At 44.2% G+C, this 71,923-nt stretch overlaps 2 protein-coding genes and 1 long non-coding RNA gene across 12 annotated transcripts; 2 read left to right on the forward strand and 1 right to left on the reverse strand.

Moving 5' to 3' along the window:
• Positions 1-31,761: 31,761 nt before the first annotated feature.
• LOC124668555 (probable LRR receptor-like serine/threonine-protein kinase At1g51810) lies at positions 31,762-38,003 on the reverse strand. Its single transcript, XM_047205672.1, has 12 exons — positions 37,904-38,003; positions 37,092-37,659; positions 36,328-36,821; positions 35,552-35,696; positions 35,105-35,176; positions 34,952-35,017; positions 34,802-34,882; positions 33,986-34,143; positions 33,635-33,870; positions 33,348-33,477; positions 32,556-32,615; positions 31,762-32,463 (listed from the first exon to the last, which is right to left on the reverse strand). Exons 1-12 carry the CDS (start codon positions 38,001-38,003, stop codon positions 31,769-31,771), a joined length of 2,805 nt encoding a protein of 934 aa, XP_047061628.1. The 3' UTR covers positions 31,762-31,768.
• Positions 32,565-38,232, forward strand: LOC124668556. The gene is made up of 3 exons (XR_006991739.1): positions 32,565-32,640; positions 37,187-37,292; positions 37,837-38,232. It is a non-coding gene; the product is annotated as an uncharacterized LOC124668556 (long non-coding RNA).
• Positions 38,233-39,506: 1,274 nt separating this feature from the next.
• Positions 39,507-46,592, forward strand: LOC124665920. Of its 10 annotated transcripts, none has more exons than XR_006990747.1 (13): positions 39,507-39,727; positions 39,811-39,931; positions 40,193-40,367; positions 40,626-40,697; positions 40,789-41,119; positions 41,573-41,722; positions 42,319-42,357; positions 43,259-43,349; positions 43,414-43,476; positions 43,551-44,875; positions 45,272-45,325; positions 46,284-46,379; positions 46,552-46,592. XR_006990747.1 is itself a non-coding variant. In XM_047203272.1 (5 exons), the coding sequence occupies exons 1-4, from the start codon at positions 41,021-41,023 to the stop codon at positions 43,337-43,339; spliced, it is 369 nt and encodes a 122-aa protein (XP_047059228.1). In that variant the 5' UTR covers positions 40,401-41,020; the 3' UTR covers position 43,340; positions 43,414-43,545. The 10 variants fall into 10 exon arrangements, 1 of the variants encoding a protein (XP_047059228.1); XR_006990742.1 differs by having other exon boundaries at positions 43,259-43,340; positions 43,414-44,606; positions 44,722-44,875; XR_006990748.1 differs by having other exon boundaries at positions 43,259-43,340; positions 43,414-43,639; positions 44,722-44,875.
• The last annotated feature ends 25,331 nt before the right edge of the window (positions 46,593-71,923 follow it).

The following is a 71,923-nucleotide window of genomic DNA, read 5'->3' on the forward strand; positions in this document are numbered from 1 at the left end:
AGGATGGCTTAGATTGGGGCCGAATGGACGCTAGAGGATTCGGGGGAGGGTTTGCGACTAGATGGGATGAACTTCCGGATGCTTTCCTCAAGAACTCAACCAAAGGCCGGTATGCAAGAAGAGAGACAAGAGGAAGAACTCCTTGTTAGATCGCTAGCTTCATTGATCTCAACACGGTTACAAGTGCCTGGATACAAGTTCTACCGTCTAATCTCCTCTGTGGACACGCGCCTGTAAGAGGCAGTACCCCCTCTCCTTATATAGGGGAGAGGGTGGCTTACAGAACAAGAAACCCTAATGGCATCTTTGATCGGACAAACTACTTTACAAAGCTACTTTAATCATAGATGACGCCGGAGTCTTCTTTAATCGGGACGCCGACGTCCTCCGGCTTCTTTCAGCGTCATCTCTCTCTTTGGCGCCAGTGGCTCGATTAAAGCCGCTTTGCTTAGCTCATCCTTGTCTTCTTGCTCGAAGAGAATCTTTGACCGGTCCTCGCCGACAGGCCCTTCTCTCCGGTATCTTCTTTACCGGGTTCCGGCATACCCCCTTGGGGATACCGGCTTAGCTTCACTTAGCCCAAACTCCTACCTTTGTGTTCCGGTAAGAATATTAAACCGGTATCTCGATGGCCCAAACCATCCGGTTTGGCATGCCTTTGGCATACCGGGGGTTATCCCCCCAACAGGAACCCAACAGATGTTGGCATACCTATAGCTACATCAAATTCATCCATATGATCATTACTGTTAAACAGTTCATATCATTTATCCATCTAGTAAAGCCAGGAATTACAGATAAATGAAACAGATAAGTAACTCAAAGTACTAACACCTTGCCAGTGACCCAATGGCTCACTGCAAGCATCAGATGATGCTTGAGCAAGCATCAACACACATCAGCACAAACATGTGTGTCACACAGACACCAGAGGGAGCACCAGATAAGCACAAGCAGCTAGCAAGCATGCAATCAACGTAGCAAGTGGTGATCAATTGATCACCGCAGCTTGCTAAAGTATACCAAAGCATGCAAGAATCAATCACCGGCATCATACGTAAACTTGATAAATTAAATGGTCACAGAACAGGAACAATGGCATAGCAGACAATCAAATATATGACATATAATTGTATGCAGTAACACATCATCAAGGGAGGGTGTTTTTGATACGTCTCCGACGTATCGATAATTTCTTATGTTCCATGCCACATTATTGATGATATCTACATGTTTTATGCATACTTTATGTCATATTTATGCATTTTCTGGCACTAACCTATTAACGAGATGCCGAAGAGCCGCTTGCTATTTTCTCGCTGTTTTTGGTTTCGTAAATCCTAGTAAGGAAATATTCTCGAATTGGACGAAATCAACGCCCGGGGCCTATTTTGCCACGAAGCTTCCGAAGACCGAAGAGAAGACGAAGTGGGGCCACGAGGCGACCAGCACACCAGGGCGGCGCGGCCCGGCCCCGGCCGCGCGGCCCTGTGGTGTGGGCCCCTCGTGACGCCCCTTACCTCGCCCTTCCGCCTACATATAGTCTTCGTCGCGAAACCCCCGCACCGAGAGCCACGATACGGAAAACCTTCCGAGACGCCGCCGCCGCCAATCCCATCTCGGGGGATTCAGGAGATCGCCTCCGGCACCCTGCCGGAGAGGGGAATCATCTCCCGGAGGACTCTTCACCGCCATGGTCGCCTCCGGAGTGATGAGTGAGTAGTTCACCCCTGGACTATGGGTCCATAGCGAGTAGCTAGATGGTTGTCTTCTCCTCATTGTGCTTCATTGTCGGATCTTGTGAGCTGCCTAACATGATCAAGATCATCTATCCGTAATACTATATGTTGTGTTTGTCGGGATCCGATGGATAGAGAATACTATGTTATGTTGATTATCAATCTATTACCTATGTGTTGTTTATGATCTTGCATGCTCTCCGTTATTAGTAGAGGCTCGGCCAAGTTTTTACTCTTAACTCCAAGAGGGAGTATTTATGCTCGATAGTGGGTTCATGCCTCCATTAAATCCGGGACGAGTGACGAAAAGTTCTAAGGTTGTGGATGTGCTGTTGCCACTAGGGATAAAACATTGATGCTATGTCCAAGGATGTAGTTATTGATTACATTACGCACCATACTTAATGCAATTGTCCGTTGTTTGCAACTTAATACCGGAAGGGGTTCGGATGATAACCTCGAAGGTGGACTTTTTAGGCATAGATGCATGCCGGATAGCGGTCTATGTACTTTGTCGTAATGCCCAATTAAATCTCACAATATTCATCATATCATGTATGTGCATGGTCATGCCCTCTCTATTTGTCAATTGCCCGACCGTAATTTGTTCACCCAACATGCTATTTATCTTATGGGAGAGACACCTCTAGTGAACTCGTGGACCCCGGTCCATTCTTTTACATCGAATACAATCTACCGCAATACTTGTTCTACCGTTTTCTCGCAAACAATCATCATCCACACTATACATCTAATCCTTTGTTACAGCAAGCCGGTGAGATTGACAACCTCACTCGTTTCGTTGGGGCAAAGTACTTTGGTTGTGTTGTGCAGGTTCCACGTTGGCGTCGGAATCCCTGGTGTTGCGCCGCACTACATCTCGCCGCCATCAGCCTTCAACGTGCTTCTTGGCTCCTACTGGTTCGACAAACCTTGGTTTCTTACTGAGGGAAAACTTGCCGCTCTACGCATCACACCTTCCTCTTGGGGTTCCCAATGGACGCGTGCTGTACGCGTATCAAGCTCTTTTTCTGGCGCCGTTGTCGGGGACCTGAAGAAAAGTTACACCACAAAGATTTCTATCTCCCACGTCAACTACACGCCAGCAGCTCTTTTTCTGGCGCCGTTGCCGGGGAGATCAAGACACGCTGCAAGGGGAGTCTCCACAATCCAATCTCTTTACTTTGTTTTTGTCTTGCTTTATTTTATTTACTACTTTGCTTGCTGCATTATATCAAAACACAAAAAAATTAGTTGCTAGTTTTACTTTATTTACTGTCTTGCACTCTATATCAAAAACACAAAAAAATTAGTTACTTGCATTTACTTTATCTAGTTTGCTTTATTTACTACCGCTAAAATGGGTACTCCTGAAAATACTAAGTTGTGTGACTTCACAACCACAAATAATAATGATTTCTTATGCACACCTATTGCTCCACCTCGCTACTACAAGCAGAATTCTTTGAAATTAAACCTCGCTTTACTAAATCTTGTTATGAGAGAGCAATTTTCCGGTGTTAGTTCCGATGATGCTCGCTGCCCATCTCAATAATTTTGTTGAATTGTGTGAAATGCAAAAGTATAAAGATGTAGATGGTGACATTATAAAATTAAAATTGTTTCCTTTCTCTTTAAGAGCAAGAGCTAAAGATTGGTTGCTATCTCTCGCCTAAGAATAGTATTGATTCATGGACTAAATGCAAGGATGCTTTTATTGGTAGATATTATCCCCCCGCTAAAATTATATCTTTGAGGAGTAGTATAATGAATTTTAAACAATTGGATAATGAGCATGTTGCACAAGCTTGGGAAAGAATGAAATCTTTGGTTAAAAATTGCCCAACCCATGGATCGACTACTTGGATGATCATCCAAACCTTTTATGCAGATCGAACTTTTCTTCACGGAACCTATTGGATTCAGCTGCTGGAGGTACCTTTATGTCCATCACTCTTGGTGAAGCAACAAAACTTCTTGATAATATGATGATTAATTACTCGAATGGCACACTGAAAGAGCTCCACAAGGTAAGAAGGTAAATTCCGTCGAAGAAACCTCTTCCTTGAGTGATAAGATTGATGCTATTATGTCTATGCTTGTAAATGATAGGACTAATGTTGATCCTAATAATGTTCCGTTAGCTTCATTGGTTGCCCAAGAAGAACATGTTGATGTGAACTTCATTAAAAATAATAATTTCAATAACAATGCTTATCGGAACAATTCTAGTAGCAACTATAGGCCATATCCTTATAATAATGGTAATAGTTATGGTAATTCTTATGGGAATTCTTACAACAATAATAGGAACACACCCCCTGGACTTGAAGCTATGCTTAAAGAATTTATTAGTACACAAACTGCTTTTAACAAATCTGTTGACGAAAAGCTCAATAAAATTGATATTCTCGCTTCTAAGGTTGATAGTCTTGCTTCTGATGTTGATCTTTTGAAATCGAAAGTTATGCCTAATAAGGATATTGAAAATAAAATTGTTACTACAGCAAATGCCATCCAAGTTAGAATTAATGAGAAGATTAATGGCTGAATTGCATGCTAGGTGGGAAAGAGAAGAAAATGAAAAACTAGCTAAAGAGAATAATGTAGCTAAAGTTTGGACTATTACCACCACTAGCAATGCTAATGCTCCACATGTTGCTGCACCTCTTACTAATAATGGTGAAAGAATTGGTGTTAGCAATTGTTTCCACTTCTAATGCAAAGCCTGCAAAACTGCTCGAAACCGCTAAAACCGCTGAAACCGCCTCGTGATAAAACTCGTCGAAATTTTTTCCAACATTGGGGATGATGATCCCATTGCTTTAGATTATAATGGTTTGGATTTTGATGATTGCCACATCTCTGAAGTTATAAAGTTCTTGCAAAAACTTGCTAAGAGTCCTAATGCTAGTGCTAAAAACTTGGCTTTCACAAAACATATTACAAATGCTCTCATAAAAGCTAGAGAAGAGAAACTAAAACTTGAAAGTTCTATTCCTAGAAAGCTAGAGGATGGTTGGGAGCCCATCATTAAGATGAAGGTCAATGACTTTGATTGTAATGCTTTATGTGATCTTGGTGCAAGTATTTCCGTTATGTCTAAGAAAATTTATGATATGCTTGACTTGCCACCATTGAAAAACTGTTATTTGGATGTTAATCTTGCTGATCATTCTACAAAGAAACCTTTGGGGAGAGTTGATAATGTTCGCATTACCGTTAACAATAACCTTGTCCCCGTTGATTTTGTTGTCTTGGATATTGAATGCAATGCATCTTGTCCCATTATATTGGGAAGACCTTTTCTTCGAACTCGTTGGAGCTATCATTGATATGAAGGAAGGTAATATTAAATATCAATTTCCTCTCAAGAAAGGTATGGAACACTTCCCTAGAAAGAGAACGAAGTTACCTTTTGATTCTATTATTAGAACAAATTATGATGTTGATACTTCGTCTCTTGATAACACTTGATATACACTTTCTGCGCCTAGCTGAAAGGCGTTAAAGAAAAGCGCTTATGGGAGACAACCCATGTTTTTACTACATTACTTTTATTTTATATTTGAGTCTTGGAAGTTGTTTACTACTGTAGCAACCTCTCCTTATCTTAGTTTTGTGCATTGTTGTGCCAAGTAAAGTCGTTGATAGTAAGGTTCATACTAGATTTGGATTACTGCGCAGAAACGCATTTCTTTGCTGTCACGAATTTCGACCTGCCTCTCTGTAGGTATCTCAGAAAAATATGCCAATTTACGTGAGTGATCCTCAGATATGTACGCAACTTTCATTAAATTTGGGCATTTTCATTTGAGCAAGTCTGGTGCCACTTTAAAATTCGTCTTTACGAACTGTTCTGTTTTGACAGATTCTGCCTTTTATTTCGCATTGCCTCTTTTGCTATGTTGGATGAATTTCTTTGATCCATTAATGTCCAGTAGCTTTGTGCAATGTCCAGAAGTGTTAAGAATGATTATGTCACCTCTGAACATGTGAATTTTTATTATGCACTAACCCTCTAATGAGTTGTTTCGAGTTTGGTGTGGAGGAAGTTTTCAAGGATCAAGAGAGGGAGATGATACACTATGATTAAGGAGAGTGAAAGCTCTAAGCTTGGGGATGCCCCGGTGGTTCACCCCTGCATATTTTAAGAAGACTCAAGTGTCTAAGCTTGGGGATGCCCAAGGCATCCCCTTCTTCATCGACAACATTATCAGGTTCCTCCCCTGAAACTATATTTTTATTCCGTCACATCTTATGTGCTTTGCTTGGAGCGTTGGTTTGTTTTTGTTTTTGTTTTTGTTTGAATAAAATGGATCCTAGCATTCATTGTGTGGGAGAGAGACACGCTCCGCTGTTGCATATGGACAAATATGTCCTTAGGCTTTACTCATAGTATTCATGGCGAAGGTTGAATCTTCTTCGTTAAATTGTTATATGGTTGGAATCGGGAAATGCTACATGTAGTAATTCTAAAATGTCTTGAATAATTTGATACTTGGCAATTGTTGTGCTCACGTTTAAGCTCTTGCATCATATACTTTGCACCCATTAATGAAGAAATACATAGAGCTTGCTAAAATTTGGTTTGCATATTTGGTCTCTCTAAAGTCTAGATAATTTCTAGTATTGAGTTTGAACAACAAGGAAGACGGTGTAGAGTCTTATAATGTTTACAATATGTCTTTTATGTGAGTTTTGCTGCACCGGTTCATCCTTATGTTTGTTTCAAATAACCTTGCTAGCCTAAACCTTGTATCGAGAGGGAATACTTCTCATGCATCCAAAATCCTTGAGCCAACCACTATGCCATTTGTGTCCACCATACCTACCTACTACATGGTATTTCTCCGCCATTCCAAAGTAAATTGCTTGAGTGCTACCTTTAAATTTCCATCATTCGCCTTTGCAATATATAGCTCATGGGACAAATAGCTTAAAAACTATTGTGGTATTGAATATGTACTTATGCACTTTATCTCTTATTAAGTTGCTTGTTGTGCGATAACCATGTTTCGGGGACGCCATCAACTACTCTTTGTTGAATATCATGTGAGTTGCTATGCATGTCCGTCTTGTCTGAAGTAAGGGAGATTTACCACTCATTTAATGGTTAGAGCATGCATATTGTTAGAGAAGAACATTGGGCCGCTAACTAAAGCCATGAATCATGGTGGAAGTTTCAGTTTTGGACACATATCCTCAATCTCATATGAGAACATTAATTGTTGCTACATGCTTATGCATTAAAGAGGAGTCCATTATCTGTTGTCTATGTTGTCCCGGTATGGATGTCTAAGTTGAGAATAATCAAAAGCGAGAAATCCAAATGCGAGCTTTCTCCTTAGACCTTTGTACAGAGCGGCATAGAGGTACCCCTTTGTGACACTTGGTTAAAACATGTGTATTGCGATGATAATCCCGGTGATCCAAGCTAATTAGGACAAGGTGCGGGCACTATTAGTATACTATGCATGAGGCTTGCAACTTGTAAGATATAATTTACATGATACATATGCTTTATTACTACCGTTGACAAAATTGTTTCATGTTTTCAAAACAAAAGCTCTAGCACAAATATAGCAATCGATGCTTTCCTCTTTGAAGGACCATTCTTTTACTTTTATGTTGAGTCAGTTCACCTATTTCTCTCCACCTCAAGAAGCAAACACTTGTGTGAACTGTGCATTGATTCCTACATACTTGCATATTGCACTTGTTATATTACTTTACATTGACACTATCCATGAGATATACATGTTATAAGTTGAAAGCAACCGCTGAAACTTAATCTTCCTTTGTGTTGCTTCAATACCTTTACTTTGATTTATTGCTTTATGAGTTAACTCTTATGCAAGAGTTATTGATGCTTGTCTTGAAGTACTATTCATGAAAAGTCTTTGCTTTATGATTCAGTTGTTTACTCATGTCATTACCATTGTTTTGATCGCTGCATTCATTACATATGCTTACAATAGTATGATCAAGGTTATGATGGCATGTCACTCCGTAAATTATCTTTGTTATCGTTTACCTGCCGGGACGAGCAAGAACTAAGCTTGGGGATGCCGATACGTCTCCGACGTATCGATAATTTCTTATGTTTCATGCCACATTATTGATGATATCTACATGTTTTATGCATACTTTATGTCATATTTATGCATTTTCCGGCACTAACCTATTAACGAGATGCCGAAGAGCCGCTTGTCGTTTTCGCTGTTTTTGGTTTCGAAATCCTAGTAAGGAAATATTCTCGGAATTGGACGAAATCAACGCCCGGGGGCCTATTTTGCCACGAAGCTTCCGTAAGACCGAAGAGAAGACGAAGTGGGGCCACGAGGTGGCCGGACACCGGGCGGCGCGGCCCGGGCCCCGGCCGCGCCGGCCCGTGGTGTGGGCCCCTCGTGACACCCCTTTACCTCGCCCTTCCGCCTACATATAGTCTTCGTCGCGAAACCCCCGCGACCGAGAGCCACGATACGGAAAACCTTCCGTAGACGCCGCCACCAATCCCATCTCGGGGGATTCAGGAGATCGCCTCCGGCACCCTCGCCGGAGAGGGGAATCATCTCCCGGAGGACTCTTCACCGCCATGGTCGCCTCCGGAGTGATGAGTGAGTAGTTCACCCCCGGACTATGGGTCCATAGCAGTAGCTAGATGGTTGTCTTCTCCTCATTGTGCTTCATTGTCGGATCTTGTGAGCTGCCTAACATGATCAAGATCATCTATCCGTAATACTATATGTTGTGTTTGTCGGGATCCGATGGATAGAGAATACTATGTTATGTTGATTATCAATCTATTACCTATGTGTTGTTTATGATCTTGCATGCTCTCCGTTATTAGTAGAGGCTCCGGCCAAGTTTTTACTCTTAACTCCAAGAGGGAGTATTTATGCTCGATAGTGGGTTCATGCCTCCATTAAATCTGGGACGAGTGATGTGAAAGTTCTAAGGTTGTGGATGTGATGTTGCCACTAGGGATAAAACATTGATGCTATGTCCAAGGATGTAGTTATTGATTACATTACGCACCATACTTAATGCAATTGTCTGTTGCTTGCAACTTAATACTGGAAGGGTTCGGATGATAACCTGAAGGTGGACTTTTTAGGCATAGATGCATGCTGGATAGCGGTCTATGTACTTTGTCGTAATGCCCAATTAAATCTCACAATATTCATCATATCATGTATGTGCATGGTCATGCCCTCTCTATTTGTCAATTGCCCGACCGTAATTTGTTCACCCAACATACTATTTATCTTATGGGAGAGACACCTCTAGTGAACCGTGGACCCCGGTCCATTCTTTTACATCGAATACAATCTACTCGCAATACTTGTTCTACCGTTTTCCGCAAACAATCATCATCCACACTATACATCTAATCCTTTGTTACAAGCAAGCCGGTGAGATTGACAACCTAACTCGTTTCGTTGGGGCAAAGTACTTTGGTTGTGTTGTGCAGGTTCCACGTTGGTGCCGGAATCCCCGGTGTTGCGCCGCACTACATCTCGCCACCATCAACCTTCAACGTGCTTCTTGGCTCCTACTGGTTCGATAAACCTTGGTTTCTTACTGAGGGAAAACTTGCCGCTGTACGCATCACACCTTCCTCTTGGGGTTCCCAACGGACGCGTGCTGTACGCGTATCAGTTGTCTAGACCACAAGCATGCTCAAGGGAGCATGTCTATGAATTATAGCACACTGAAGAGCACCCAGGCACATGGATGGAGTTAGACAAGAAATGCTAGCACATCAAGTGATTAGGCTAGGAATTCTTGCACAGAGGCATGGCGGTATTACACACAGCTGTAGCACACGCATAGCGCAGCAGCATAGCACAGCAGGAGCAGGCAAACATGGCGCTGCAGAAGAGCACAACAGCTCTTGTGCAGGCAAGCAAAGCACAGCAGTAGGACTAGAGGAGGAAGAAGGTCAGGCACAGGAGAGGGGGCAAGGAGCACTTACTGGTGACGCGGGCGAAGAAACGCGGCCACGGCGGCACACACCGGAGGCATGGCAGCGCCAGGCCAGGCCTGGCCATGGCAGCACCACCACGCCCAGCAGCACCACGGCCAGGCACGGCAACACCGCAGCATCAGGGGCGCCGGCAGGCGGCGCATCGCCATGAACCCTTGCGGCCAGGGTTGCAGGCGAGTTGGGGCCGCGTGGTGGAGAGGACGAATCCCAGATCGGCGCGGACCACCGTGTCCGCCGTCGAAAGGCGGATCAGATCCACCTGATCTCGCCGGCGGCGACGGCCTGAGTTGGCCGGAGAAATTCCGAGAAGGGGGCGGCGACGAGGAAATCGCCAGAGAGGAGTAGGGGATTAGGGTTGCGGTGCGAGGAGAGGGAAGAAAGGGGCGAGTGGGCCGACCGAGCCCAAGTGCGGCTCGGGTTAGGGTTAACCCACTGGGCCATCCTGACAGGTGGGCCCAGGGGTAAAAATGAAATTTCACATTTTCAATTAAATACAGAAACTTTGAAATTACATAAAAAATGTTTAAAAGCTATAAAAAAATAATTAAAAATATGAAAATTGATCAGCATAAAATTCTCTACCTAAATAAAATACAAAAGGGAATTTTTGAAGACAACTAAGAATAAGTCTTAATTTGAAGATTTAAATAAATGATTTAAATCACACATATTATTTTCAATAATGAAAATAAGTCCATTAATGCCTTTGGACTTTAAAAACACCTTGACAACATTTCAAGGTTGTATTTATCCTAAATAAAGTATCTCCAAATCAATCTTAGTATTAACCTCTCACATGAAATAATAACGACATCGGAAGGGGGGAACAAACCCTAAAACTGGATCATGCATAATTGCTTCTTTAACCATTGCCCTTATCGGACAATGATGCTATTTTTTCAGAAATAGAGGACAAGGGTCAGTCCACACCATCCAACTGCAAAACTATGCAGTGTTCACGCAAGTTCATCGCTTGCTCATGTCATTTGAGTATTTTTACCAAATTACTTGCAAAGTACTATGTTTATCACTATTGCATAAAAAGCAAAACCACTATTTTCATAACTATGAATATGACTATGTGGTGGGAAATGGAACCATGGATTGTGTTGATATGGTGGAGGTTCCATTGCAAGGGTTTATATCCATCTAGGATTAAACAACAAATGTCGTCCAGTGATTCTTGTGCCGTAATACCCGTGTTAACCATAAGATCCGGAGTGAGACGGAGTAGTCAAAAGTGTTTCCACCTCTCGTACATCAACGGATGCACTCTACCGTAGACACTTGTATCTGTCGGGGGCGAGCGGTTGGTCGGGGAAGCCTTAAGTCCCCACGGCATAGTCCGTAGACACTTGTCGCCCGAAGAACAAGCGGTTGGTCGGGGAAGCCTTAAGTCCCCACGGTATTGCGGTCTATGATGGGTTGCAGCTACCGACGAAGGAGTTTGGTTCGATCCCGGATCGTCGTCGTGGTCGGGGTCCACCCCGAAATCTATGGGAATAATGGGACCGGCGAGGACCCAGGGTCGGGGTATGCAACAAAGGGTGGGTGTGCGAGGTAGCGGAGGAACATGATTGGCTAGACCTTATACCGGGCCTCACACCGAAGGAAGTGTGGACGGCATTTCCCGCCCTTTTGGGTTTTGTGTGTTTGATGTCAACACTAGGTATATATTTATGTGTGTTGATGTAGACAGATACAAGTGTTCGGAATATATTTTTGCTCAGCGAGATGGTCTGCCAGTTCTGATGATCTGAAGGGTTTTTATCTCTAGCGGAAGTTCCGGCCCCAGCAGGCGGAACTTCCGCCCTGGTATGTTCTGCAGAAGCCCTGTCAGCACAGTTTTCTCTGCTGTTTTTGTTCCCTGGCCGGAAGTTCCGGCGCGAGTGGCCGGAAGTTCCGGTCAGCAGAACTTCCGCCCAACTTCCGGGCAAGTTCCGGAAATGTGGAATTGTGGCTCAGTATTGTCCTGTAAGGTTTTCGGGCAATTCCGGAACTTGGCCGGAACTTGGCCGGAACTTCCGGTCACCGGAAGTTCCGCCCTAGTTCCGCCCCTATCTTTTTCTGACAGGTTGCCTGACGAAGAATCTTCCTGGCGGAAGTTCCGGCCCTCCTGGCCGGTACTTCCGGTGCCAGCCGAAACTTCCGGCCCTCTTGGCCGGAACTTCCGGTCTTACGAGAAATGGTCCAAACGGTCAGATCTGAGAGCTCCAATCATATAAATAGCTCTGTTCTCCAAAGGGACAAGTTGCTCAATCATTGCACAAGAAATCTGCCAAGCTTCACCTCCATTAGAGCCACCTCAAGAAATACAAGATTTGCAAGATCTCCTTCCTCCCCCAACCAAAGCTCTTGATCTTTGGAGATTCGAAGGAGAAGCCACCGATCTACATCCTCACCGAAGCGATTTTCATTTCCCCTCATTTGTTTGAGGGATCTCATGCTAGTGTTCCTATTTGGTTCCCTAGTTGATTTGTGTTGATGTGTTGTTGTTGATTGTTGTATTGTTACAGATTTGGGAGCCTCCAATTCGGTTGTGGATGTGTGCCCCAAGAACCTTGTAAAGGCCCGGTTTCCGCCTCGAGGAAATCCCTTAGTGGAAGTGGGCTAGGCCTTCGTGGCGTTGCTCACGGGAGATCCGAGTGAAGCCTTCGTGGCTGTTGGTTTGGCTTGCGTAGCAACCACACTCCTCCAAACGTAGACGTACCTTCTTGCAAAGGAAGGGAACTACGGGAATCATCTCCGTGTCATCGCGTGCTCCACTCTCGGTTACCTCTATCCCATTCTATCTCCTATATATTGCGTAGCTATATCTTGCTTAGTTGATAACCTTGTCATATAGGTAAATTCACTTAGTTGCATATCTAGAGAATTTACCTTTGTGTCAAGCCTAAATTGAAAAAGAACTAGAAATTGGTTAGCACCTATTCACCCCCCCTCTAGGTGCGGCATACGATCCTTTCAATTGGTATCAGAGCCTCGGCTCTTATTTCGGGCTTAACCGCCTAAGAGTATACCGAACGAGGAGTCCTCGGAAGGGGACGCCAAGACGGTCTCCATGGAAGACTTCAATTCGTTGAAGTCCTCCATGGAAGCCCAAATGGAAAGCATGAAAAAGATGATTGCCGAGCTTTTGGCTCCGGCCCTTCCCAAGGCTCCTAGTGTAGAGGTAAAGGACACGGGTGCGTTAGAAGAGGGTGAAGCTTCGGAATTACCCTCCTCTACCAAACCCGTGGGAGGTGATAACTTAAACACTATAAAAAATCCCATAGCATCTCCTAGGGGAACTAGTAGGGGTGAGAGCTACAATCGAGTACCTCCACCTTTTCTATCTCCCGATATACCGGTTCCCCATCCCCATTTGAACATTCGGGGCGACCCACCTAAGTTTTCCATTGATAATTTCGATACTTGGCAGTTTGAGTTTCGCTCTCATGTTTGCAGTGCCTCCAATGAACTTTGGAGAATCATCTTGGAAGGCTTCAAGCCATACAACCCCGACAAGTTGACTAGAAGAGAAGCGGTTGATAGTCAACTCAACAACACCGCCTTGTACATGATTCAAACTAGTGTGGGCACAAAGGACTTGCATCGTGTTCGGAACTACACCACCGCCAAGGAAGCTTGGGATGGTTTGGCCGCGAGTTGCATTGGAAGTGAGAGCACAAGGAGGAACAAGTATAATGCTCTTAAGAATAAAGCCGAAGGGTTCATGAGGCTACCGGATGAAGATCATGAAGTCATGTATGGAAGACTTCTCACCATTGCCGATGCCTTCCGGCTTATTGGTGCCACCCACATCAATGACTCTTGGATCAAGGAGAAGTACATTGAATGCATGATGCCATTTGTACCCATCGATGTCAAGACTCTTGTGGGGAGGGAATGCTATTCCTCTCTCACCTCTCAACAAGTCGTGTACGAGATGCAAGCTCTCAAAGTGCTTGAGGAAGCCTCTCATGATTCTCGCAATCGAGCTCTTGGGATGGCAAAAGGTTCCAATCTTGCCTTGGTGGTCAACTCCGTTGAAGAAGTGATTCCTCAAGAATCTTATAGGGCATCTTGGAGTATGTCCTATCCGGAAGATTTGCAACGCCACTACCATGATCACATGGCCTTCCATGCAAAGTCCTTTTGGGTTGATCCCTCCAAGGCCAAGGAAGACAACATCAAGAGAAACAACAAAAGTGGATTCACTAGCTTTGGTCCAAAGACAAGATCATGCTACAATTGTGATGACAAGCACCACTTCATTGCCGAATGCCCCTATGAGAATAGAGAGCTTCATAATGGAAGGCTCATTCCCAAGGACAAGAGCAAGGACACAAAGGGCAAATATTCAAAAGCCCCAAACAAGAAATTCTACAACAACAAGACCAAGAAGGGCAAGAGGCCCTCAAGAGTTGTGCTCGTAACTAGGGAAGAATATTCTTCCGATGAAGTTGAAAGTTCTAGTAGTGAGGAAGATGAAGAAAGCTCAAAGGAATTGGCCGCCATCGTCACCACCAACATTCCCTCTTCATCTCTCTTTGACTCTCCCAATGAGAATCCTCATAACAAGAATGCACATTGCTTCATGGCAAGGTCCTCCTTGGACACATCTATTGTGCTATCAACTCAAGAAGAGTATACCTCCGGAGATGATGATGTTGATGATGAAGAAGATGCAACCTCTAAGGGATTGGTCGCTCTTGCCTCCCTCTCCACTAACTCTTCATCACCAAGTGAATCCCCCAATGAGGTCATTCATGTGGAGGAAGAAAGTTGCCTCATGGCTAAATCCTCCGAGGTATCATCCCCTAACCCCTCTATGCCTAACATATCTAGTGATCTAGGGGTTGATGATGCTAGTCTAAAAGTGAAACAAGAAATGCTAGAGTTTGATGATTTCATTCTCAACCTACAAGGTAACACTAAAAAGCATGTTTCAAATCTCATGGTTCGTATAGCTCAACAAAGTGATATTCTTGATAAAAAGGGTCAAATAGAGAGAGAAGACTCTCTTGAAATCCATGCTCTTAAAAATGCTCTTGAGGAAAGTCAAGAAACTATAGCTTCACTTGAGGAGAGGCTAGAAACTCTTGAAGAGCCTCAAGATAAAATTAACAAGATTACAAAAGCTAGAGATCTTGCTAGGGCTAAGTCTAAAGTGCTTAAAAAGGAAAAGGCCCAATTTGAGGTTGATCATGAGAAACTTGTGAAAGATCTAGATGAACTAGACAAAGCTCACGAAGCTTTGAAGAGTGAATACACTCTCCTATCCAAGTCTTATGAGCAACTTCAAATTAGGCTTGCTTCATATGATGTGCCTAGTTCCTCTACTCCTTCATGTGATCATGCAAATGTTATTGAGGAAAATGCTAGGTTGAAGGATGAACTTGCTAAGGCCTCCTCACCCCAAAGTAAACTTTCATTGGATGATCTTTTGAGTAAGCAAAGATCTAACAATGGGAAGGAGGGCCTTGGTTATGGGGCCAAGGCAAAGAAGGCAAACAAGCAAAGGGCCAAGCCCGCACAAGAGAAGGAGAAAGATATCACTAATGGTGAAGCCCCTAAGGGCAAAACCATTAATGATGATGATGCGGGAAATGCTAACCCTCACTATGTCTTATTTAAAGATTATTATGGTGATGTTTATGCTAAATATGTTGGTCCATATGATGGTTATGTTGCTTGGTCTATTTGGGTCCCAAAGACCCTTGTTGCTAACAAAAGAGGACCCATTGTGAAATGGGTACCTAAATCCAAGAATTGATCTCATGTAGGACTATGCCGCCGGAGGGTCAAAATGGGTACTTGATAGTGGATGTACAAGTCATATGACCGGCGGCAAGAACCTCGTCAAGGAGTTGAGGCCCAATATAAATAATATCACCGTCTCCTTTGGCGATAATTCTACATCCGATGTAATGGGTTTTGGCAAGGTTGTGGTTGCACACAACATTACTCTTGTGGATGTCATGCTTGTCAAAACCCTTGGTTACAATTTGCTTTCCGTTTCCGCCCTTGGCAAGATGGGTTTCGCCGTCTTTATTGATAATGATATTGTGGTCCTCTTGTGGAGCAAGACTCTAAAAGTCGCTTTCGTTGGGTATCGCGAACATAACTTGTATGTGGTGGACTTTTCGGGGACCACCACTTCAAGTGCGATGTGCCTATTCGGAAAGGCGGATGTGGGTTGGTTGTGGCATCGCCGCCTAGCCCATGTCAACATGAGGACTTTGCAAAGTCTTCACAAGGGGAACCATATTGTGGGACTAATGGAAAATGTTTCTTTTGCCAAAGATCGTGTTTGTAGGGCTTGTGTTGAAGGAAAAATGCATGACTCTCCGCATCCAAGCAAGACTATCATCTCTTCCAAGAGGATCTTGGAGCTCCTTCATGTGGATCTCTTTGGTCCCGTTACTCATGCAAGCCTTGGTGCGAAGAAACATTGCTTGGTGATTGTTGATGATTACTCAAGATACACTTGGGTCTACTTTCTCAAGACGAAAGATGAGACTCAACAAATATTCATTGATTTTGCTACCGAGGTGCAACGCCAACACAACCTCCTCATTATGGCAATAAGAAGTGACAATGGCTCCGAGTTCAAGAACTATACACTCAATGATTTTCTTAGTGATGAGGGGATACGTCATCAATATTCCGCTGCTTACACCCCTCAACAAAATGGTGTTGCGGAGAGGAAGAACCGGACTCTTATGGATATGGCAAGATCTATGATGGCGGAGTATAAATCCCGCTATAACTTTTGGGCCGAAGCCATCTCCACCGCTTGCCACTCTTCTAACCGGCTCTATCTCCGCAAGGGATTGAACAAGACTCCATATGAAATACTCACCGGCAACAAGCCCAATATCTCATACTTCAAGGTGTTCGGTTGTAAGTGTTTCTACAAAATCAAAGGAGTTCGTTTGTCTAAATTTGCTCCTAAAGCTTTGGAGGGTATATTTGTTGGTTACGGTGCCGAATCTCACACTTATAGAGTCTTTGATGTATCCTCGGGGATTATCATTGAATCTTGTAGTGTGAAGTTCGAAGAAAATGATGGCTCCCAAGTGGGGCAAGTTGATGTATGTGCAGGTGATGAAATACCTCAAGATGCCATAGTAAGAATGGGTGTGGGATTTTTCCGCCCCATTGAGGGACACGGTGTGGCGTCTCGGGAAGAACTATGCTCTACCACGGTGGAGCCCTCATCCTCTCAACATCAACAAACCCCATCTCTTGAAGCTAATGATGCACTAACCCAAGAACAAGAAGAAAACCCTCTCTCTCATGAACAAGATCAAGGACAAGATCAACCAAGAATTCATGATGGCTCCGATGAGTATCCATTTGATATTTGCGCTTCACCAAATATTGTCCAAGATCAAGCACATGAGGATGAGCAATCTCAAGAAATTGAGGAAGCTCAAATTCAAGGTCAAGACGGGGACCCAAATGATCAAGTTGATCAAGTGACACCTCCAAGGCCAAGAAGAACCAAGGAGGAGATCGAGACCCGTTGACTAGCAAGAAGAGAAAGGCAACTTGAGCGTCTTGGACACACACATGACAAGTGGAACCCAAGAAAGTATTTGAAGCCCTTGAAGATTCGGATTGGTTGGAAGCTATGCATGAGGAACTCAACAACTTCAAGCGCAACAAAGTGTGGACCTTAGTAAAGAAGCCAAAGGAGTGCCGCAATGTTATAGGAACTAAATGGATTTTCAAGAACAAGCAAGATGAGTTTGGAAATGTTGTGAGGAACAAGGCAAGATTGGTGGCTCAAGGGTTCTCTCAAGTTGAGGGAATTGACTTTGGAGAAACCTATGCTCCCGTGGCTCGCCTTGAGTCCATCCGTATCCTTCTTGCTTATGCATCGCATCATAACTTTAAGTTACAACAAATGGATGTGAAAAGTGCATTTCTTAATGATCCTTTACATGAAGAGGTTTATGTTAAGCAACCCCAGGGTTTGAGGATCTCAACTTTCCTAACCATGTCTACAAGCTTGATAAAGCACTTTATGGTCTCAAACAAGCTCCTAGAGCTTGGTACGAGCACCTTAAAGAATTGTTGGTAGACCGTGGGTTTGATGTTGGGCTAATCGATCCCACTCTTTTTACTAAGAGGGTCAATGGGGAGCTTTTCGTTTGCCAATTATATGTTGATGATATTATATTTGGCTCTACTAACAAAGCTTTCAATGATGAATTCTCAAAGCTTATGACCGATAGGTTTGAGATGTCTATGATGGGAGAGATGAAGTTCTTCCTCGGTTTTGAGATCAAGCAATTGAGGGAAGGAACCTTCATCAACCAAGCAAAATATCTCCAAGACATGCTCAAGAGGTTCAAGATGACCGAGTTGAAGGGTGTGGCCACTCCTATGGTTACCAAATGTCATCTTGCACTAGATCCCAATGGTAAAGAGGTGGATCAAAAGGTATATTGCTCCATGATTGGATCCTTGCTTTACCTTTGTGCATCTAGACCGGACATAGTGTTGAGTGTTGGTGTGTGTGCAAGGTATCAAGCTTCTCCTAAGGAGAGCCACATGATGGCTCTCAAAAGAATCTTTCGATATTTGGTTGATACCCCGAGATATGGTATTTGGTACCCCAAAGGCTCAAGTTTTATTCTCAATGGATATACCGATGCGGATTGGGCGGGTGACAAGGATGATAGGAAATCAACTTCCGGGGCTTGCCAATTCCTTGGTAGGTCCTTGGTGTGTTGGTCTTCTAAGAAGCAAAATTGCATATCTCTCTCCACCGCCGAAGCCGAATATGTTGCCGCCGCAAGTGGATGCACTCAATTGTTATGGATGAGGCAAACTTTAAAGGAATACGGTGTCATTTGTGACAAAGTGCCTCTATTATGTGACAATGAAAGTGCCATCAAGATTGCCTATAATCCGGTGCAACATTCAAGAACGAAGCATATTGAGATCCGGAATCATTTCATTAGGGATCATGTTGCCCGTGGTGATATTGAGCTTATCTATGTTCCTACCAAAGATCAACTTGCCGATATATTCACGAAGCCTCTTGATGAAGCAAGGTTCTCTTATTTGAGGAATGAGCTAAATATCATTGATTCAAGGAGTCTAGCTTGACCATCTTGCAAACACACCTTTGTCTAGCTTGACCATCTTGCAAACACACCTTTGTCTCAAAACATATCATTGATTCATTTTTGGTCTTCATTTGCATTTTATTTGCGAAAATGAGTGATCATGTACCATCTCACAGTTTGGCTCATCTGTCCTAAGCCTATCTCATCTAAGCCATATCCTTTTCCCTCTCCGAGTACACCACATTCTCTGTCAAAAATCGTGTCTGGCCCTGTTTTCAGTCCGACCGGAAGTTCCGGCCGTTTCGACCGGAAGTTCCGGTCTGATCCTTCTGGCCAGCACCTGTCTGCTGTCGCTGTTCCTGTTGGTGAAAATTTTGGGGGGCCGGAAGTTCCGGCTCCTACGAGCGGAACTTCCGCCCTTACGATTTTTTCACTTATCTGTCCGGGGTCGGGGAGGGAGCAGTTTCTGCCTCCCACTTCAATCCATCCAAGATCTAGTCTCTCTCTCTCTCCCGTAAGGCGACTGCAGCTTCCTCCGGCCGGATCTCTCTTCTCCGGCTACCCCCGCCGGATCGGCTCCGTGGATCGGCATCTCCTCCCTCTTCTCCTCCATGGCTCCCCCCGGTTTGTGCCCTCTCCCTCTCTATGTGTGGGTAGACCTCACTAGATGAACAATAGGGCATACTCTAGGCAATGCTATGGTAGATCTTCTCTAGATGCCTTTCCTTGACTAGATCATGCATAGGATGTTGTTGTAATGCTGTTAGACGAACCATTGCCACAGATCTGGTGAGAAACTGTGCTGTTTTTCGAACAGCCGGATGTTCCGGCTCCAAAGGCCGGAACTTCCGCCGCGGGGCGGAACTTCCGCCGGTTCTCACCGGAACTTCCGGCCTGGCGAATTTTTCTGCTGTTACTCAATATCCTGTGCAGGCTCTGGTTTTTGGCCTCCTTGCTAGTGTGCACTCATTTATCATTCCTATCTTGTTGATTTCATCCCAGGTCCATCCAAGAAGAGAGGCAAGGGTCATGTGGATGAGATTGAGGAAGAACTTGAGCAAACTAGACCATCCAAGCTCACCGCTCGTCAGCAATCTGCTCAAAGGCAAAAGACACCCGCAGTGAGAGGCAAGAATATCCATGTATCCGTGAAGAACATGCTATATCTTGAGTACAAGGAGCTCCGTGACATGAACCCTTACCTCACCCCTCGGAACAATAGGGTTGGGGATAAGCGGTTTCACAACAAGACTCAAGAGGAGATTTTCTATGAGGTGTATGTGCCATTCAAGAAGGGGGTAGCCCCGCAACATGCCATTGACACCGGGAAGATGGCCGCTTCTAGGTACTTTGAAGAAGCCTATGCTATGTGTGGAGAGTTTGGGCTCTACCCCATTATGGAGCTCAACAAGGATTATGATGTCGGGTTGATTCATCAATTCTATGCCACCGTCCATTTTCAATCGGATGAAGCTAAAACCTTCCGGTGGATGTCTCATGAAAGGCTACTTGAGTCTAACTTGGCGAAGTTTGGAAGTGCCCTTGGATACCCTCGTTACCCGGGCATAGATGCAAATGGTTGGAGGTGCCATGATAGCTCCTTTGCTCAAACAAGAGAAGTTTTGGAGCCCCTCTACATCAAAGGTTGGGGTATTCCGGGCAAGAGTGCGGATCTTCTCCCGACTTGGGACATTATGCTTAGAGTCTACCGGGAAACCATTGGACCAAAGGGTGGCAACCTTGATGAGCTACATCTCTATGAAGTGGATCTTATGGCAAACTCTTTTGCTAAGAGGGGCACCGGTGAGAGGCTTGATGTGATGGACTACATCTATCATGAGATGTGGTCATGTGTGATGGAGAAGAAGCTTCCCGCGTTTGCCCCATACATTATGAAGCTCATTGAGGACACTTGGGTTAGTACTTATGAGAGCTCCCTCATTCACTCCATTCCCCTCAGTATCACATCCCATGAAGTGAAGGTTTTGAGGACCAAGCGCCACAACTCTCCGATAGAAGATGTTACTCCCATGGATGAGAAGCCACCAAGCTGGGCTTCTAAGCTTGCTCGCCGCATGAGACAGATCTTTTGCCTCACCTCTGCAGTCAACCACCGTCAGTATCAGCAGCATGCAGAAGCCAAGAAGTCTCGGGTTCGTCAGAAGAGCATCATGAGGGCTCTTGCGGTGGATGTGTCTCCTCCCGGATCCGAGGAGAACATCACTCCGGAGGAGGAGTGGGTCTCTCAGTATGGCATGCCTCTCCCTCCAGATGGTCTTGAGATCGAGTCTCCCCCGCACACTCCTCCCTACCCGGCGCTCCATCGAACCTCCCTCCCGGCTGGGCTAACGCCGAACCTTGGGACGTGTAGTATCTCCTTTCCCTTTTTGGTGCCTTGGTGCCAAAGGGGGGGAGTGAGAACCTTATTAGGTTGCTCTCCGTTGGGTATTTGCATGGGGGAGTCACAAGCTCGTGTTGGCTTTGATTTTTATCGCTTGTGATTCTATTTATCTTGTGGTGTCGAACTATGTCCTAGTTGTTTTTGGCTTGTAAACTCTATCGATGTGTTTGGAACCATTATCTATGTGTGCCGTAAACTCCGTTTGTGAGTCTTCTAGGGTTATCTATGTGTGCATGATCTTATTATCCATATGCCTATCTCTATATTGTCTTGTGCATGACCTTTTTGCTAACCCATGGAAGATAGGTGCAAGATATAGGGGGAGCTTCTTATATACCAATGCTCATATCTAGGGGGAGCTCCTCTACATCTTGCACATTGTTGGTTTGCTACTTCATTCCCTGCAAATACTTGTGTTGTCATCAAACACCAAAAAGGGGGAGATTGAAAGAACATTTCCCGCCCTTTTGGGTTTTGTGTGTTTGATGTCAACACTAGGTATATATTTATGTGTGTTGATGTAGACAGATACAAGTGTTCGGAATATATTTTTGCTCAGCGAGATGGTCGCGCGGTTCGATGATCCGAAGGGTTTTATCTCCGGCGGAAGTTCCGGCCCCGGCGAGCGGAACTTCCGCCCTGGTATGTTCTGCAGAAGCCCTGTCAGCACAGTTTTCTCTGCTGTTTTTGTTCCCTGGCCGGAAGTTCCGGCGCGAGTGGCCGGAAGTTCCGGTCAGCGAAACTTCCGCCCAACTTCCGGGCAAGTTCCGGAAATGTGGAATTGTGGCTCAGTATTGTCCTGTAAGGTTTTCGGGCAATTCCGGAACTTGGCCGGAACTTCCGGTCACCGGAAGTTCCGCCCTAGTTCCGCCCCTATCTTTTTCTGACAGGTTGCCTGACGAGGAATCTTCCTGGCGGAAGTTCCGACCCTCCTGGCCGGTACTTCCGGTGCCAGCCGGAACTTCCGGCCCTCTTGGCCGGAACTTCCGGTCTTACGAGAAATGGTCCAAACGGTCAGATCTGAGAGCTCAAATCATATAAATAGCTCTCTTCTCCAAAGGGACAAGTTGCTCAATCATTGCACAAGAAATCTGCCAAGCTTCACCTCCATTAGAGCCACCTCAAGAAATACAAGATTTGCAAGATCTCCTTCCTCCCCCAACCAAAGCTCTTGATCTTTGGAGATTCGAAGGAGAAGCCACCGATCTACATCCTCACCGAAGCGATTTTCATTTCCCCCTCATTTGTTTGAGGGATCTCATGCTAGTGTTCCTATTTGGTTCCCTAGTTGATTTGTGTTGATGTGTTGTTGTTGATTGTTGTATTGTTACAGATTTGGGAGCCTCCAATTCGGTTGTGGATGTGTGCCCCAAGAACCTTGTAAAGGCCCGGTTTCCGCCTCGAGGAAATCCCTTAGTGGAAGTGGGCTAGGCCTTCGTGGCGTTGCTCACAGGAGATCTGAGTGAAGCCTTCGTGGCTGTTGGTTTGGCTTGCGTAGCAACCACACTCCTCCAAACGTAGACGTACCTTCTTGCAAAGGAAGGGAACTACGGGAATCATCTCCGTGTCATCGCGTGCTCCACTCTCGGTTACCTCTATCCCATTCTATCTCCTATATATTGCGTAGCTATATCTTGCTTAGTTGATAACCTTGTCATATAGGTAAATTCACTTAGTTGCATATCTAGAGAATTTACCTTTGTGTCAAGCCTAAATTGAAAAAGAACTAAAAATTGGTTAGCACCTATTCACCCCCCCTCTAGGTGCGGCATACGATCCTTTCAGTAGTCAAAAGTGTTTCCACCTCTCGTACATCAACGGATGCGCTCTACCGTAGACACTTGTATCTGTCGGGGGCGAGCGGTTGGCTGGGGAAGCCTTAAGTCCCCACGGCATAGTCCGTAGACACTTGTCGCCCGAAGAACAAGCGGTTGGCTGGGGAAGCCTTAAGTCCCCACGGTATTGCGGTCTATGATGGGTTGCAGCTACCGGCGAAGGAGTTTGGTTCGATCCCAGACTATCGTCGTGGTCGGGGTCCACCCTGAAATCTATGGGAATAATGGGACCGGCGAGGACCCAGGGTCGGGGTATGCAACAAAGGGTGGGTGTGCGAGGTAGCGGAGGAACATGATTGGCTAGACCTTATACCGGGCCAAACACCCAAGGAAGTGTGGACGGGAAAGCTGCCCGGTTGGCACCAAGGTTAAGATCTCTTATGGGTAAAGCAACACACCTCTGCAGAGTGTAAAGAACCGTGACCTGTCACTCCCTGTTCCGGGATATGGAACTGCGAACGCGGCCGGAAAGGAGCTCCATGAAGTTCTAGTAAACCGGTGAAGGCTGACGGACATAGCTCTTTAAAATAAAAGCAATCTCTTGAAGAAATGTTTATCAAAACCTGCATTGGTATTAGACTTTCTGGTCTAATATCGTAGCTAGTGCATTAAACACCTCTTATCTATAATGAACTTGTTGAGTACGCTCGTACTCATCCCACTCTTAAATCCCTTGCTTAGATTGTCTGAATCGTCTGGAGGAGAACTACGACAACCCTGAAGGAGCCGAGATCATCGGCTATGAAGAACCAGACCTCTCTGGAGGTATTGAAGGCGTAGACTACCTCATAGTCTACGGAACCGGGGAGGCTTCAGGAGGAGATCAAGCCTAGAAGCATCGAGTAGTAGTAGTAGCCGAGCAGCACGAACTCTTAATACTTAGCTGCTCGAGAGAATAAATGTATAACTTAATGAGACTTCTATATTGTAAGCTAAGTTGGGTTCGCCTCGAACTCAGGAGTATCTCTCTTAGGACCCAAGAGGAGCTCCGAGACGATATGTGTTTTATGCTTGTAATAATAAGTGAATGAGTTATGGACCTGCTATGTTCTGTTGTACTACTCTGAGGGATGTAATATTTGCGGAATGGTACTTCGTGAATGTTATATCAACGACTGTCATACTACAACATGCAGTGGTATGCAGGGTCACCACAAGAACAAATGCTATCCTATGGAAAGTGAAAACACAAGAATCTGTAGGAGGAGATTTTATCATAAATATAAAAGGTAGAACCTTATATCATGAATAACCGATAAAATCACCCAACCTCGAAAACGCAATAGAAGATGCATGCGAACTCCGTTTTCGATGAACTTGGGCTTGTTGTAAAGCTAGCAACAAGCTCAAGAACCTTACACATAGAAACATCAAGAAGCAATAAGGATATGCAAAGTATGCAAAGGGTTGAGCTCCCTAAGACGATGTGATCAAGTTACCCAACCGAAAGCCCCTCTTAATAGTGCGGCTATCTATCCTATAATCTGGTCTCCCATCAACCACCTTGAGACCGGTAAAAGGAAAACCTATCAAGGTCATACCTTTGCCTTGCGCATCCCGCTTGATCTTGATGATAACTCTTCAATCTCTACACAAGCTGGAATGCCTCACTTGATCAATGTTGCTTCGTGAAGACTCATAAATACTCCCCCATACACTATGATGGGAAAGCTCCATTTATGCACATCTTCACATGTCCATTATCACCAAATGGACGACAAGCTTCAAGCATGTGATCCACTCAAGATGCTCATCTTGAACTTTCCCAACTCAACCTTGTATCTTTTCATACTCACATAAGATAGAGCATGGCTAATATTGAGTTCCATGTAAGAACTCCATCTTCATTTCTTCTTCTTGATCATATCACATATATGTCTTTAAATCGATGATCTTGATGCCAATACACAAGGTGTATCTTTATCTTCATGGCATCCATACTTGAATCCAACACATGGAATACAAGTAGTACCTATGAAATATTCCTTCATATAAACTCAATAAAAACATTAGTCCATAGGGGTTGTCATTGATTACCAAAACCACACATAGGGGCAATATACCCTTACAGTGAGAGCATCTCCAGTCGCATCCCCCAAACGACGTCCGGCAAAAGCGCCGGATTAGTCGTTTGGCAGACGTCCGGACCAAATTTGCGTTTGGAGAAGGTCCCTTTCCTAGCCACGTCTCCCAAACGCGATCTCCAAACAAAAAGTAAGAGTAAAAGTCGTGTCCGGCGTCCCTGATAAAGCCTCTATACACATGGGATAGGCTAGAGACGCCGGACAATATTTGGGGCACGTCCGAACCGAAGCGGCCTTTAGGGCACGTGACTGAGACGTTTTTTTGGCCGGCGTCCCCCAAATCCCTTTGGGGGATGCTTTGGGGGGCGCGGCTGGAGATGCTCAGAGATGTGGGAGACAAAGGGAGTCGAGCGCGTTTCGGCCCAAAATAGTAGTAGCAAACAAAGAGAAAAATGATTCTTCGTGTGGTGTCACTTCTGTTGTAATTTTAACAAAATAGGGGTATTGTGCGGTACCTATTCAGATTCACTACTCGGGAAATTCTTTCCTCCGTAGCTTTTGAGGCCGCCAAAGTTGCATTATAAGCCTAGATTGCGGTGGGGAAAAGAAGGCATTTTTTGGGCTTCTATGTTGGGGAATAAGATATTCTAGTGCCTCATACAAAACTCAATGTGAGATGCATCATGAAAACTCACAGAAAGGAGAAAGAGAACATCCACCTTAACATCAGGATGAGGACTAGATCATCTACATCGATATTCATAGATAGGGCTATGAAGGATCTCCCCAAGTTTTGCATCTCTCTCGAGTCTCATCATACTGATTCCATGAACCACATTCCAAAAGATGATGTCCGTAATGATTTACTGAATAAATCAACGAGATTATTACATGACTTAGAATGCAGGATCCTCACCTTGTCCATCTTCCGCAACTCATGCTCATAAAAGAACTTGGTTTGGTATTCCCTTCACATAAAGAAAAGGAATAAATTATAACACCCAAAACTTTTTCATGTGCCAAAGAAAAGAACAACGAGCTTTTGAAAAGATTTTTTGATGTTGGCATTTCTATTTTGTTTTCGTTGTGACCTCTAAAACTGAAGGAAAAAAACTCAGAAGTAGGACAAAACCTGTGTAAATACATTTTCACATACATGAAGGTGGGCATGTGCTAGCTTCCTTTTGTTTGTTTGAGGGAGCTTTCTTTCTCTTTAAGGAAGAGGATTTACTAGCTTCTTTTTTATTTTCTTTAAGAATTCTCCATAAGTTTATTGATTATTATTTTCATACCGTACACAAACTACGCTAGGTGGAGACTGAAACTAAACATACCTGCCAATCGAAAGATAAATGAAACTCGTGGCTAGGTTGTCCGCATCAAGTTTGTTGTCCTCATCTCATGGAAAAGCTCAACATTCTGAAAGGACCCGGTTCTTGCCTTGATCTCATGAACTATATGACCATAAGACCCATTGCACTCCAAAAGCAGAACCGCTCCATCTCCCCCCCCCCCGAAAGAAAAAAGGAACCCTAGCCGCCGCCTTCCGCCTCATCCTCGCCGTCTACGACCGGGAATTGACGGGTCCCTGCCTCCCCTGCTAGCGGTTTTGGCGGCGGGAGTGAGTGGGGACCTCGGACCTGCGCTCGATGCTGCAGAAGGGTCTGTCAAGTTAGATTTTGGTCAACTGGCATTCACATTATGGTGTCTATGGCGGCGTTGTGCGTGTTAAGAATAAGTTACACCCGCTTCCTCATCTACCTCGTGGGAGGCGATCTCGCTAGTGGTGTTGAGGAGGGTGTGGATTCGTCTGGCCGCCGCTTTCTTGGAGTGGTGGATCTCGTCTAATCTACGTCTGTTATAGTTTTGGTGTTATCAGATTTGGATTAATTCAAGGGTTTAATGGCATAACCTTGGCTCTGGGCCGCTAGTTCTTAGGGGCACGTGCATGAAGACTTTTTCGAATTTCATCAACACGACCATGCCAATTCTAGTAAAGGAGGGCCGACAACGATGCGTCGGTGGCTCGATCTGGCGGCAGTAGTGGTCTCTAGGTGGTTCAAGGACATCGTTGTAATTTTTATTATATTTAGAGTGCTTTATACTCCTCGTGAACTCATGGAATAGATGTAGATATTTCCTTAAAAAACCTTGCACTCCTCACTTTTTTCTCCGCCCCACGTTGCTGCAGTCTAACGCCAATCCGAATCGTTGGTCAAGCAGGTCAGGTGCAACTGTTTAGGATGCGTTTGGTAGCAAAGTTTTTTTGAAGTATTTCTGCAATACCAGAGTTTTTAAAAATACCACAGTTTCAAATACTTTGATGTGTTTGGCTACGACATAAAACTGAAGTATTAATACTTTAGTATCCGTGAAACTGTGGTATTTTTAAAGTATTGTAAAAACAACTTCAGGCCTCTTTTTTCTAAAACGGAGAAAGAGATAAAAACACGGTCGCCTCGCTCGCTACTTTGAGCTGCTGCCGCCGCCTATATTCTTGACAATCAGATCGCTTCAGCCATGAGAAAACGAGAAAGAGTGAAAGACCTCTATCTTTCATCCATTATCTATTTCCGTTGGTTTGGTCCGGCGGCCGGTCTGCAAGGGAGTTTGCATTCGCTGTGTGCCGCAGGCAGGACAGAGCAGCGGGACTTTGCCGTAACATTATCGGTCAAGTGTCCATATAGGCATACATCGATCAAGTAGGCTGCCAATCTTGTTGTCATAGTTTCGTGCATGAATCCAGTGCAATCCGTGCAGATCCTAACAACCATGCATGCAATAGCCATGCACACACAATATCTATATGTCAAAGGAAATCATACATCCAACGTGGTCAAAGAGATGGTAAAATAGCACTTCCCAAACGCCTTGATGTTTTTGCCAAAACTGAGAAATACTATAGTATGAAGAAACTGCAGTATTTTTGACTATGCATGAATATACTTTAGTTTTGTAATACTTCAGTTTCAGAAAAACTTTGTTGCCTCTCTTCAGGCCAGCTTCCAAGGTCTCCGGGGATCGTTTGGGAAATGGGAGCATGGGACAAATGCGGGGCGTGCCTATCAACCCCTCCGATCGAATACCCTCCCTCACGGTCGACCGCTCGCGCGGTCACTTTCTACGCGTGGTACGTCGCTCCGATTTTTGTCGTACTCGTCCCGCGTCCCGCGCGGCTCTACACGCCCGCGCCCGCGGCGGAAAAAATTAGACGACCCGGTGGTATTTGAACCTACGACCTCCTACCTACCACGCAGGCCTGAGCTGACATGGTAACCATATGAGCCAACAGTCGTTGTTATTGGAAACAGAGAGATATATTATTTGGACAATAGCATGTACGTGTATAAAACGTAAAAATATGTTTTTTTTTCGCGAATTCCTTTTTATGCTATTTTTCGTTTGCATCAGTTATTGCGTAATTTTATTCTAAATTCAACCTAGCTATGCGTTTTTTTAATTCCCTTTATACAATTCCCTTTTACAAATTTAGTTTCATTTTTTTCTCTTTTTCCTATATTCTTATTACTTTTGTATAAAAAATCATGTTATTTGGACTATTTTTATAATTCCCTTTTTCGGGCTAGTGGTTTTTTAGAGGGGAAAAATAACGGGTGGGAAAACTACTTGCAACTCAAATGAACTACCACTTGCAACTCAAATAAACACACTTGCAAATCAAATAAATATCACTTTCAAGTTAATTAGATTTTTGGGTCGGTAACTTTTCATATTTTACCATTGATAAATAACGGATAGAGGGTTGATAACTTTGTGAGGTAAAAATAGAGCCAAATATTCTAAATGAAATCAAACTTTTCGAGTCGGTAAGTTTTCACATTTACCGTTGATAATGAAGGGGAAGGGGTTGATAAATTGTGAGCTAAAATGTTTCTAACATATTCTAAGTGAAATTAAATTTTTGGGTTGATAACTCTTCACATTTATCATTGCCTAATAACGAACAGAGGGTTGATAAATTATAAGCCAAAAATATTCCAAAAAAGTATTCTAAATAAAATTAGCTTTTCGGGTTGATAACTTTCACATTTACCGTTGATAAATATTAGGCAAAGCAATTGATAAATTGTGAGCTAAAAATGTGAATAACGGGTATGGAGTTGATAAATTTGGAGCTAAAAAAGTCACTAAAATATTTCTAAATGAAATTTAGGTTTTCGGGTAGATAACTTTTCACATTTACCGTTGATAAATAATAGGCATAGCAATTGATAAATTGTAAGATAAAAAGTCGCTAAAATATTCTAAATGAAAGTAGCTTTTCGGGTCGATAATATTTTTAATTTACCATTAATAAACAAGAGGTAGAGGGTTGATAAATTTTAAACTAAATAAGTCGACAAAATATTGTAAATGAAATTTATGTTTTGGCTCGATAACTGTTCACATTTACCATTGATAAATAACGGATTAGAGTGTAGATAACTTGTGAGCTATTTTTTCTCCAAATATTCTATTAAATGAAATTAGGTGGTCGGTAAATGTTTTCATTTACCGTTGATAAATAACGGGGTAGAGTGTAGATAACTTGTGAGCTATTTTTCTCTAAATATTCTAGTCAATAAAAATTTCGGGGTTGATAAGTTTTTGCATTTACCGTTGATAAATAACAGGGTAGAGCGTAGATAAATTGTGAGCTATTTTTTCTCCAAATATTCTAGTAAACTAAATTAGCTTTTCGGGGTTGGTAAGTTTTTGCATTTACTATTGATAAATAACGGAGTACAGTGTAGATAACTTGTGAGCTAATTTTTTCGGGCATCACAGTTTGACGGTTCACTGATTCGCCTGGTTCTTTTACCGAGCACCGGTGACAAATAAAATCTGAACTAGCACACGTCCTCCTTTTCACCCCCTAAACTGGCATTTTTTTCCCGGCCATCTCACACTGATGAGCTCAGAGATTCTATTTTGGATAGATGCAACTAGGAGCAAACGAAACAAATGGCACAGGGAACTTCGAAGGAAATGTCCGTGTTTCGCTGCAGAAGAAGAAAATATAAACATGCTCAGGTAGAAATTGGCACAGCACGTGTTTGAATTTAGTAGTACAAAAATGGTACGTATCATTTTTATGCACAAAACAATGGTAGCTGGGCTGGTTGTCTCCGCGGCGCATGCGCGTACGAGCCGCGAGGGCGTGGGATCGAATCCCACGGGCAGCGATTTTATTTTGCCACGCCTCGCGCCGGAAATGGAAACACACGGGACGATCGGATTTGCTATTTTAGGAAACACTGTCATTGTCGGAAGTGACCGCGCGGGACGGATCTGGCGGTCGACCGCTAGCTAGCGTCCCCCCCTCCGATGCCTGTGGAAATATCACGGGAGCTTTCCCTGGTGGGCCGGCCCAGGTTTTATTTTGAAAAAACCTTAAATTTGAAAAAACTTTTCATTTTTTGCGAATTATTTTACCGACTTCAAAAATTCATGAAGGAAGAAAATTCAAAAATTTTTTGCTCAAAATCTTTTTGTTCAAAAAAATTTGCGCTAAAAAATTTCTTTATACTTTTTTTTTGTCCAAAAGAAAATTTTGTTCAAAACAAAAATTATTCAGAAAAAAATTTGTCCAGAATGAAAAATTGTTCATGTTTCAAGAATTATTCATTTTTTAAATGTGAAAAAAATCATTTAGAAAAAAAGAACAGAAAAAGAGAAAAACAGGAAAACAAAAAACCGAACAAAACCGTCTGAACCGAAGGAACAGAAAAAAATAAAAAATCGCGCGTAAACAAGAAAAGCCGCGCTAATGGGCCGCGGCCCAAGTAGATCCGTTAGTGAGCGGGGCCTATTCCCCGCCGCTAATGGGCGATGTATGGGAATTACCACAAATGCGCGGATCGAAGGACACCAGGGCTTCTGGGTTGTGGGCAGTGAGTGGGCTGTGGCACGGGCCTAGGCCTACACGCGACTCTCAGCTTGGTGCGATCAGATTACGATCTCGTCACGTTACTGCTGTGCCCACCAGTCCGTCCACACCCACGGCGGGCTCACAGGGCGTAACGCGGGTTTGCCCCGCCGCCTACCCCTCCCCCTACCGGCGCAACATCTCGTTTCGACGCGGCGGCGGCGGAGGCGCTGCAACGAGCGCCCGCGTCGAGGAACTCCCTGCGGGCGGCGGGCGGCGGGCGACGTGCGGCGAGGGTTAGGTATGTCATGCTGCTGCTGCATTTCCTTTCATTGGGCTCTTCATGGCTCAGGTGCTAACTCGCTTCGTCGCGTGTAGTAGATTTTTCATGGTCCATAGACTCGGGAAATGAACAGCAGTTTTGGTACAACGAACACCTAATTTAATCTATATTTTACAACATTGTTAAGGTGGATTAGGTACAAAAGGGGGAATTCTTAGGCAGCAGTATTTAAGCAGACCACTTTGTTTTAGGATCGGTATGGAACTTGATATACCAGTGCCGATTCATCGAACACGGTGTTCTCTCATGGATGAAGATGCCTCCGCTGTTTGAAAAATACTTTAACCGGCTAAGGGTTACCAAAGCTCACACAGAAAAAAGGTACCCCAAATCCGAACCGTCCCCTAGTACTACTAAACAAGCAAAATTTGAAACTAAAAAATAAAATGACTGAACCGCTCTTTATAAACAGTTAACGACGACACATTTAGCAGATTACCGAACTTTGTCTAAAAAGATGCAAGGATGCAACAATAACTCAGCAGGCATTTCACTTTCACCGTCCAGATAAGGGCATCAATTCCGACGTCCCACTGGTTAATTCTGACGTCCCACTGGTATAACCAGACATGAAGGAGCTCTCCTCATTGCCTGCTGCAGAAATCAGCAAGTGGAACTTCCTTCGCATTTCAGTATCCATGGAGTCTGTACGCCGAGGGGTCGCAGAAATAGATTGCTTGTCACTTGAAACGGACGGCAACCACACTCTGAGCCTTGAAACCACCTCGGTCATGGTTGGCCTGTCGATGGCTGCGTTTTCGACGCAGTTCATGGCAAGGTCTACCACACTCAGCAGGGAACTGGCGTCGTACTGACCCAGCAGCCTCTTATCCACGATATCATGAATACTGCCTTTGGCGATCTTTTGGCGTACCCAGTTTGGTAGGTGGAAGGTACGAGGCGGCTCTATCACTACCGGGGGCTGGCCAGTGATGATCTCCAAGAGCACGATTCCGAAGCTGAATACATCTGTCTTGACTGTGAGTTGAAAAGTTGCATGGTACTCGGGGTCGAGGTAGCCAAGAGTGCCAGCAGCAACTGTAGATATGTGCGTGTGAGCATCATTAAAAGCCCGTGAAAGCCCAAAATCAGATATTATCCCCACTAGATTCTTGTCCAAAAGGATGTTGGGGGTCTTCACATCTCTGTGAACTATTGACGGGGTGCATGACTCGTGTAGATACTCCAGCCCTGTAGTTTATTGAAGCTCATACTTTGTCAGAACACACACTTGTATATATATATATGTGAACACAAGGTAAATACGTAATTGAAATGTGGACCTTGTGCAGAATCAAGTGCAATATGAAGTCGTTGTTCCCAATTCAAACTATAGTCATCTCCTGCATCAAGACATGCCAGATTAATGTAAGTGCCTTCATACATGCATTGTATTTGTGAGTTGTGACCATCATGTCATGGTTATGAATTAAGAATGTAACTGTGGCCTCCTCTGTTTGTTAGACACGTATCTATTACCATGTCATGATTATGACTTAAAAAATGTGCAGCCCCAAGAATGCACCTATTGTGGCATGGCCTCATTTCTTACTCCGTCATCTATACAGAGTAAATTAGGTCCACTATCTCAATTGCATTTACTAGCAGAAGCAATAAGAATCCACACAGTCAATCAATCATACCTTTAACAAGGAATCAAGTTTTAAAAAGAATAACCAGTTTGCAGTAGGATGTCAAAAGCCAGACAAGTTTGGTTTCAGTTTTATAGTTACGAGTTATGATTCAGTCCTGCCGATTTTTATATTGCCCGGTGAAACATTATATATTGATAACAATCTGTGAAGTAGGTGATTTCAAAGGGTTAATAAGAGTTATTGGTGTCTAGGTCTCTACTTTTAATTGCTTGTTTTGCAGGAATTAAGCTGTTGAAGATGGTCAGCTTTCATTTTAGGTTGTACTGGTTGTAGATTTGGTTGAGGATTAAACTTTAATTTACTAAAGTACAAACAGTCTCTGTAAAAATTAAAATACTACTTAGCGAGCATAACAAACAGTAAATTGGATTGGTTAATTGTACTAAGTCAAATATGCTTGCTAAAAATTAAGAGAAAAACCTCCTCTGATAAGCTGTTGAAGATTTCCTCTGGACATGAAGTCATAAACGAGTGCGAGACATTTCTTGTTTTGGCAATATCCTTTCAAAGCCACAAGATTCTTGTGATGAACTTTGGACAACGTTTGTACCTGGTGCAACACATTTAATTACCAAACATACCCGAGCTGAAACCAATTGCATTTATTGAATATGGACATGTTTAAAGGGTTTATTTGTCTTTCAGGATTATGGTTTACTTTATATTGAAGACTGCTATGATTTGGCCTAGTTGGTTTCGTGTTATACCTCAGGGAGGAAGTCTTTTGACTCTGCTATTGATGTCTCCATAAGCACCTTAACAGCTACTTCGTCGTCATTTTCTAGTGTGCCATAATAAACAATACCGAAACCTCCTTTTCCAACGATTGTTTTGAAGTTGTTTGTTATATGCTTCAGCTCTGCATACGTGAACCGTCTGATGTCAATATGTAGGGGAGTTTCCTCTTCATACATAGCATAATCCTCATTATCTCCTGATTTCCCTGCAGAGTCAAGGAGTCATTTTTTACTTGAAAGTTTAGGTATTAAGCTGCCATACAATTTCTACCTCACTTGCATCGATGACAGAGAATTTTGGAGCTTAGGATTTTGTGTTACCTTTCCAGCATAACTTCCAGAGTATGCACATCACTACTAGGAGGGATATCAGTACTACAGGAACTATCACTGCGATGAGCAAGATATGTATGCTTTTCTTCTTCTTAGTTGAGCAGTACGTATCTTTGACTTTAGAGCATATGGGATTGCCTTCTAATCTAGTGACACAATTACACAAAATATCCATAGATCAGCTCAAAAGATCTTAGTTGCAGCCGTTTTTATACAATTATGATTATAAGTTTATAACATACCTCCATTTTCTAACACAACTAACCTGCTAAGAGATCTTCTACAAATCTCTATCTCTAAAGGAAGAAACTACATGGTTACGCGTGTAGTTACTAATAGGTCCCATCCTAACTCTCATGTCAAAAAAGCTCATAGATGATAAAGCATTATAGTTACTAGATGTTCGTACGTATAACTGAGATCCTGTTTGGATATATCAATGCAACTGCAAAAGCATGGTTTGACACACTTAGCACTCAAATTGGCTGCCAAAGCTTAGTTGCGCCCAGCAAGAGTTTACATGTACGAGAAGTGGTGCTCCTGTTGCATGGTGCTATAGAACTGTGGTTTTCCGCAAGTAGAAAGTACAACTTGCGTAGCTAGTTTGGCAATGCATGGCAAGGAACTAAATGCGTTTTAACTATTAACCAATAATTTACACTATATTTGCAATTTTTGCTGCTAAATTTCCATTTATTTCTACGAGAATGAACCTTTGTTTTAGCCTATTCCTTTTTGGTGTAGTTGTTAGTTTGATCAGAAATTGAAGTATATTTAGGTACTGTGCAGCAGGGCATGCCAAACCTTAAATCAAGCAAACCGGCCCGGACTCTTTGAAGAATAGAATCAGGGATTGGCCCATCTATCTGGTTATTGGACAAGTTGCTGAAAAATAATAGTTTAAGTCATTAATTTAAAATTTATATCATCAACCAAAGATGTAATCAGACTTACAGAATTTTGAGTGACTTAAGTTGATAGTCTGGAATAGCTCCCGTCAGATTGTTATGTGATAAATCCCTATATATGTTTTGTGCTTAGGGTCAAAAAATTCATGTCAACATAATCTCATTCAGTATCTAGTATTATGCGGTGGACACCACTTACAAATTTTCCAGTGATACCATGTTCATGAATGATATGGCTAACCCACCTTTCAATCCGCTGGTAGACAGGTCTCTGCAAAAACAACGCATATCATTAGGAAGTCCTATTAATTTGGTGATCTCATGAGCTGACATTTATTTTGAACATCATGTTACCTTTCAGTGGTTAAGATTTACACTAAATTACATGGGTTTAAATATTTCAACTATATTATCTTTGTTGTCAAGATCTTAGCCAACATGTGACTGAGTGTCTCTATAGTATTATACTTATTCTGATGTTACACAAGACTCAAGAGCATATCTGGAACAACATTTACACTAAAAGGGAACTTTTGCGGAGCTTTGAACTTCTTGAGGTTGATTCAATGCAACTTCAAATGTAAAATAAATAAATTGGAATGTTTAGATTTCAAATGTATATGGTATAAGTCCTTATTGTTCTTACACTGCGACAATCCTTGGATTCTTGTTGCTCTTTGAGTAGTCGCAAGTCAAACCTTCCCAGAAATATTCTCTTGGGGAGCATGGATCTCCATTCCAGTTTATTCTTGCTAAATTGTAGTGCTTCTTGATTTCTTTCATGCTATTGACTATAACAACAAAAACACAACATAAAAAAATATGAACCAAATAAAGAAGTCTGTATATATTGGGTACTTATAGGTACCAAAAACATGAAAAGTTTAACTTAAGTAGTATGTTATGTGGGGGGTCCCTTCCAAGTTCCAGATTAGATCTAAAAACGGTATACATTAAGGCTTAGATTGGTTTGGGATGTCTCCATCTATATAAGGAGGCGCTGTCTGTTGAAAGTAAAGCAGACAAGAAGTCACCCTAACTTCTCCAGTCTCTCCAGTCTCCACTTTCCGAAGCAGCCGCAGGCAACACACCTCAACCCTACCACAACTCCACCAGCCCAAGCCATGGGTCTTGCATAACAAGTTGCAAAGTTTCATATGCAAGTGTTTATGTTTTCAGAGAATTGAATTTTTTCCTATGAAATCTAGTACAAATGAATCCTAAGAAAAAAATCATATGGTTATGTGAATCAAATAACCGATACACGGAAGATTCCTAAGGACTCGGGCACTCTAAAACTCCTTTGGAAATCCTTTGAATCAAAGAGACCCTAAATAAATTGCATGATGAGCATGTGAATCTACCATATACATGATAAATGTGTAATGCACGTGCACCATATAGTGATATACATTGTCTTACCATCATTGGAGTCAGTGGTGAGGTTATCCATCCGAACTAGGGAGTACAACTCGAACGCATTGATGAGCGGCGGCAGTGTCGAGCTGCGCGTCTTGTTCAGGAGGAACGATGCGCTGGGGTTGTACAAGAACCGGCCATTCTGGTGCATGCTGTCCACCTGGAATCGTGAGGGGGAGAAGTCTGAGAACAACAATTCGCCAGTGCTGTAGATGTCAAACCTCCTGTTTGGGTTGTTCCCGTTGATCTCAGCAAAGTGAAAGATCGGTAGAAGCTGCAGGCTCTTGGCGTCTTGATTGGGACCTGCTGCCACATTGATGCTTATGAAGGAGTAATTTCTGTCTAGGGTCGAGGCCTTTTGCAAGATGGCTGAAGGCACGCTGAAGGCGTCGCTGCCAGGGAGGCTATTCACTTTATTGCTAGTATTCAGGTTGATCCAGGGGTATGACGTGGAGGCCCAGCTCTCCCAGAACCGGTCATAATTGTCTGTTGGATATCTTCACAGAGACAAGGAAAAACAGATTTATAGCTAGCATAGCACACTAATCTTTTGGACTTTGGTTAAAGGCACTTGCTATGAGATTTAGCTGCAACTTATTTATCGCCTTGAGATTTACTATTGCTTTTGTTAGAAGCAATTGCAGGGTTCAGAAAGCAAAGGAGTAAACACTTTAAGTGAGTTGAGCTAGTCAGAGGAATTTAAAACCATTGACATGTATTATTAAGATCCTATCAAACACTATTATACCAGTCTGATCTGATCTCACCTTGTGATAAAGTCGGTGATGTTGCCAAATCTGATTCGTCTAAAGTAGCTTATTGACACAGAAGTGTTGACAAAAGGGTACATGGTTTCTTGCAGGGGCCTAAGTTCCAACGAAGATATGAATGGAGTTCCTGAACCAAAGTTTATCAGACAGACGGACACGGAGTTGTCCGGAGCAACAGTGAGCACCTCCTTCCATACTGTGAGTGATGGATCCCAATTTGTCAAGTTCACCGCTTCCCAGAAATTGACACCGATATGCAGCCCAAACAGAAACAGTGACCCGTCTCCAGTCTTGTTCAACCTATCATAGTTGCCGTAAGTAAATGTGGCCCTCAGTAGATACTTCTTACCGATGGTGGATGGCAGTGTATAGCAATTTCTTGAGCCGTCAGGGAAGCTCCTCAGGGTTTTTTGTTGGTCATTCCCGACACCAGCCATGAACTCTGGTAAAATCTCGTGGTTCAGGCCGCCCTCGACAAATTCACCATCAAAACTGTACACTATTGCTAAGGTGTTGTCGATGTAGGCACTACTGTTTTTCCATCCACAGTCGATATTTATGAACCCTGCACAATCGAGAGTATGTATCGGTTTCATGTGTTTCAATTTAAAGATTTACTAAGCAATGATCATGGCATATGCGACTTAGACATGCAGTAGCTAATAATGTGTTGATTCCTAATATTTCAGTGAAGTGGGAATTTTCAAGTTGCATACTGAACTAAACAGAACTGTGTGTGCAGATGGAGCAGAGCATAAAGAGGAGCAGGACCTAGAAGGAAAAAGGTAGGAGGATATGGCTTGTATTACCAGATTGGCCGTGGACTTGAATCATCATCACCAGGATGAGCAGCAGCACCATGATCCATGTCAGTTTTCTACTTTCTGAGGAAATGAAGGTGATCACCATGGTACTGTTCTGTTCTCTTCTCCCAAAGTCTGCAAACAAGAAACAGTTGCTACGAGTGACTTGGGAAGCTATATAGCAGAGGATAACAACTAGCACGGTTTAGCATTTTTTTATTGAGCAGATGTAAAGAAATCTGGTGTGTTTTGTCCTTAAGTAGGTAACCTGCTCTTAATAGAAATGCAACTTGCATTGATCTAATGAAAAATAGGGACTGCCATGGAGCTTCGTTTAACAATCGCCGCCAGTTTGCCCGTCAGCGTGATAACGAAATATGAACGCACGAACTGGTGCGTTTGGACGCACTGATTCTTTCTCTGGACCATTCCGCTACTTTTGCTAGGTTAAAAAACTGTATTATACTGTCGCTTGACAACTAAAAGGAAGACGGGAAAAAATCACGGCGCTACATAATAGCATCAAGTACGGGCTTGTATTTTTTTATTAATTACTTCTTCCGTTTAATATTTTTATCATGATTTTTAAAAATTAAAATTAGAATCACAACAAAAAACTATATAACGAAGGGAGCAGCTGTTTAGGATGAATTATTCTTCAAGGATCTACCGCTTTAGGGTAGGTGTCTTAGGGCAGCTCTAATGGGAAAACCCAAATCGGACATACCTGGCCGTCCGGATGTGTTCGTTTGGGTAGCCTCGCGAACACGTGGATATGTGGTAGTGGCCAACAGTCCGTTTAGGTCGCCCAATGCGCCTAACGCACCAATGCAACGCAAATAAAAATACCAACAAAAAAGAGGAAAGAAAAGTAACTAAACATAGTACATTAAAACACATGCCCTTGTGGGCAAATTCCTTCTATAAATGTTGCTAGAGTACCCGGCCAACCAGGCCATCCGAAAGGGGCAACCTTCGTAGGACGTTGGATCGGCTCTGAACAGTAAAAATCTCCTCCCACTTTTCACTTCAGCCGTTGGATGAAGTAAAACCTTTTCTCACTCGTTTAGCTTCTGAAAGTGTCCATGGCGTCTGGGACCAGCTATGTGCGGGGCCAGACGGCGAGAGGCAGACACACCCGATTGTTCGGTCGCGTTCTTTTTCCTCTCCGCATCGCAGGGGTGAAACCCTAGATCGCTACTCCAATCCCCTCATTTCCTGCCCAATCCCCGTTTCTCGTCTCTCCTCCAGTCCTCCTCTCCAATGGTGGCGCGCCGCATCTCCTTGGGATGGAGCCAGACGGGGACGACCACGGTGGCAGGAGACCGCACGAAGGCGGGCGGCGGCACGGAGAGTGGTGGCCGCGCGACGCCTCGCCGCGCCTTGAGAAGCCGTCCACAACCGGCTCCTGGCGGAGCTCGCTCGCGCCGAAGGTCGCCTGCCCGGTCTCTGGTAGAGCTCGCCCGCGCCGGCCCCTGGCAAAGGGAGCCCGCACCACCGCGGCGTCCCTGGTGGCGGTGCATCTAGGGGAAAGGCGCTCGAGCGCCGGCGGCGGCAGGGAGCAGCGACGCCGGCGGCTAGAGGCGGCAGGGATCAGCGAGTACGACGGCTGGACGCAACAGCCGCGGTGACAGGACGCGCGTGGCGGCGGGAGACGTCTCAGGTCTGGGGGAGCCATGGCTAGCCCCAACCCGTTTCTCTCTCAAACCTGGAACTGCTACTTTGGTCCATCTCTTCCTCTTGCTCAACAGCTGAAGCACACACAACCAGTGCAGAACCGTTCTGCCAGAACGCCTGCCTAACCTCGCCATATTTGGCCCTCTCAAGAAGGTGCACACTGCTCTCCTTTTCCTGATATTTGCCTCGTTCTTTAAGTGCCCTGCTCCTAGAGCTTCTAATCTTTGTTTGTGCAGACTTGTTTTCTCTATGCCTACAAGGTGGTTGATGAAATTCCAAGAAGGATCTGGGGATGGATTGATCTAGACAAGCCATGTGATTTACAGCCAGCTTCAAATCATCAGCAACTTCCCAGGTGTATGTAGTGTTTTGTTCCATTTTGTCTTATTTTGTGGTATTTCCTTCCCCTTGCCGCTGCAACTGGTTCCATATACAATGATGTCTCTTATTTCTTCTATTGATTTTATTGGAATTAACTCATACTTATGATCCTATAAATAGAGACGCAGAAGTTAGATGAGTTAGGGACAAACATTGAGAGATACATTTTCTATCTATTTTGAAAATTCTTAGCTGTCTGGAAATGATAGTTTTGAGTTCTCCGTGCTGGTTATACAGATAATGGTTCCAGAGTTCTTCTATTCTTGTTAATCGGCGGTGGCAGTAGGTGGATCACGGTGGCTTCATTTGATGGACGGCGGTGGCCGCCAAGCAACCGGCAGTTGGTACAAGCTCGTGTTGTCATGGTAGCGCAGCGTGGCCGCATCATTGAGATTTTGATATGGACCTGCTGGTAATTACCTTGATTTGAAGTTACTAAGCATGACGTTTGTTCGTGTGGATTGCTTTATCTTTTTCATTCTTCATTATACAACGTCGTATGTTCTATTTGATGATATAAAATGGCACAATTCCAATCGAGGTAGCAGCAACTCGTGGTCAACATGAGCTTGTTGAAATTATGTTTCCTAGGACAAAACCAATTCCATCTCAGCCACTTTGAAGTGTTGTTGGGATAATTAATACTGATATATTTCCACATGTCAAACAGACACTTTGGTTTTTACCAGGAAAAGAGAATCAAGAAGAGAGCAACAATAGTTCTGGCTTCATGCCCTCTTTGGTTGTGTTTTTGTGTTCTTTCCTGCTAGCAACCTCCAACATGGTTTATCACTATTAGTTATGTCTTGATTGCGTGATATTCATATGTGCAGGGACAAGAGGGCGAGGATGCTGTTAACACAGAAAACAAAGAGGAATATCAATGTGTGGAGGAAGCTTCATCACCACCGTCCCTCGCTTTTGAATTTGTGATTTTCAGCTCCTTTTGAATTTCAATTATAACTATTAAAGGCTAATTTTATTTCAGGGAGTGAAGCATCAGTGTAAACCCATTATTGAAGTGGTCATGGCTACGGAAGCTAGCCTGCACTTGATCTCCAGATTATGTTGGAGGTTGCTAGCAGGAAAGATTGTTATCGTTCGATCGCGTTTTGGTGGTTTACAGAGGATGTGCACAGGGAAGGCGGCTTTCGCTGGTGTGTGGTATGATCTCCATCTCTGCCAACTTATGTTTTGTTATCATTGATTTGAATGGTATAATTTTTGTGCCATCTAAGAATGATATAATCTGGTTTCATTTTCCCCACAAATGGATACCACAGAGGTCACACCACGTGCTTCACAAAATCTTGGACTTTCCAAAGCTTTTCATAGAAATAATTAGCTAGCTACTTCAGATACTAGACGGATTTGCTTGCTCCCCTGTGTGCTTCATCGCCGTCTTCTGGTCTATCGCCCAAAGGTTCATCAAATCAGATAATAGGGTGGATGTTATTGGTTTTTCAAAATTAGAGAATAAGAATGTGATTCTCCTGATGTCCTATTTGATAATTCTTCTTTTGTGTTGTTCGAGGGAGCTGTCAGTAATATCATTTGCTCTTATCATAATCTTGCAGATTTCTTTCTTCGAATTAAGCTTCATTTTCATGCTTACAGGTCATAATATACTACTGGTGTTTCAGATCTTCACAGTTTGAGCACTCAGAAAGCAAAGTACCAACAGGGGACGTTGTATTCTTCGAAGGTATGGTCCGTGAGGCAATCAACAATAAATCAGCTGATCAAAAGAGAGGAAAGACAATCACGGTATAGCACTTAGACCTTGTATGGGTTTCCTCCTACAAAACAACAATTTGCAGCGTATGCCTCTTTTTTCCCATATGATTTTCATAGCTGGGCTAATATTACTGAACCTTGGTTAATCCAAATTCTCGTGTTAGTGCACTAAGTTTAATTCCTGAGTACCCTGTATCAGAGTTTGCTAAATGTTCTTTCTTTAGAATTGTCTATGCTCATCACTGTAACTTTACAAAGCTATAGACTGTAGTTGTATATGCTCTACACTGTAAGCATTTATGCTGCTGCTTATGTGCTGATCCATATTTTAATTTTCCTAAGCTTGTTTTTTACGTCTTGTCATACTGCATTGTACGTTGAGATATCAAATTATCAATGTTAAGCTGGTTAACCAGTACTTATTAGGCCTTTCGTAACTGGGTGTACCTTCAAAGGCACTTCAATGGTTAAGTTGATTGAATGTTGTCTGGCTAACCAATACGTTTGAATACAATAAGTTATATGCTCTATTTATTGGTGTTTCCTTTAGATTGTTCGCAGCGGCATGTGTTATATCCATAGCGTAACTCGTTGTTAGCTTGCTTATAACTGTTAATGCCTTGCAGGTCTCTGAGTGGATCATCTCACGATACATCACTAAAAAGGTCATGACCTATTGACCTATCAACTTTTTTACTTGTTGCAGAGTGACCAGTTCTTTTGACTCACATAATAATTTTAGATGTGCAAATGTAATGCCGTAGCTTACATGCCTGCCATAAGTATATATTACAGCTCATCGCAAGTCACTTTTTCCTGAATGTTTGTATTAGCTTATCTGATCAATATGTAATTAATAAGTATGTATTTTTTATAATGGAAGTCATGGAATTAAAGCGAAGCTCTTCTGATGTATAATTCAAAATAAATCTATGGACTGAACACACGCTGTACTATAGGGGAAACACACCATGATTTTTTGATATTCTGTTTTGGTTCTGTTCGTGCAAGTGGAAAAGTACAAATCTTGATGAAACACCATGTTTTTCTTTCATACAAGTCGATGGCATGGCTTTGCACTTGGTAAACAATCTACATCTATGGATTATATGTCTAGAGGTGCTTGTTGTTTCAGCACGGACATATTATCTGTGCTATATATTGTAAAGCTAATATTTATCCTTCAATATATAATGGAAGTTTATTCTGATTTCTGTTTTCTGCATCTTTGGTAAATATGCTAGCTCAAAATGGGAGATCTTATTTTACCAATGATCACATGGTATGCGGTTGCCCATTATACCAAAAATAGATTGGGTTAGAAGTTTATCGGTTCCATTTCATTATGTATACAATGTTTTGTAGTACGCTCCTTGACTAGGGGTAGCTAAAGAAACCTATTTGGCTATATACATGATGTGATCCTGGCAAGATAATTTTTCAGATTACTGAATGTTCATTGATCTTTCTTTATGCTTCCCGACTTCCCGCTGCTATTTTCAAAGTCTGGATGCTTAGTTTTCCATTGTTGGTTTGGAGCATTTAGGAAAACTTCTATTTTTGCAGGCTAGGTGCATATGTAATGGATATTCTGGCTCGGATCTATTATTCATGCCACAGTGGGGTGATCTTCTCTCGATCCTCTAGCGTAAGCACGGTCTATGCTATGGTTTTTAGTTTCGATGGACTAATTACTGAATCTGGCTCATTCTTGTGAATAGGTGAAGTAGAAAATTGGCGTGAAATGGAGGATGGCTTTAGTTTGTCAGTTTTTTCATTCCGATGTAATTTATTTATCGACAGCTTCTTGGCCAATATATTTCCAAATTAATACATTAAGTGGTTTTATTGTTTACAGGGAACCTGGTTCTTTTCCTTGGCCCAATTGTGTTGTGTTTGCTTAGCTGATCATAGCTCTGCAAAACTAGACCAAATATAGTTTGCAAGGTAGGGTGGATTAGTGTAATGCAATTTTGTTGTCGAGGTAATGGCTCATACTACCATAGCTTTATGAAACGACTGCCCTGTGGCAGTAGGATGAAATGCACCAGTATGAAGCTGGGCCTAACCATGTTGTATGTTCTTTCTAGGAGATCAAAACATGCTTCTTTTTTGCCCTGCCTACATCTTGATGTGGGTAATGCTACTTTTCTTGGGCCGTGATATTACTATTAGCCTAAGGATCGTTTGGCAAAAAATCATATCAGCCTTCTCTCTAATAAGTAAACTTAATAATATGTTATAGCCTTCTCTCTAATAAGTAAACTTAATAATATGTTATAGCGCATCATTACCATATAGAGCAATGTGACTTGACAAGTGGATGTTGTAATTCCTGTTTGCATAGAATGGGAGTTGAGGGTTGAGTTGTGCAATATTTGGCTATGGTTATTCTATTACAAGTGCATAGAGATGTGGATCTGTATTGATTAGTAATCTTCCAAGTTCATAAGGTGTTGTAAAACTGTGGTTCTCTTATGAATTAAGGTTTTTCACTGGTGCCTCGGCTACAAAAAGTTATATACTTTGATCGAGACCAGCAATTACTTTGGTATGTCCTGCCAAGGCATAATAATAGAGCAGGTGGTAAAACCTCACCCATTCCTCAATTAATTTGTTCCTACAGCTAAGGAAGATGATAGTGTTTGCTATATGTACGTATAGATCTCTAGGCACCCCTTTGGTTTAAAACTTAAATTTACCCAAAAAATTCTTCGAAAGAATACATGCTTCCCTTTTTAGTCATCCTATATGTAGTTGCCAGCTATTGGTGCAATAATGGAACATGATTCATGCTGATTATTGTGACCAAGAAAGTGGGCAGAAATGTTTTATGTTATTAGTTATTGTTTAGTTTCAGCCTCATTGTGGAGGAAGATGTCGCGGCAATGTGGAGACTAGGCGGACTGAAGTGGTCGTCGACTTGCCTCTATTAGAGTTTTCTTTTCCTATTTATGGCCTTAACATGAATTCATAAGAGTGTTTTTAACGGTATTTAATCAAACTTATCAGTATTTATTTTGCTGCAGGTGTTACCTTCTCGACAAAGGGCAGAAAAGGATATTTATGGCATTAATATGAATTTTTGTGGTGTATATGAATCATGAGATATGAAGGAGCAAGGATTGAGGACATGTAGATGCAACTTCTGGAGCATCTTGTTGATGAAGGTTTCATAACATGGTTAGTTTTACTTCATTCCGTCTACATTTATTTGTTATATGAGCATAGCTAACTTTTTTGTTGGGATATTCATATATACATAACTGGAAAGGAATTATTCATTTGCCACTGTAACGTATTGTTTGGAACACAATCTATCTTCTTTGCTTACTAGGAGCTGCTGGCAAAAGTGCATGCATCTTTGTCTTGGTTTGGGACTAATGCTTGAAAATAATTATCTTGTTGTGGAGTGGTGAGAAACTGAGAATTGTACTGAAATTAATGATATATGCACGATGTCGAGCTGCTTTTGATGGGCTGGAAAAATGGATGAACGTTTCATATAGTTAACCAAATGCATATGTATCCATTTCTGAACCCAACGCTTATGTTCGATGCTTCTCCTTTACTTGACAGGTATCAAAGACGTAGAGGAACAGAGCCACTTAACGCCATGTTGGTCTCCTGAAGGTGATCTGAAACCCTTATCTATTTTCTTTCAATCAGCTGGAATCAAAACTTCACAAAAGTAATAAGGTGGGTTGGACTTTATCCGTGGGTTTCGTATAAAAAGGATACATCTCAGATTGTTAAACTTCTGGAAAATTATATCTGAAGCAATGCACCCTGTACCTGTACCATACCTAATGCACCACTCAATTTTGAACTTTAACCTTCACTTCTAGGACTACGTCAGTTTTTATTTTTCTCCATTTTCCTGATGCCAACTTTTGTAGTGGCTGAGATTGTTTGTAGTTACGGAATTTGACCAGATTCTGGGAATTGTTCCCCGTGAAATCCCTGGCGGGAACGCCTATACTGGAATAATATCTTGATCCTTGGGACTTTGTCTCCCTTGCCTGTACTGGAATAATATCTTGATCCTTGGGACTATGTCTCCCTTGAATGTTGCTTGTGCTTCCAAAGACAGCATTTTGTCTGGGTTACCTATTAACATAGTTGATGCAGTATGCAAACATCCTACATAGTCATGAGTTCTAGGAAGTTTCCTCTCCCTTGTGCAGTCAAAAATTGCTGCCAAGTCATTCTTATTATGTCGGAGCTTTTCATTACAATATATCCTTGCTCGTTCTTTGTTCTCTTTGATCAACCTTTTTACGGTTATTACTAGCGACCAATTCTGATTTGTATTGGTTCAGCATAGTTTATGATTAAATATATAATTGCAAGGTCTTCATTCTTGGTCCCTCATTTTTTCCAGGGTATTGAGAATAGTCTTCTTTTTAATAATCTTGGTAACCTGGGACTTGTGTTAAAAACCACCTTATCATGTGGATGCGATTGGTAGAGCAGTAACATTCAATTTTCATAAGTCCAATATCTGTATTTCCTTTTTTGTAGGACTGATTTCCATATCTTTTTTTTTGCCTTCTTGTTTTGTAAGTATAACTCTGCCTATGCCTTTTAGGAATAGCTGGGGCCCAGGTAAAGGAGGAGGGTTGTGTTAGGCTTGGCGACCCAACGTAAAAACCAATCATTCTTATGGATATGAAACCCTTGTTTTGTAAGTATGCAATGCCCTTCAATTCTTTCAGTAAGGAATTGTGCAGTATTTCTTGGCACTTGTTTAGATAATCTACTTTGTGCACAAGATTTCAGAAGATTTCTACATAAGTTTTATTTTCCAAATTTTACTGTCCAACTCATGGATTTTGTTGTGATTGTGAAACCTGTAGGAATAGGTATCGAGCGCCTAGGGCATGTTCCGCAATCTCTGCCTGCCGCCATTGGCTATTTACTATGCTGCGACTTTTTGATTCTATCATCTGTGCTGTATGACAGTGTACTGCTATTGGTGATTTTGTGATCAACTTCGTGTGCAACCAAAGTATTAGTTGTCTTACTGTTGATTCATTTGCGTTTTATTTCTTGCTGATTGTCGCCATGATTTTACTTACTGGCTTCAATTAGCATATTAGCATATTATTAATACTGGCTTTAGTAAGGTATGGCTTCTATTCAGGCTCCGGTTCGGTCTTTGGGCTGGGGCACAACGGGTCATCCTATGTATTTGTCGTCCATTAGCATATTATTAATACGCTTTCGTTTGGACTGATTTAGGCATTTCTCTCATGTATTGATTCTGCCACTTGCGCGATAGCGCAACTGGTCATCTAGTTTATACAAAAGCAAGCCCTATATGGGCTTTTAAATAACTAAAAAAACCTAGCTAGGGTTTGGGGTGAACGCAGTAGCCGCCGGCGCGCCGCCTAGTCCGTGTAGAAGTCGTCGTCCTCCTCGTCATTGTCGGCGTCGATGATGATGACGCCCCCGGGCGGTGAGGCGCGACACAGGAGCGCGCCAGGGATTCTGGCCACGACAACCAATGGGCTTATTCCCAGGGCGAGCGCGGGTCCGGAAGGGGCTGGCCGGCCTGCACAGGCGTGCTAGACGCGCCTCCTTCTCCTGCTGCGCCCCCGCAGCCGCCTGCATCTCCGCCTCGTGCTTGAGGCGGACATGGCGCTCCTCCTACTCCCGGTGTGCGGCCTGGTGCGTGGCCTCCTCCTGCCGGTGCACCATGTCGAGGAAGGCCCAGGCGTCGGCGTCCTCGCGCGCTCGCCTAGCCTCCTCCTCCAGCGCGGAGGTGCGGAGCACCTCGGCGAGGTGCAGCCACTTGGCCAGCTCCTCGAGGTCGTTCACCTCGACGCACGCCGCGAGCGTGATGCGCATCTCCAGGCCGTCCTCCTCCGCCTCCACGAGCGGCGGCAGTGGCGCGGCCACTTGGGCCGCGTCGTCGATGTAGAGGCCACCTTGGCGATGGGGGAGGCCTCCTGGCCGATGCCGGTGGCGTGCAGGGCATCGCGCGAGACCTCGTCGTGGCCGCGCGTCATGCGAAGAACGTCTGGTGCGCTGCTCGTGCTCCGCCTCGAACCACAGGTGCCAGTACGGGCTCTTCTCCGCGTACACTGGGTCCTGCCGAAGGTCCGCCAGGAGCTGGGCGTGGCGCCGCTAGATCTTGCCGAGGCGAGCGCGGCCGGTGGCGGGGATCAGTGGCATCGGGACCCGATCTGGGCTCAGGTGCCACCCGTGGGGGAGTTGGACGCCCCCTGATGTTGTGCAGAGTAATTTAGTTGGGAAACCCCAAGAGAAAGGTATGATGAGCACAACAACAAGTTTTCCCTCAGAAAGAAAAACCAAGGTTTAATCGATCAGTAGGAGAAAGAAATCACTTCTGAAGGTTGTTGCCGGATGACTTTAGCAGGGCGCACTACCGGTGTGAGCAACAACGTGAAACCTGCACACAACATAACTAAACTACTTTGCCCAACTTACAGTTAGGATGTCAATCTCACTGGTTTTGCTGAAAACAAAGGATTAGATGTATAGTGTGGAAAGAGATGTTTGTTTGTAGTGAAATAAAGAGAACAGTGCTTGTAGTAAGGAAACAGAACATGTATTTGCAGTAGATGATCAGTATAAAAGAAAGGCCCGGGGTCCACAGTTCACTACAGGTGTCTCTCCATAAAGATAAATAATATGCTGGGTAAATAAATTACAGTTGAACAATTGACAGAATAAAGATCATACATGACAACATGATTACTATGAGATTCATTTGGGCATTACAACAAGATTCACAGACCGTAATCCAACTAAATCTGACTAATAATCCATCCTCGGGATATCAGTCGAACAACTTTGGGTATTAAGTTGCAAGCAACATATTATTGCATTAAGTAAAGTGTGTAAAGTAAATAATAAAATTATTCTAGGATAAAGCATTGTTGTTTTCTCCCTAATAGCAACAACGCATCTACAACCTTAGGAATTATTGTCACCCTCCAAGATTTCTAGAGGCATGAACCCACTATCGAGCATAAGTACTCCCTCTTGGAGTCACAAGCACATACTTGATCAGAGCATCTACTAGCAACAGAGAGCATGCAAGATCACAAATAACATATAAAACAGATCTATAATCAACTCAATCATAGTATTCAATATTCGTCGGATCCCAGAAAACACAATGATGATCTTGATCATGTTAGGCAGCTCACATGATCTAAACATCAAGCATAAGGAGAAGACAACCATCTAGCTATTGTTATGGACCCGTAGTCCAAAGATGAACTACTCACGCATCACTTCAGAAGCGGGCATGGTGGTGAAGAGGCCTCCGGTGATGATCTCCCTCTCCGGCAGGGTCCCGTAAAGAGCTTCAGAACCCTCCCGAACTAGGGTCGACGATGGCGGCGGCTACAGAACTTTTCGTGGATGGAGGCTCGGGTATTTAGGTTTTTCCCAAGGATGTCAATTTATAGGCGAAAGGGCGATGTCGGTAGGCGCCCGGGGGGCACACCATGCCTAGGCGCGGCCAGGGGGGCCCACGCCTAGGGGTGTGTGGCCGCCTCCCGGCTCTTCTCCGTCTCCCCTTTGGACTCCGTCACCGTGACAGCAAAATAGGAACTTCGTCTTTTGTTTCGTCCAATTCCGAGAATATTTCTAGAACAACTTTTCTGAAATACAAAAATAGCAGAAAATATGAACTAACACTGTGGCATCTTGTTAATAGGTTAGTTCCAGAAAATGCATAAAAATAACACGAAGTGTAAACAAAACATATAGCAACTGGTGTAAAACAAGCATATGGAGCATCAAAAATTATAGATACGTTTGCAACGTATCAGCATCCCCAAGGTTAACTCCTGCTCGTCTCGAGTAGGTAAGTGATAACAAAAATAATTTTTAAGGTGACATGCAGCCAACACAATCTTGATCAAGTTATTGTAAAAGCATTGTAAGCTGAGATCAAAGTACTCTAAACATAGACATGATAGATAGAATTCTAACAAGCAACTATCACTACAAGAAAAGTTCTGATAGACAACGTCCCAAAATCGTCAACTAAGGGGCATTTTTCGTCGCCTATGGGCCTAACCCGACGATATGGGTTCTGTTGTCGAAACTGCGTCAGGCAAAGTCCTACGACGTTTTTTTCGGTCCGTCGCCTTTGGGCGCCCTTCCGCCACGGAAAATCGGACCGTTGCGCAAGTGTTTTCGGGAGCCCGTTGACTGCTGACGTCATGCAAACCGACACGTGGCAGACGCCGTTAACCGGTAGTTAACGGCGTTAACCGCCGCAACCCCGTGGTAGATGGTAGGCCACACGAGGCCTGCCACGTCTTAAGCGGGCCGGCCCATTAAGTTTGCGGGCCAGGCCAGCTGACTTAGTTTGACAGGTCAACTATATAGCTGGGTTGGTCCATTAAGTACGTGGGCCGGTCCTAACCTCTAAGGTTGACTGGTCAAAACTTAAACGGGCCGGCCCACTAAGCATGTGGGCCGGGCCGAATGCACTCGTTTGACCGGTCAGCAGGCAAAAGGGCCGGCCCACAAGACATGCGGGGCCCACTTTCCTGTTATCGGGCCGGCCCATTTAACAAGTGGGGTCCACCTTTAAGCAACTGGGCCGGCCCAATTAGCATGTGGGTCCCACATTCTGTTAAGGGCCGGCCGTTTAGTATGTGGGGTCCCCATATGCAGCTAGGCCCACGAGTTGTGGGTCGGCCCAATAGCGAGTGGGTCCACTTTCTGTTAAAGGACCGGCCCATTTAGTACGTGGGGTCCACCATATAGCAAGTGGGCGGCCCAACAAGATAGTGGGCGGGCCAAAACACGGTGGGTCCACATTCTAGTTAAGGCGGCCCATTTAGTATGTGGGGTCCACCATATAGCAATGGGTGGCCCAACAAGATAGTGGCGGGCCAAAAACACGGTGGGTCCGCTTCCTGTTAAAGGGCCAGCCCATTTAGTATGTGGGGTCCACCATATAGCAAGTGGGCTGGCCCAACAAGATAGTGGGCCGGCCCAATAAGCAGGTGGGGCCCACAGTGGTGTAACCGGGCCGGCCCAGTTAGTAAGTGGGGTCCACCAAAACGCAAGTGGGCTGGCCCAACAGTTCGGCGGGCCGGCCCAATAATATATGCGGGGCCCACTATCCTGTTAACGGGCCGGCCCAATTAGCAAGTGGGGTCCACCACAAAGTTAGTGGGCCGGCCCAATAAGCTTGTGGGGCCAGCTTTCCAGTTACGGGGCCGGCTCGGTAGTGGGTGGGGTCCACCTTTTATATGCCGGCATAATAGGCGCTTTAGGATTTTGCGGGCCGGCATATATGTGATTTCGCTTAATTGGGCCGTTTAAGGGATGGGAATTTGTGATTTAGATACTGAGAATATTTACGCGGCACATGATTTACGTCGGATAGCCTCACTTACCACAAGCACCATAGAAAAAATGCGCGAAAGTACTATAAAAACTAACTAAATATTACATCAGTTTGCAAGGCTTTGAAAAAATATTACGGAACCCGGAGAAATTGAATGGTAATTAAACCTAGCAATACAATGAAGCCATTCGGCAATCTTTTAAGTTGTCCATGCAACACCTATATACGAAACAAAAACATTACAAGTTAAGACAGCAACAATGGAAAGGCAAAGACACTACAAAATTGTTTGCCAAAGAATTTGGAACTCATCATTTCGTTGTTATAACAAGATCATTGTAATGCGCACAATAAGCAAACAAAGAGTGCATGCCGCATACCAACAGCCAATATAACGAGCACGTTAGAATGAAACGGCGGACTTACTACTTGTCGAGTCCCATGCAAACCAACATGTTCGGGGAGTACAAAATTGGCATGAACAACATAGTAGCGAGGCTATAAATTTTGTAACAACGGTCGAGCAAGATGAAGTTATGATGGCTACATCTACGAGACAGGGAATGTAAACCAAAAATAGAAGTTACGATGGCAGAAGCTAAAGAGGAGGGAATGTGAACCAACATGTGCCAAGTGCAATTACTTCAAATTGGCCGTGAACTAAATAATACTCCTGAACTTATAGTGAAGGGGATGCAAATCAAAATACTCCTGAACTTATAGTGAAGGGGATGCAAATCAAGATGTTTCGGGATATAAACTTCTATAATAGCTAGGAATAAAACAGATAGAAGTTATAATGGCATCACTCATAAACTTGTAGATAAGGGATTGCAAATCAATTTGTTTCGGGATATAAAGTTGTAATGAGCAACACATAGAGGATAGTAAATGCTACGGCTTAGGATGGACCAGAAACGGAATATAGTGGGATCACCTGTGAACTTGTAGAAGGGGGAATGCACACCAATATGTTCAGCATTCCATATGTGAGCGCCATGCCAAGTAAGAGAAACAAGTTAATATTGCAGCATTTGAAGAATCAGGTTGCAGACAAAATTATGATCGAAGTAGCTACTGTGACGAGATCAAATAAATGTGTACTGCAGGATGGCAGAGCGATAGCATGCGGGAACTAATAGCGAGCGGTTACTTTGTTAGCTTACGACGAAGTAGATAGAAATAACTACGGCATCACCTGTAGTACAGGGAATGCGAACCAACATGTTCGGGGAGAACAAGATTGGCATGAACAAAATAGTAGCAGCCTATAATTTTTGTAACAACGACTGAGCAAGATAGAAGTTATGATGGCTACATCTACAGAGCAGGGAATGCAAACCAAAATGTTTAATCGCTTAAAGTTAGCAATGAACTAGAGAATAGCAAGGTGTTACTGTCATAGCTAGGAATGAACTAAAAGAGCTTCAGACAACAAGCATCTGAACCCAGAACATGGCGCTAAAACAAGGGACTTACATTAGGAGAAGCACTCGTGGGAGTCACAGCGAGATCTTCACGGGGTTGATAGATCCGGTGATGAAGTACACTACATGTGCTACTTGGGGTTGGAGAGACGGCCATTACACTTCTTGGTTACTCATCTCATCTACAAAAACGTAATGGCGCGTTGTTAGCACAAACAGGTTCCCCCAAGATTAAAGAAGAACTTGCAGGCAAGCAATAGAAAAGCGACAGTAGAAGAGTTTAGATCATGCACGGCGCCGGTGAAGCAGATCCGGTTAATGCACAGTGGTGTCGGTGAGCTAGATCCGATGCGGTGGACGACGGATCCGGCGAAGCGGCTCCGGTGGGGTGGACGATACCGCAGCTGAAACGACTGCGGTAGACTGCTGGATGAGTATATGGTTTCGAGGTTCGGCGGGGATGATCCGGTCCGGTTGATGACGGCGTCGATGAAGCGGCTCCGGCAGACAGCCGGATGACGAGGATCGCGAGGCCTCGGGTAGGCCAGGGAAGTCCGGCGGGGATGTTCCGGTGCGGTGGCCGTGGAGGTGGGAGAGAGAGGGACTTGGGAAGTTCCGGTGGGTGGTCTCAGAGGAGAGAGTGAGGGAAATGAATTTTTTTTCGGGGAGTTTCCGGAGCTAGGGAGGTGGTGATCGAAAAAAATGACGGGTAGACCCCCACCAACCGACTTATACATGGACATTGTTGTCATCTTTACGAGGGTAGAATGGGAAGTTAGAAGCGTGTGAAATATTTGTATTTTTCGGGCGGGAAGTTTTGCCGTTGGAATGAGATTTCGAATTTGGCCACAGTCCAAGTACTAAGTAATACAAAAATATGAGACCGTACTAGTACGGCCAAATGTCACATCAATTCATCATCACGTTGAAAATCGGTTACCACGATCATAATTATTGGCCGTTGGCACATCAGTTCTCCAACGCTTGATCCAACGGTCAAAGTTCCTTTTTTTTAAGAGAACGGTCAAAATTCATTGGATTCGGTCGGGAACTGCACGCGCCAAAACGAGTCCGACGAAGATGTTTCTAGAGTTCTCACGGACGCGCCTTGGCGATACATTGAATGCAAATCTTGCAAGGTCAAAAAAAATGCAAATCTTCGAGGATCGTATGTGGCTGCTATGAGCTGAAGTACTCCATGAAACCATGAACATACATGTAGATGGGAATCCCATGTAGACGATTTGAAGAACGACCCGCTGCATCTTTCACAAATCCATCTACATGACATGATAAACTTTAATTAAGAAGCAGCCACGTAACAATTATTGCCCAAAATCTAACGGGTTCGACAATAAGCTGGTAATTCTCTATTATATATAAACACCAAAAAAATATAGCAAGTAAGAAAGGAGTGTCAATGCCACCAGGACTTACAAAAAAAGGGAATTAGCACTTCGTAATCTCTTTGTTTTTACACATACCTTCTGCTCAGGAATCCAGGGCCTAGGGTCACATCAAGTCATAATCAGAAACCAAAGTCGGTTCCCATGTTCTCCAATTCAAAACGCGTACAAAATATTTCAGTGTGTGAAATAATTGTATTCGATAGGCAGGAGGTATATGCTACAGTGTTGAGATTTTGAATTAGACGGTTGTTAAGCTATTGATTATATGGAGTCGAAATTTGGTAGCATACATAAGTATCTCTGTTCACAACTCGCCTTGTACGGAAGCGAGGAACAGTCTGTTGTGTTGCGGCACAACACAAAGGAGAAGCAACTGTTCCGTTCATTGCACTCAATACGGCGATGAATGAACCGAGACCAGTTGACAAGCTTCTAGACCTGGGCTATATGTAGAAAGTCTGGAAATCAATGGATCACAGAAAATCATCAGTGTCAAGCTTTAATGCACTAGCCAACGCGACCAAAAGTCCGAACTTGAGACTATGGGCTCTGATACCATGTCAAGCTTCATCCACGAGCCAACGGAACCACAAGTCGGAACTAATGGAAAGGGCTAGGCAATCCACTTATAATATTAACAATCAGCAGGGTTCCGGTTCAAAAAAAAATCCACATCACAACAAGGAAACGACCACCAAGATCATAGCAATTGCAGATAAATGCACCTACGAAATATGCTCAGACTAAGGAACCATTTTACAAGACCAAGGTAATGACCCGTCACTTGTCCCCGTTCATCTCCAATTATCTAGCGAGATACTCTTCTTACTACTTACTAGCATTCCTAACCTGCTCCGGTAGGGCCTCCTTACGTGCTTGCTATCGTTCTAAAATTGTCGACTTCTAGTCTTAGCGCAGGTGATGCAGCTCGTTCTACTTGGAGTTGCTCCTCTAGAACTTGAGCATGCAAATACTTTGACTTGGACATGGACTTGCACTTCGGCGAGTCCAGCATTCCGTAAGAAAGTGTTTTTGGCAATGCCTTTCTTTTTTATTGCCATAGAAAATGCCTTCACACATTCTTCATCGGTTTTTTCCAGACCGTTTTTACCGGGTTTTGCCATCTCTAATTTCATATCTTCCTGCAAAAAATTCAGTTCGTACACATGTGTAAACATGATAGTTACTACAGAGAAACTTGCTTGATAGTAGATTTATCATGTGTATGACCTACTTTTATTCCTACGAGTTTGGCATGTCTGATTCACATCACATGAATTTTAATAAACATATATAATATCATATTGACATGTACTTTACTACTCCTACAAGTTGGGATGTGAGTCGTCACAAAATTTCAATCTTTGAGAAGACTTACAAGAACACTCTGTGCGACTTCTCCAATCACTTCAAGTTTGTTCTTCTGGCATGCTTCAAAAATCTGCGGCGAAGTCATCTCTTTGTTTGGTTCCCTTTTACTTGCATTATGTAACATCTGCATTTTAGTACTACCATTTATAAATCGAATAACGTGGTTGAAATGGAGGATCATAATATAAGCTGCACCTTTGGTGTATATACTCTGCATGATCTTTTACTAAAATATTTCTAAATAGCGAGTATAAAACAACATGTCCTTACTTTTTGCCGAATGTGCACTATAAGGTTACGAGATCCCGTACGGCTAGGTAAAAGTAGTTTACCGCGGTTTTTCGATTCTGTTTAGCCAAATTACGCAAAAGGAGACTAGTGAGACAACTTGCTATAAATAAGAATCCAAGATGTGATCTGGTCTCGGTCTTACAAATCATACCATATTCTTTGGATCGGACCCAGTGCTTCACAAGATCTCCCCACTGTTTGTCAGTCATTTGCTTAAAAGGAGATATAGTTGGAACACTCCCAGTAATCTTTCCAGTGAAGTATTTCTTCTTTAGCCTGCTGCGATACTGGCGCAGACAGTCTGAGAATAGACTGTTGAGAACATGCTTTACTTCCTCTTGGTCCTCATCGAACTCGAACCTTAGCTGTTCACAACAATATAAACCGTTGGTGCGATATACATAGAGCCAACAACAAGCTAGAAGGAACGGGACGTGCCAATGTGGTATACTAGTATGAGTAACATTACCAAGAGAAAGATGACTTACGTGTAACTCTGTGCACTAATTTTTCAAAATGCGCGAGAGGTGTCTACGTGCTCTTTCCATGTTGGGAAGATAGGAATTTCATTCCTGACGAAAATTCCTACATCCGATGCTAATTTACAAGATTCTTCGGGTCCAGTGGCCTTACGCCACCTACGATAGATGAAAGGCGAAATCTTGATTCCATCCCGGCAAGCTTAGCTACGAACATTTTCCCTACTGTTGGGCCCCTCGTTTTTCTTGATCGTGGTGCAACTACAAAGTTAAGCATTACATCAAGCTATCAAGGTAGATATATATATTTATATATATATATATTTATTTATTTATCTATAAAGTATAACTTTATAACGGAGAATGAAACTATAAGCATTGGAAAATGTACCTTCTTCGGTGTGGGGCTCATCCTCAGGGGAGTTGTCTATGGCAGGACTAATATGGGTCAGTGGGAGATCATCAACGGTTTGTTGATGTTGTGCTAACGAGTGTTTGGCCGGTTGTGGTTGTGTCGGTGGGGCCCGGTACGGTGTGTCCTTGGGCGGTATTTCCTACCACGGCTACTTGCTGATCCCAATTGTGGCTGAGAAGTTGCCGTGGAAGCTGGATTCTGCTGCCAATTGTTGTTGAGAAGTTGCTGTGGAAGCTGGATTCTGCTGCCAATTGTGGCTGAGAAGTTGCTTGTGGAAGCTGGTTCTGCTGCCAATTGTGGCTGAGAAGTTCTTGTGGAAGCTGGATTCTGCTGCCGATTGTCGTCTGGTTGATTGGATTGGTAACAGGTGGCTGATTCAACCGCTTGGGGTGTTCACCACGTTTTTTTATTTCGAGTACTCTTAGCATTTTCGTTATTTTCTTCAACTAGTGCCATGAATCGCTGAGGCTTGTCTAGTAGCGAGAAGCGAGGTTTCTTTTTTGGTTGCGGCTCTTCTATCACCGATTCGGGTGCTGTTGAATGGTCTTCCTCTCATTGGTGGTTCTGCGAAATTCTTACTTGAAGGCTGCAGATTCCTAGCACAAATAAACGATATTTCGGTCTACGAAGTCCCATATATGATGATATGCAAATGGAATAGGATGAAGAACAGTAAAGGATGACGTGCATGCTGAAACATATATATGATGCATTAAGGAGACCTAGAGGTGGCATGTGAACATGTTTGGTGGGATTCAGGATACAAGTATACTACACATGGAAGTTGCAACGGATATCTCAAAGTAAAAACACAGAAATCACCTGGTGGGGTTGAGGAGAATGGTCAGGCAAGGCATCTTCACGAGTCGGCTCTCCAAGAGGCTCGGCGAGGATCAAATTGTGAATCATAACATTGTTCTTTATCTTTGGGGAGGGAAAGGGTTCTTCTCCGATTTTGTTCGAGGTTTGCACTAGAGGCAATAGCGTTACAAATGCTTGTGCCCACACGGCTTGCATATCTTCTACATATATTCCAGTATCCGTTTCTCTTTTAATTCATTCTTACGTATTGCAATAATATCTAGCATGCATTACAAAAAAAATGCTAATGAGATGGCGGTGCAAGTAAGCAAAAAAATACTTTTCGAAATCACATGCATAACGAATGCGGCCATATCAACCTTCTTGGAAGTGGGCGCGTGTACGCTTTGGTTTCCTGCCGTGGACCATGGAGGCGCCCATCTCTCCAGTCCGGTGGACGGAAGGAGTCGGGGATTAAGATACGAGAACCCGGCGATGGTGATCTGTCGGCCGACAAGGCGGCGGTGGAAGTCGGCTACGGAGGAGCTCGTATGGTACGGTGGTCGTCGGTGGGGGTGGGGGAGGTGGAAGCTACTCCGGCTTGCTAAAAAGCAAGGGAGACGGCGGAACGTCGTCGGTCACTACGGTGGCCGATGAGAAGGCGGTAGTGCTTGGTGTGGGAGTGGGACGGTGGGCCGGCGCCGGCGTGTGAGATGATCCGGTGGGTCATGCAGGGTGGAAGCGTGAGAGAGAGATGCGGGGTTCGGCGCCGCCGGTGATAGGTCTGAATTGAGCGGTCCGGGGGGATAAGATCGACACTGTACTTATTTCACATCGCTTTGAATTTTGGAAGCGGGGGGGGGGGGATTTCGGCGGGAATTTTGGGGCGGAGTTGAAATTATTACTGGTTGGTGGAAAACTGTGGAACCCTAGCCTACGAAATCCCAGGTGCGAAGGCTGAGGGCCCTTTTGCTTGTGGCTTTTTGGCTTTTGGATTTTGGAAGCCAAAAGAATATAATATTTGTTTTTGGCTTCCAAAATCCAAAAGCCAAAAAGGCAAAAAAAGCCACAACAAAAGGGCCACGAGTATGTTCGGGGTCAAGGGGATATGCTTGTTGGTTCTTGGGTGCATATGATCTCTTTATTTCGAAATTCATCTTCTATACATTTTGAAATGTCAAAAAAGAATAAAACGAAAAATGCATGTGTACTTCTTCGCTTGCTTTATACACATAAAATATTTCAATGGAAAATCGAATAGTAATTTGGGCTATGTAAAAAAGAGTTACTCCGTAAAAAAATGTGCTAACCATAAGGCTTTTTATGAGACATGTTTTCTCTCTTTTTTTACATCGACCATGAAAAAAACTTGTTTTTTTACATCAACCATGAAAAATACTTTTTTACATCGACCATGAAAAATACTAGGAATTTGCTAAGAGCATCCACAACGTGTAGCCAAAAGTGGTTCCATATTTGATTTTTGGCTTTTGGAACTAGTTCCATACATTGTAGAGGTAGTTCCAAAACCAGAAAAACGAGGAACCGGAGCAAGTAGGTGCTCCGATGCCAAATTTCACTTTTGGCATTTGGAACTAGTTCCCTACATTGTGAGAGTAGTTCCATATTGGCTTTATGTGTTGTTTTAGCTTGATGGCGGGACCCACGTTATAAATATTTGGAACCACTACATTGTGGAGCTATTGCTATATTTCACACCAAAGCCAAATTCACCATCGTATCAGATTTGGCAATAGCAACATTGTGGATGCCCTAAAGTTATATTTTCCATCTTGTACACAATTAAAAATATCTTTAAAACAAACAAATCTCTAATGTCTAGGTGTACCATCTCTACTAGTACTAGTATATACTAGTAAATTACACGTGCCTTGCACGTGAGAGCTCTTTTTTTTAGTGAAACAACTTCGACGCAGGATTTTGTGAAGCTTTTTAACTTAATTGGTCAAACATGCGAAGCATGTGCCATTGACTTGTACAACTTTATCGGAAAAAAATTACTTGTACAAGCTAGTTCCCCTAAGTACTACCAGCACATAAGTAAACAAAAGAACCAGGGACATCATCAACTGAAAACAACAATCTATTCATATAGCGGCTCTTGCATCACCCTTTGAAAATCATCTACATGCAAAGATGAGTGCGAGTTTACGCTCGTGCTTTCACCTGTTCCAAGATCGTCCGAGTTGATCTCATGGACATCTGCATCAGCCAAAGCGGTAACCAAGTTGCCGGCCACTAGCTTCTGCGGATCGGCAACGGCATGTAGGCCATCTTGAATTGTAGAATTCCATCCTCGGTTCATTTCTTTGTTCCGCCAAGTGGCCACATCCAAGTCCTTTTGAAGACGCCTAATCTTAGCTTCCCCATTGCCACATCCTTCTGTTTTGTTCCTACAAACGTTTGCATCAACTGGAACTGCGGACATCTGTGCTACAATGCTGCTTAGCGGGGACATGAGCGATCACTTGCTTCGCGATTTGCCATGCATAAAATCAATCGGCAGATTAAAAGGAAATATGTTGGTTGATTCATGTCACCACTTTGAGCAACCCATGAGTTTCTAAACCTTAAATGGAGTCTAAAACATTGCAATAAAAGGGTGGGTGCATCATTTGGATGCGAGAGGCCGGGGCGACCCTATTTTCAAGAAAAAATTAGGAAATCTGAAATCTATATCTATATCTCTACCATCTATACCACTCCACTCCTGTTGACGAGTTTGATCTCTTTCGGTACATTAGATTATGTCATGTTTAAAACACTATTATAAAATTACCTCCTTAATGTTGAGCTCGGGAGGATCCGGATGTGCTTGATCCTAGGCGGCCCCTCAAATGATTGCTTGCTAGAACAATAGGACCAAATCCCGCCTCCTTTCTACCAATGTACGCATCATTGGCGCGCTCACTTGTCTTTGTTAGGAACATGAGCGGTGGCTAGGCTGCTGCAAATCAAAGTTCATCAAATCAATCAGCAAACAACACATATGAAATTTGAGCAGTGCGGCTAAATACCTTCTTCAGCAGCTGCCCCACGGAATCGTCCTTTTGGCGGCACATCACACGGGTGAAAAATCTCGGCAACGACTTGGGGTGCGGTGATTTTGTCCCATTCCACAGTATGCTCGAGCTTGGCTGCAATTATCTTATTACTGCAAGATATTTTGCCTCCGAGATTCTTCGTAGGCATTCTCGAGGGGAATATCTAGCAGGCATTACAAAAAAAACAGATGCTAATAACAAGCAGTGGAAGCAAGCAATAAACTAGTCTCGGAAATCAAATACATAACAAAAGCTGCCGGACAAAGTGTTCAACCTTGGTCGGCGGGGAGGTGGCGCGTTGGCCGTTCGTTTTGGTTCGGTGGATCATGGTGGCGCTTTGTGTACCGATCTCGCCGGCCGGTAAGATGAACCGGTGAGTCGGGGAAGCGAGATCCGACGAAGCGGACGGAGTGTGGTTGACGGCGTCGGCGAGGCGGCTCCGGCGCGGTGGATGTCGGCTACGGATGGAGGGCTGAGAGGGAGCGAGACGGACTAGGTGCGAGGTAGGGAGAGAGGCCCTTGCTTGTCCGTGGGTGGGGCTGGATATAGGGGAAATGAAAGCCCTAGAAGATAGCATCCTGCTAATATCCTAGTACAAAACAATTGAACTAGAAAATCCCGCCAATATATGGTGCTGAATTGCGGGCGGCTCATAGCTTGTGCACAAATAAAATGGGAAAATCCAAAAAATGTAGTTCAACAAAAAAAAACTCTAGTAGGCAAAGTCGCTAGCTCGCCATGAGAAGATGCACTCCGCCAAAAAAATGTCATGAGAAGCTAGTTTGCTATGGATCTTGCATTAACCCTGCTCGATAAAATGGTGGGCACAAAAGACAAGCTAAATCAAAAATAATGGTGGTAGAAAGATGTAACTCTCAAATGTAAACTCTACTAAACAGGGCCAGCTCAAAAACATGCCTCATATTATTAGTACTTCCTCCGGTCCATATTAGCTGCCACTAAAATGGATGTATCTACAAATACATCCATTTGAGTGGCATGTATATGGATAGGAGTAGTAGATCAAGGAGTTGCGAGACAGTGGAGGAAATGAGGTGGGGAGGAGGAGGGTGACGACCAGACCCCCACCTCCACGGCACCGCATAAATAGAAGCTAAAATATGTGAAACAGTGGAGGAAATGAGGTGGAAAGGTCTTCTTTTTAGCCCCAGCGTCACCGCAGATCAGGTGACATGCACCTATTGCATGTCACCGTGTGACATGCGGTTTAAATTCAAATTTGAACACTGCGAACAAATCTGAAAAAAAATCATGCATGTTCATAGATATTAAGATAACCCCTAAAAAATTCAAGTCAAAATTCGAAACATACATCGAGAAACAAAAAAGAGAAATCTATCATGAATAGTTCCCGAATTCAAATCTGAGTTTCTCTCTAGACTATTCACATCTGAGTTTCTCTTTTTTGTTTCTCGATGTATGTTTCGAATTTTGATCTGAAATTTTTAGGGGTTATCTTAATATGAGTTGTGAACGTGCATGATTTTTTCAGATTTTTTCGCAATGTTTAAATTTGGATTTAGGCCGCATGTCACACGGTGACATGGTGCATGTCACCTCGCTACCGCTCGAGAAATGGAGCCCCTCTCCGTTGGGCTCCATAAAAGCTTCCTTTGCTCGTGTCGGACTGTTGAAGACAACGGCAAGTGCATGTCGAGGGACGAGAGAATAAATTTCGTCCACGCGTCGGCGCGTCGCTGTCTACCCCAAACCCTAAACTCTGTCTTATGAAGTCAAGCATGCATGAAGAGAAGTGGTTTTTGGTTTCAAACATGGAAATTTCAAAAACCCTCTCAAGAGCTACATTTTGGAGTGACTAATTTTTCATATTCATGATTTAAACTTGTTTAAATGGGCATAAAAATGGGCATAAAATTCAAAATAAATCAAAATAAATGAAAAACCAAGGCACATAGTCTTCTTATGTCATATAGTAAGCATTCAATTAAGTTGATAAACAAGGTCTAGACATATTCAAAACAGAAAATCATGTATCTACCCCCTAACCCTAAACTTTGTCTTATGAAGTCAAGCATGAAGAGATGTGGTTTTTGGTTTCAAACATGGAAATTTCGAAAACCCTCCCAAGAGCTTCATTTTGGAGTGACTAAGAAGCATACATGCTTACTTTTTTATATTCATGTTTTAAACTTGTTCAAATCTTGGTCAAACCTAGGATTTGACCAAGATTCAAATGGGCATAAAAATTCAAAAAAAAATTGAAAAACCAAGGTCTTCTTATGTCATATAGTAAGCATTCAATTAAGTTGATAAACAAGGTCTAGACGTATTAAACCTGAAAAATCATGTATCTACCCCCTAACCCTAAACTCTGTCTTATGAAGTCAAGCATGCATGGTGAAGAGAAGTGGTTTTTCGTTTCAAACATGGAAATTTTAAAAACCCTCCCAAGAGCTTCATTTTGGGGTGACTAAGAAGGATACATGATTACTTTGTCATATTCATGTCTTAAACTTGTTTAAGTCATGGTCAAACCTAGGATTTGACGAAGATTCAAATGGGCATAAGAATTCAAAAAAATCAAAAACCAAAGCACATAGTCTGTGTATGTCATATAGTAAGCATTCAAGTTGATAAACAAGGTCGATCTAGACATATTCAAACCAGAAAAATCATGGAAATTTCAAAAACCTCCCACGAGCTTCATTTTGGAGTGGCTAAGAAGGATCGATGCAGGTTACTTTTCATATTATTCATGTTTTAAACTTGTTTAAATCTTGGTCAAACCTAGGATTTGACCAAGATTCAACAAATGGGGATAAAAAAATGAAAACCCAATGCACATAGTCTTCTTATGTCATATAATAAGCATACAATTAAGTTGATAAACAAGGTCTAGACATATTCAAACCAGAAAAATCATGTATGTGGCTACCCCTAACCCTAAACTCTGTCTTATGAAGTCAAGCATGAAGAGATGTGGTTTTTGGTTTCAAACATGGAAATTTCAAAAACCCTTCCAAGAGCTTCATTTTGGAGTGACTAAGAAGCATACATGCATGCTTACCTTTTCATATTCATGTTTTAAACTTGTTCAAATCTTGGTCAAACCTAGGATTTGACCAAGATTCAAATGGGCATAAAAATCCAAATAAAATGAATACCAAGGTCTTGTTATGTCATATAGTATGCGCGCATTCAATTAAGTTGATAAACAAGGTCTAGACATATTAAACCTGAAAAATCATGTATCTACCCCTAACCCTAAACTCTGTTTTATAAAGTCAAGCATGCATGTGAAGATAAGTGGTTTTTGGTTTCAAACATGGAAATTTCAAAAACCCTCCTAATTAAGAGCTTCATTTTGGAGTGACTAAGAAGGATACATGCTTACTTTTACATATTCATGTTTTAAACTTGTTTAAGTCATGGTCAAACCTAGGATTTGACCAAGATTTAAATGGGCATAAAAATTCAAAATTAAACAAAATCAAAAACCAAAGCAAGTCTTTGCATGTCATATAGTAAGCATTCAAGTTGATAAACAAGGTCTAGACATATTCAAACGAGAAAATCATGTATATATCTACCCCTAACCCTAAACTCTATCTTTATGAAGTCAAGCATGCATGAAGAGAAGTGGTTTTTGGTTTCAAACATGGAAATTTCAAAAACCCTCCCAAGAGCTACATTTTGGAGTGACTAAGAAGGATAGATGGTTAATTTTTCATATTCATGATTTAAACTTGTTCAAATCTTGGTCAAACCTATGATTTGACCAAGATTCAAATGGGCATAAAAAATCAAAAAAATCAAAAAAATTGAAAAACCAAGGTCTTCTTATGTCATATAGTAAGCATTCAATTAAGTTGATAAACAAGGTCTAGACATATTCAAACCAGGAAAATCATGTATCTACCCCTAACCCTAAACTCTGTCTTATTAAGTCAATCATGAAGAGAAGTGGTTTTGGGTTTCAAACATGGAAATTTCAAGAACCTCCCAAAAGCTTCATTTTAGAGTGTGACTAAGAAGGATCCAGGCTTACCTTTTCATTTTCATGTTCTAAACTTGTTTAAATCCTGGTCAAACCTAGGATTTCACAAAGATTCAAATATATGGGTATAAAATTCAAAAAAATAGAAAAATAAAAACCAAAGCACATAGCATTCTTATGTCATATAGTAAGCATTCAAGTTGATAAACAAGGTCTAGACATATTCAAACCATAAAAATCATGTATATATCTACCCCTAACCCTAAACTCTGTCTTATGAAGTCAATCATGCATGAAGAGAAGTGGTTTTGGGTTTCCTACATGGAAATTTCAAAAACCTCCCAAAAACTTCATTTTAGAGTGACTAAGAAGGATACATGCTTCCCTTTTCATTTTCATGTTTTAAACTTGTTTAAATTATCTTGGTCAAATCTAGGATTTGACAAGATTCAAATGGGCATCAAAATATAAAAAATCAGAAAAATGAAAAACCAAAGCACATAGTTTTCTTATGTCATTGTTGACTGCCAAAACCCACCGGCGGGCAGCGGCCTTGTCAACACCGTAGAGCCGGGAAGAGCCTAGAGCTGCGGCTGGCTGAGACCCCTCCGAGCGACGGCCCGCAATGCTCTTCTGGTCACACGCGGCGTTGCGAAGTGCAAGGGCGTGCCACCTGACCTATACCTGGTCGGGAAGGTGATGGGGATGCCTCGCTTAGTTTCTGCGGGGCATACATGTAAACATTAAATACGAGCCTCGATCGGCTCTCAGGTTATCCTGTGAATCGGCTCAAAGAGCCGATCCACCCATGATCCGTGCGGGGTGCACGAATACTTGGTGGTCCTGCTTGATCAAGATGAAGCTAATGAGATCTACGACGATTTAGGGTTTTCACCGCATAATCGGATCATCCTACTCCGAGGTTGGGCCTCGCGGCCACGCACGGTGCTCGTAAGCCGATCCTAAACAAGGCCTCAAAACCAACATGAAGTTGATCCTCGGAACATCCCGTTTAGGACTTGCGAACGCCACCCTACGTGCCACTGGATCCTCCCCCCCTTTGTAAGGCCTAACTATTGCGGATATTAAACTAATCCTTGTAGAACAAGGAGCAATCGTAACGGATCAGATCTACTAAATAATGATCAAGCGGGGTGCCGCCCCCACGCCTGAGATAGGCGTGAGGGCGGCTAGATATGCAAGGGTTGCACTACGTAAGCATGCTTAAACGAAGAACAATGCTAACCCTAACACATCTAATGATAACTACGTTGCTCGCCATCAAAAGCGCTTCGATACGAGCAACGCATGAACAACGTGGGGCTTGTGCTTGCCTAGATCGCAAGATGCGATCTAGGCGGCATGTCGCTTACCCGATAGAAACCCTCGAGACGAAGGAGTTGGCGATGCGCCGAGATTGGTTTGTTTTGGGGTTGAACGTGAGTTGTTGTTTATTCCATAAACCCTAGGTACATATTTATAGTCCAGGGGACTTTCTAATGAGGGCGTGCACTAAACCGTGCACGAGTAAGATTCTATCTTCTAAACCGATACACAACCTATTATATTAAGATACACGGGCTAACTAGCCCAAATTCTCCGTGCGAGGCCGCTTCATAGATCTTCCATATGTAATCTTCCAAGCCCATCTTGATCGCGGCCCACCTCCTGATTTAGCCAAAATCCGGTGATAACACATGCCCCCTGGTTTTGGTAATGATAATTTCAAAACCACTCTGTTTTCCTCGGAGGGGTCGTGTCACGGCAGAGCGGAGCTGTCGCAGCATGCCTCATCATGACGACTTGCCTGCCCAACTTCTCCGCACGATTTGACAGTTTTGGCACCATGTCCTCGAGAACTGCTCGGAAATTAAAAACCCCACTTCCTTTTATTTAGCCGCATCGAACAGTTCTCCTCTTTACCCCTTCCGCAGTAGCACTCCAAAAACCCTCCCCTGCAACCATGTCCTCTTCCTCTTCCTCTTCTTCTTCGTCGGATCTTTCCCACGTGTCCTCTCCCATCCGAGAGTCGACGCCCTCGTGGGGTACGCAAGCGGCGTACGACATCCTCGCCCCAACGAAGTGGGACAAAGAGGACCATGACTCCTCCGTCTGGTCCGAGGATGACAAATCCCAAACCGACGGGGAGAGCGATCTCCGCTTCCTCGCTGACGGGGAAGCGGTGGAGGAGAGCGAAGACGACCGCCTCTCCTGGGCGGACTTCACCACCTCCGAGGAGGTGAAGGAGGAGGGCGAGGAGGAGGAGGATGAAGACAGCTCCTCCGACGAGCCACCGGCCAAACGCCGCCACCTCTGGCCCGGGAACTTCAGCGACGTCGACAGCGACGACGCTGACGAAGAGGATGAAGACGACGAAGGTCCTATCGGCGGCCGCTGGAGCAGTGATGACGAGCCGGCAGGGAGCAGCGCCGGCAGTGGCGACGACGGCGACGACGACGACGAGGGCAGCAGCGGCCCCTAGATAGGGTCTTAGCATAGTGCTAGCGATAGCGAGACGGGGCAATGTATCCCCCTGGTATTTCCTTTTGAGAGCAATCAGCTTTTCTATGTAAGAAATCTGGCTTATCAATGAAGAAATTTCCCAACTCGATTTTGCCGATTCCCTTTATGATAATTTAGCCGATTGTCTTTCCTTCTGATTCTGCCGATTGCCAAACTGGACAATGCCCAACAAGCCGATGGCATCGCATCGGTCTCCCACACTAGATTTCGAGATAGATCCACCCAGACCCAAATTCCTTGCCAAACAAGGCCAAGCCCTACTCGCGCAAATCCGCAGATCTCTCAAGATGGCATGTTGAACCTAGCGGCAGAACTCCTGAAATAATGTCAGGTCTCCTTTACATTATCCTCTCCGAATTCTGCTCGCTCAGCTCCGGCAGCTTCCTTCTACAATAATCACTGTCTTTTGAACGAGCCGTCACGAAGAGTGAGCCCACTTCGACAGAGTTGGTTAAACCTCGAGGGCGAGCTGCCCCCCGAGCCTCAGCCAAGGCGAGGATAAAGGACGGATCATCACCATTGGGATTTCGGGGCGGGTTCAACCTTGTCCAAGAGAGCTATCCTGCAGGGCCACCAGCCGATCACCTCCCTTCCGTCGAGGGTCCATACAGCCGATCCAGCAGGCTATGATAATTTTTTCAACATAAGCACCATTCTTCAGGTAACTTGTGGTGCAGAGTTCAGCCGATCCCAACGAAATCGGCTCCCCGGAGCAGAGAACCTTCAAGGTGAGCTGCCCCCCCGGGCCTTCAAGGTGAGTTGCCCCCCAGGCCTTAGTCGGGTGAGAATAGCAGCGAGCTGATCACGTCGATCATCCTTGGTTTCCAACTCGCAACGCCGTATCAGCCGATTCAACAAAATCGGCTCTTTAAAGTGAGGGAATTTCAGGGCGAGCCGCCCTCCCCTGAGCTTCTTCAGTCCAAACCTTGCGCCTTGCTGATCAGATCGGCTCATCATCTTTGGCAGGCTGAAGCAACTTCCGGTGAGAACGTCTTTACGTTTCTGACGCCCTCCAGATTCTGGGCGCAGTATCTCTTTGGCAGTATCCCTTGCTCTTAAGTCGATGTCTGCGCATCGGCTATGCTTAAAAATTTTCGAATTTTTTCGGCCGACTTGTGTATCGGCCCCCATATTCCAATACCCATCAACAGAAGATGAGATGCTTCCGTTGCATATCCTCGTATTTTATCTACCTGGGTGCCCCCCCGAGCCGATTCTGTCAAGAGAATTGATGGTATCGGCTCTGTTGGATAACATGTTGAACCCAGGCAGAATGGTGGGTGAGGATATTCACGGCCGATTACTGGAATCGGCCTCCACGTTGTTTGTTCAGTGAAGGTTTTGTAATGCTCCTTCATAGACCCTTGGGGCCGATCCCAAGGATCAGCCTTGCCGACTTGCACATCGCTTAGCTTCAACTACATGGTCAGGCCAGTGGATAAAACTAGCTTAACCCTTCCCTTTGTCACATCGATGCGCTCGCAGTCGTCCAATTTGATGCCTGAGAGGGGTTCTTGGCCTGCTGCTTCCCATGCGTTCATGCCAGCCGTTGAGACTTCAGCCGAGTCGTCGGCTTGGACGACCTCTACCTCATCACCATCCCACCGTATTATGCATTGGTGCATCGTGGAGGGAATGCAGCGGTTGGCGTGGATCCAATCTCTTCCCGAGCAAAACAGCATAACTCGCTCGTGCTATCAACGATAAAGAACGCCGTAGGGATGGTTTTTCTTCCTACGGTCAGATCCACGTTCAGAACTCCTTGTGCCTCAGACGCTTGGCCGTTGAAATCGCTCAACGTTACGTTGGTCTTGATTAGATCCGAACTCGAGCGTCCCAGCCGACGTAGCATAGAGTACGGCATGATGTTAACTGCCGCTCCGGTGTCCACCAGCATCCCGTTTACGGGCCTCCCATCGATATACCCTCGTAAGTACGGGGCCTTCGGATGCCCGTAGCTCCTGTCTCGTGGCTTCTCAAAGATAACCGGCCGTGGGCCGCGATCAAGTTGTGCCACGGATGTCTCATCTAATCCCGGAGCACCGAACTCCGAAGGGAGGATAAACACCATATTTGTGCCGGCCGATGCTTCATCATCGGCTTTGCTCTGTTCGGGGCGCCACTCTTTTCTTTGTGGCTGACCTTCCTCGTCCGGGGTTCGCAGAATTTTGGCGGCCGGATCAGGCCGTGCCTTCCTTAGCGTGCGCGAGTATAATCTTTCGGTTTCTTCCAACCCACGCAGACGCTGGACTCTTTGCTTCTGGGAACGGCTGAGCCCATCAGGGCACCATCTGGGCTGATGATATTTGTATTCTTCACCACCGTCCTCTAGCTCCTCGAGATCTTCCATCTGAGGGGACTCAGCCCGCTTGTTCCGATACGGGAAAGGCCCTAGCCGGCTGAACATAGACACGTTAGCGGCACCCTTCTTCCTTTGTTTGCATTCTGGGCAGTCCTCGATTGTTGGCAATCGGCTCATCCCTGAGTCCCAGCAATGTTTGAAGAACGGGCAGTCCCAATGCTTATCCATGTCACTCTGCCCCCTTGGCCTCCCTTCGGCGCGACGATCGTACCCGTCGTTGCTTCTACCATGTTGGCGGTACCTTCCGACCTCGGCATTATACTGGAAATTCCTTTCATCATCCGCGTCGTAGCGCCGATGTCGGTCGTGGTGCTTGGAGCGTGGGCGTTGATACCGCATGCTTCTTATTCCCTCCCTTGTCAGGCACCGCCTGTCCTCACCTCGGGGTTGGTCGCGCGGATCGGCTCCCTCTTCATCCTTGCCACGGGAGTGGCTGCTTTCTGTTTCCTCTTTGTCATGGCGGCCTGCAGATCCTGCCATATTGACACCAAAGGAAAACTTTGGCTGATCTATGGGGTGGCTGAGATCCACCGTGTCGACACCGGGACCCGGACGTGGGTTTCTACCGAGCCTGATATCGTGCGGCCGGGTCTTCTCAGCGGAGCCGATGAGTTCGGTTCCAAGGATTGCCTTGATCCCGTCATGTTTCCTTCTGAGCTCCTTGGGCAGATCCCCATGCTTCAGAGACCTGGTGCGCTCCTCCGACGGGGTGGAGAGATCTATCCCATCAAGTGCGCCTTCGGGCGTGGACCCCCTCCCCCTGACGCCATGGGAGTGGGTTCGGTGGGAAGAGCCGAAGAGTGCGGCTTCGAGGATGGCTTTGATCTCGTCGCATGTGACTGGCGTGCCGTCCGCCATCTCAGATGTAGATGGCGATGTGGTTGATGTAGACGATGGTCCCACCGGGCGTGCTAGAATGTGTTGACTGCCAAAACCCACCGGCGGGCAGCGGCCTTGTCAACACCGTAGAGCCGGGAAGAGCCTAGAGCTGCGGCTGGCTGAGACCCCTCCGAGCGACGGCCCGCAATGCTCTTCTGGTCACACGCGGCGTTGCGAAGTGCAAGGCGTGCCACCTGACCTATACCTGGTCAGGAAGGTGATGGGGATGCCTCGCTTAGTTTCCTGCAGGGCATACATGTAAACATTAAATACGAGCCTCGATCGGCTCTCAAGTTATCCTGTGAATCGGCTCAAAGAGCCGATCCACCCATGATCCGTGCGGGGTGCACGAATACTTGGTGGTCCTGCTTGATCAAGATGAAGCTAATGAGATCTACGACGATTTAGGGTTTTCACCGCATAATCGGATCATCCTACTCCGAGGTTGGGCCTCGCGGCCACGCACGGTGCTCGTAAGCCGATCCTAAACAAGGCCTCAAAACCAACATGAAGTTGATCCTCGGAACATCCCGTTTAGGACTTGCGAACGCCACCCTACGTGCCACTGGATCCTCCCCCCCTTTGTAAGGCCTAACTATTGCAGATATTAAACTAATCCTTGTAGAACAAGGAGCAATCGTAACGGATCAGATCTACTAAATAATGATCAAGCGGGGTGCCGCCCCCACGCCTGAGATAGGCGTGAGGGCGGCTAGATATGCAAGGGTTGCACTACGTAAGCATGCTTAAACGAAGAACAATGCTAACCCTAACACATCTAATGATAACTACGTTGCTCGCCATCAAAAGCGCTTCGAGTACGAGCAACGCATGAACAACGTGGGGCTTGTGCTGCCTAGATCGCAAGATGCGATCTAGGCAGCATGTCGCTTACCCGATAGAAACCCTCGAGACGAAGGAGTTGGCGATGCGCCGAGATTGGTTTGTTTTGGGGTTGAACGTGAGTTGTTGTTTATTCCATAAACCCTAGGTACATATTTATAGTCCAGGGGACTTTCTAATGAGGGCGTGCACTAAACCGTGCACGAGATAAGATTCTATCTTCTAAACCGATACACAACCTATTATATTAAGATACACGGGCTAACTAGCCCAAATTCTCCGTGCGAGGCCGCTTCATAGATCTTCCATATGTAATCTTCCAAGCCCATCTTGATCGCGGCCCACCTCCTGATTTAGCCAAAATCTGGTGATAACACATGCCCCCCTGGTTTTGGTAATGATAATTTCAAAACCACTCTGTTTTTTCCTCAGAGGGGTCGTGTCACGGCAGAGCGGAACTGTCGCAGCATGCCTCATCATGACGACTTGCCTGCCCAACTTCTCTGCACGATTTGACAGTTTTGGCACCATGTCCTCGAGAACTGCTCGGAAATTAAAAACCCCCACTTCCTTTTATTTAGCCGCATCGAACAGTTCTCCTCTTTACCCCTTCCGCAGTAGCACTCCAAAAAACCCTCCCCTGCAACCATGTCCTCTTCCTCTTCCTCTTCTTCTTCGTCGGATCTTTCCCACGTGTCCTCTCCCATCCGAGAGTCGACGCCCTCGTGGGGTACGCAAGCGGCGTACGACATCCTCGCCCCAACGAAGTGGGACAAAGAGGACCATGACTCCTCCGTCTGGTCCGAGGATGACAAATCCCAAACCGACGGGGAGAGCGACCTCCGCTTCCTCGCTGACGGGGAAGCGGTGGAGGAGAGCGAAGACGACCGCCTCTCCTGGGCGGACTTCACCACCTCCGAGGAGGTGAAGGAGGAGGACGAGGAGGAGGAGGATGAAGACAGCTCCTCCGACGAGCCGCCGGCCAAACGCCGCCACCTCCGGCCCGGGAACTTCAGCGACGTCGACGGCGACGACGCC

Source organism: Lolium rigidum, chromosome 6 (assembly GCF_022539505.1).
Source record: "Lolium rigidum isolate FL_2022 chromosome 6, APGP_CSIRO_Lrig_0.1, whole genome shotgun sequence".
Classification (NCBI taxonomy): domain Eukaryota; kingdom Viridiplantae; phylum Streptophyta; class Magnoliopsida; order Poales; family Poaceae; genus Lolium; species Lolium rigidum.

What these genes read in the sequence shown, in the direction of transcription:
- LOC124668555 (XM_047205672.1), bottom strand. Translation starts at nt 38,003, where the DNA reads ATGGTGATCACCTTCATTTCCTCAGAAAGTAGAAAACTGACATGGATC. An exon ending in CTGGAAGTTATGCTGGAAAG is followed by an intron (nt 33,871 to 33,985) that starts GTAACACAAAAT and finishes TTGACTCTGCAG; the next exon opens with GGAAATCAGGAGATAATGAG. An exon ending in TGCACTTGATTCTGCACAAG is followed by an intron (nt 32,464 to 32,555) that starts GTCCACATTTCA and finishes AATAAACTACAG; the next exon opens with GGCTGGAGTATCTACACGAG.
- LOC124665920 (XM_047203272.1), top strand. Translation starts at nt 41,021, where the DNA reads ATGTTGGAGGTTGCTAGCAGGAAAGATTGTTATCGTTCGATCGCGTTT. An exon ending in AGAGAGGAAAGACAATCACG is followed by an intron (nt 41,723 to 42,318) that starts GTATAGCACTTA and finishes AATGCCTTGCAG; the next exon opens with GTCTCTGAGTGGATCATCTC. An exon ending in CACGATACATCACTAAAAAG is followed by an intron (nt 42,358 to 43,258) that starts GTCATGACCTAT and finishes CTATTTTTGCAG; the next exon opens with GCTAGGTGCATATGTAATGG.